The 70,777-nt window shown below is 43.5% G+C and overlaps 4 protein-coding genes and 1 long non-coding RNA gene across 10 annotated transcripts; all 5 read right to left on the bottom strand.

Moving 5' to 3' along the window:
* Positions 1-22,614: 22,614 nt before the first annotated feature.
* On the bottom strand, positions 22,615-25,506 carry LOC120651456 (protein NRT1/ PTR FAMILY 8.3-like). Its single transcript, XM_039928935.1, has 5 exons — positions 25,354-25,506; positions 25,078-25,183; positions 24,784-25,001; positions 24,163-24,689; positions 22,615-23,835 (listed from the first exon to the last, which is right to left on the bottom strand). The coding sequence occupies exons 1-5, from the start codon at positions 25,405-25,407 to the stop codon at positions 23,007-23,009; spliced, it is 1,734 nt and encodes a 577-aa protein (XP_039784869.1). The 5' UTR covers positions 25,408-25,506; the 3' UTR covers positions 22,615-23,006.
* A 2,134-nt stretch (positions 25,507-27,640) lies between these two features.
* On the bottom strand, positions 27,641-30,306 carry LOC120651455 (protein NRT1/ PTR FAMILY 8.3-like). 3 transcript variants are annotated; one of them, XM_039928933.1, is made up of 5 exons: positions 30,098-30,306; positions 29,763-29,865; positions 29,496-29,668; positions 28,872-29,356; positions 27,641-28,577 (listed from the first exon to the last, which is right to left on the bottom strand). In XM_039928933.1, the coding sequence occupies exons 1-5, from the start codon at positions 30,146-30,148 to the stop codon at positions 27,785-27,787; spliced, it is 1,605 nt and encodes a 534-aa protein (XP_039784867.1). In that variant the 5' UTR covers positions 30,149-30,306; the 3' UTR covers positions 27,641-27,784. The 3 variants fall into 3 exon arrangements, with proteins under 3 accessions (XP_039784867.1, XP_039784866.1, XP_039784868.1); XM_039928932.1 differs by having other exon boundaries at positions 29,451-29,668; positions 30,098-30,300; XM_039928934.1 differs by having other exon boundaries at positions 27,892-28,539; positions 29,451-29,668; positions 30,098-30,303.
* A 3,788-nt stretch (positions 30,307-34,094) lies between these two features.
* LOC120651454 (protein NRT1/ PTR FAMILY 8.3-like) lies at positions 34,095-36,958 on the bottom strand. 4 transcript variants are annotated; one of them, XR_005666203.1, is made up of 7 exons: positions 36,682-36,958; positions 36,489-36,591; positions 36,185-36,402; positions 35,887-36,101; positions 35,566-35,733; positions 34,455-35,344; positions 34,095-34,292 (listed from the first exon to the last, which is right to left on the bottom strand). XR_005666203.1 is itself a non-coding variant. In XM_039928931.1 (6 exons), the coding sequence occupies exons 1-6, from the start codon at positions 36,739-36,741 to the stop codon at positions 34,519-34,521; spliced, it is 1,590 nt and encodes a 529-aa protein (XP_039784865.1). In that variant the 5' UTR covers positions 36,742-36,958; the 3' UTR covers positions 34,337-34,518. The 4 variants fall into 4 exon arrangements, 2 of the variants coding, with proteins under 2 accessions (XP_039784865.1, XP_039784864.1); XR_005666202.1 differs by having other exon boundaries at positions 35,566-36,101; XM_039928931.1 differs by lacking the exon at positions 34,095-34,292 and having other exon boundaries at positions 34,337-35,344.
* A 5,445-nt stretch (positions 36,959-42,403) lies between these two features.
* On the bottom strand, positions 42,404-43,535 carry LOC120648708. The gene is made up of 4 exons (XR_005665054.1): positions 43,107-43,535; positions 42,950-43,028; positions 42,756-42,857; positions 42,404-42,670 (listed from the first exon to the last, which is right to left on the bottom strand). It is a non-coding gene; the product is annotated as an uncharacterized LOC120648708 (long non-coding RNA).
* An 8,775-nt stretch (positions 43,536-52,310) lies between these two features.
* On the bottom strand, positions 52,311-55,577 carry LOC120651453 (cell number regulator 4-like). The gene is made up of 4 exons (XM_039928929.1): positions 55,389-55,577; positions 55,151-55,222; positions 54,830-55,048; positions 52,311-52,600 (listed from the first exon to the last, which is right to left on the bottom strand). Exons 1-4 carry the CDS (start codon positions 55,459-55,461, stop codon positions 52,509-52,511), a joined length of 456 nt encoding a protein of 151 aa, XP_039784863.1. The 5' UTR covers positions 55,462-55,577; the 3' UTR covers positions 52,311-52,508.
* Between the last annotated feature and the right edge of the window lie 15,200 nt (positions 55,578-70,777).

Here is a 70,777-nt window from a genome sequence, read left to right as displayed (position 1 = left end):
ACGCACGGATCGTGGTAGCTTTTCCCTTAGAGTACTCCCCCAAGGTTTATCAATCCGTGGATCGAAAGCGAACCGACTAGAGTTTACCATCTAATCTATCGAACCTATCCTAAACATGAAGCGAAGATTGCATATAAACTGAACACTTGATAGATATGAATGAAGCATAAATATTCATCACACCCACAACCGTAGATGAGATAACACAACCAAGGAGCTAGGGCCTATCATCTCTAGGTACAGTTCTAGTCAAAAAGGTGATCAAAACATAGATTGCATCTCAACTAAAGGTACACGAAATCATCTCTCAGAAAGGTGGCTCGCAAGCGGCCTACTTTCCCAAGGTCACCGGTGCGAGGTGCGTGTCGACGCCTAAGGTTTCCCAAAGCTTTACCCTAAACGCCCACCAAGTGCTCTTACTCGAAGCTCCTCCTCTTGGTGGCCGCGCAACGACTCCCATGGTACTCGCCATCGATCCTATTCCACATCATGTCGTCGCTAGAACTTTTCCCTCCGCCATGCTGTCACCACACCGGGGTAATCAACCAAATAGCTAAAGCATGCTACCTCAACGTATCCACAAGATATAGACTAATCACCACGAATAGATCTAATCTTACTATGAATATATGGATGCATCACATATGAGAAAGAAAGCATGCATTGAAGTAGACCAAAGTCGAGACAACTAGAATAAAGAGTAGATTGATATCACCATCGTGTGTGTACATACCCCGACGAATGTTGGGGATGACTCCTGAACTCCACCATGGCACAACCTCGCAGGGAGGCCATGGCGGCTAGGGGTGGCCTAAGCCATCTCCTAGGTAGCTTCGAAGACTTGCGGCGGCCGTTGTCTCCCTCCAACTTTGGCCCTAGGTTTTCGTCGAGTTCTAGGTGGATTGATTCCGCGAGTTGAATAAGGTGCGGGCTATTTATAAGCTGAGGAAGCCACCGCTCGAAGGGGAGGCCGAACCACCTCGGAAACGGGCTAGGCCGGCCGGCCTCATGGGCCTAGGCCGACCGGCCTACCCTCTTTCAGGACCGCCTCGGTCTCCTCTTTCGCGTGTAGACTCCTCGCATCTTCTAGAGTTTATGTCCTTCACGATTGCACCCCTTTGGACGCCGTTATCTTGGAGATATCTTCGAGGAAAGGATAGGATAGGGAATCCTTCCTTAAATCTTCATTTGCTTTGCTTAATCCCAAAGTATCTTGATCTCATCTTCGTGGGCTTGGTCCTTTGGGCTCTCTTGGAGGATGGATGTGCATGAATGGGCTTCGAATCAACATGGGCTTTGGTCCTTCCTTTGGGCTTTTGCCTTCGTCTTTCTCCGTGTTAGCGCTCGATCACGGGCCTCGTCATTTCATGCTCCAAAATAGGCCAAAAACCTGCAAAAACAAAGTTCCTCCAAAATATATGTGCAAATGTGAAAATGACCAATAATTAGGCCGGGGTTAGGACGGTTAGTGATTTTGATATTAAATGCATGCCATTATCAAGGATAAACAAGGGATAAAATGGGTACTTAAGGAGCGCCAACATTCCCCCCATGCTTAAACCTTGCTCGTCCTCGAGTAAGTCCAGGAGCTTTGCTTATAAAGAAATCAGCGTTGCCCCTCAATGTCCTCTCTGCACTTAGTCATACATAACAAGACATATTGCTCTCTCAAGTATTTAGCATTTAAGTTCATGTTGTGACCGGCTACTTTTTCATTATGGAAGATAGACTAGCAATTAAAGAACAAGCCACAATAATAAATAAATGCAATGCTCTCAAACTTAAGCGAACTTTAAACCTTTACCTTGTTTCATCGTGAAGAGTTTTCAAAAGAATTCATATCAAACATAAGTGAGGTTCTCTTGCAAAAGATCATGGAAATACTCATCTCATCAAATCTCTCAAGCCTACATTAGATTGTCTTCAACCTATTCTACTCATATATAAAAGTGGAAGGATTATGTGGAGCTTGGTAGGTAAAAACAATCCTAGCAAAACATTATATCTGAAATATTGTCAAACTAAGAGAGAGATCTATTGGATTTACTGAGACTTGTCAAAAAGGCCATTGGAAAATAATGTTGGAGAGGGAGAAAGATGAAACACACACATTTAGATAGGTTGACATGTGCAAGTGGCAAATGGATGATCCCGAGACACAAATGAAGTTCTCATTATCGGATTGCACATGGTTGGAAGATTTGAGTATGGAATAGTTCTTCAAAGTAACTTGGAAAATTAATGAAGCCAAAAAGAACTAAGGAGCATTTTATTCTTCTCTGTTTTTCTTTCATTTTTCTTTTCTCCTCTTTTTTTTCCATTTTTCTATTTTTCTCTTTTTCTTTCATTTTGCTCCTTAGAACTTTTGATAACATAGAATACTTACCCAGCCATCCCCCCATGCTTGAACAAATACTCGTCCTCGAGTATGAATAGTGGTAGAACCAATTAGCTAGGGTAAGTATCTCAAATTCACCTTCTTCTTTGTAGAACCTCTTGAATCTCTGGGGAGCCTTGTCTCCCAAAACTTTTCTTTATATGGTGCCCTTGATTCTTTTGATTCTGTCGAAATAATAATCCATACTCAAATTGGGTTGTGGTCAAGGAGGTAATCACAAAAAGATTTTTTTGGTTTAGGGTGGATATCCAGCGAGGTTTGCAAAATTCCTGAAGTAGAAACTCACAATGCATGGATAAATAGGCTAGCAAAAAGAAGGTTACAAAAAAACGGAATGATCAGCTTCTTAGTCTCATACCGAAGAAATCAATCTTAATCCAACTCATCAAAATATAAGTTTGCAATCTAAAGGTTTATCATGAAAGAATATGTATGTATAGGCTTTGGTAGGTAGAACTTTGCAAGAGATTCACAAATGTAGATAGCATATGAATTAAGTTTTCAAATTAAACAACACAAGGTGTAATGTCATCGGTAGACTTAAATCAAAGAGCAACATAGAATATATGGGTCTAGAATTTAGTCATTTAACCTCCACAAATAAAAGAGCCGGTATTTTAATCATTTTAATTCCATTTAATTGAGAGCAAATGGTCAAGTCATATACAACATAGCGTAGGTAAAACAATGCAGCAACTTTCATCACTTTTCCATAAGCAAGAGCATATAAGAATATCATCGTGGTGAGCTCAAGGTGATGGTGGTTATCATTCATTGAAAACAAAAACAAATCTAAGTTGTACTCCTAGTAGCCATGTTATTATAGGGAGAGATATACAAAGGTTGCATCTATGGTTGAAGGCATATATGTACAAGCATTTAGAAAAAGAGAGAGTTGAGGAAGAATTACCGTTCTTCTCGATGCTCGTAATGAAGTGTAGCGCGGCCTCCCCCATACTTAAGAATTGTGCTAAGCATGGAAAAAATCATGAGCACCTTGTGGCAACCGTGATTATCTTACTCCATGAGATCTTTCTTCTTTGTTCGCGAAATCCTCCCCCATGCTTAGCATGATGCTAGGCGTGGAAGGAGAAGATGGACCATCTTGCAATTCTTGAAGTCCTTCCCTCATGTGTATGAATATCATCTTCAATATGTCTTCACCTTTGTTGCCTCAATTTCCTTCAACTTCTTCTTGTACCAAGTCATGGTCCCAATCATTGCTTCACATCGTCGTCGCCTCCTTCAATTCCTCGTTGTCCCATTGCTGCCTCATCTTCACAAATTTTTCTTTCAATTTCCAGAACAGAACATGTACTGAAACATTGCTCCATTGCTAAGTGCATGAATTTTCCTTTCCAACAAGTCCTTATTCGCCCAAAATTGATTCTGAACAAGAGAGTTATGTCCATTTCATCTCAGCGCTGCAATCTGTCCCAATGAATTTCAGAACGCGCAACGTCCAATGTTCTTGCCATATCTCCTTATACGGGTCTTCAAATTCATTGATCTTGGATGCGTTGGAACGGGAATTTTATGGACCTTCTGAATATCAACTTTTTCTTCCTTGTACATCTCTCTCTATGTACAAAATTTGATGAAAACAGCAGGGCTTGCTCTCGAACTTTGGATATGTTGACGAATTTGATTTCTTCTTTGATCATAAATTCATGGGAACGCTTTGTCATGCCTGCAAAACAATTCAAGTGCACAATCTACCCCCAAGGTGACAGTTGGGAGTAGAAATAATTGCCAACAAACCAAAAAACATCCCCTAAGATACTTAACTTGTGGCATAGTTAGTCTAGTGAAAATTAAACCTAATGGGTGTACGTGAATGCAAGTGGGAGGTGTGTGTATGCAAATGAGAGGAAAATGGATTGCTATCTTGGTCAAAAGAGCTTAAAGATGGAGGTCCGCAAACAAGTTTAACCACCACGTTTACACAAGATTGCAAAAGGTAAATGCTATCATGATAAGCATTACATGGATAGGAAAGCATACATCAATAAGATTGAGACCAACCTAGCAAAATGAGGGCATGAACAATGGTATGGATGCAAAGTGCACATGCAAAGTTAGCAAAAACAAGTGTTAGCAAGGATGAAAGGACCTTTCGATGTTGTTCTGCAACTAGCTTATTCAAAAACAATTGCTAAGAGTGACAATAAGCCTTCGCGACACTTCATAAGAAGTAAGGCTTTTGTCAATGAAAAGGTTATTTATCAAAAAGGACCAAGCGACCGAGCTAACAAGGTTTTAGAAGTAGGTTTATGGGTTTCCTATATTTTTGGCTTAAAACAAAAATTTTGAAGAGAGAGTGTTGGGTATAGAAATTCTATCTAAGGTGGTTTTTTAAAAAAACTAGAGAGAAACAAAAGTTAGATTTTTTTTAAAGAAAAACATAACCTATGGTTTTAGGATTGCTCTACGAGTGGTTTTCCTAAGGGTTTTAGGATCTCAAAAGTGAGGCTAGTCAATGTTTTTTTAAAAGAGTATTTTTTTTTAAATACAACATGCAATGCAATGCAAGGGTGAGACGAACAACATGATATGCAATGCAACACGGGGTGGGTGAACAAAATGATATGACATGATGAGGTGGTCTAAAACAAAACAAAAAGTTAGCCTAAGTTAACTAGCCACAAGTTTAGAATCAAAGAGCGGTGCAACACTTCATATTTCCCTCTAAAAGGACACAAAAAAAGACTCTAAACACTAATAGGCACACAAAAAGGTCTACAAGTTTCCCAAGATCAAATAACAAAGTGCTCCCTCAATAACATTTAGAATGAACAACATGAAGTTGTGGTTTTTGTTAGAGCAATGGTACAATGTTACTTGATATTCCGATTAAAGAGTGCAATGTAGACGGTCATATTAATATATATAAATAGATAAATAAAATGAACGGGTTGCCTCCCGCAAAGCGCTTCATTTAAAGTCATAGAGCTTGACTTTCTCACATACCTTCTCATTGATGTGAAGCCATGGTTCTTCGTGCGAGAATTCGAATTGTCCATGCAGCTTGTATTGATGACGTCTTTAGTAATCCATCGTGGTTCTCTCTTAACATCTTCATGCGTTGAATGTTGTCACTCGTGCCTTTCTTTCCAACGTCCTTGGGGTCCTTATTTTGTCCTGAGCTTATGAATTCGATCATGTATGATTGATGAAACCATAGCCCAAGCTCCTCTTCATTGTTGTCATCCTTATCTCCTTCACCTTGTTCTCGTCACGTTGCTCTTCGCCTCTCCTTCGTGGATTTTCCCCTGCGTCCAGAATAGAACATATACCAAAATATAGCTCTATTAAAAAGTTTATGAAATTACCTTTCCAACAAGTGGTCATTCGCTTTAAACGGAGTCCAAACGAGAGAATTATTACCGTTTTACTTTAGCGCTGCGTGCTGTCCAGAAAATTTCAGAGTGCATGACCTTCGATGTTTTGGCCATAACTTCTTGTGGGAAACTTCGATTGACTTCATTCTTGATTTGTTGGAACCGGAACTTCATGGGGGAATCGATCTGAAGATGTTGATGATCTTGATCTTGTGGTCTTCGGAGCGTCTTGTTGTGCACCCTCGGCTTCAAGGTCATCACCATTGATTCACCAGTGAGTAGCATGGCTCCAATGGTCTGTCTCCATGGTTCTTACTTTGCCTAAGGCGTCGGATCGAAGGAGGCTCTCGTGCTTTGTGTCAATGATCAGAGTAGTCTCTTTCTTTGATTGTGCTCGACTAAAAGCTTTTTGATCATCCCATGGAGAAGATGGGTGTCATCATGGTTCCTCTAATCTTGTTGCCTCCAGCATTGGTCGACTTCAAATCATCAACTTTTGTGCACAAGGTCCTCCAAATATCTTGCGACATCGTCATCACTTTCTCCATTGTTTGTTGCTGCCTCTTCTTCGTTGAATTCCTTGATCATACTGCACAAAACATGTACCAAAATTCTACTCCATAGAAAGCCTTCTGAAATTACCTTTTCAACGAGTGGTCATTGATCCCAAACAGACTCCGGATGAAGAAGTTATGGTCGTTTTACTCCGGCACTGCGCTCTGTCCCGAGACATTTCAGAACACGCAGCGTTGAAAGATTTTACCATCACTCTTCACACCGATCTCAAAAATTCATGATTCTTGATGCGTTGGAAAGAAGGCTTGATGGAGCTTTACAATATACAATTTTCTCTCATGGTACTTCTCTGATCATGGATGAAAATCTCATCACAACAGTAGCACTTTGGGGATGATGATGATCCGATTGTACGATTTTCTTTTTGGGCATACTTCATCACCTATGGCTTGGACAAAGAAATCTCCAAGAGACATTAGCCAAAATTGACACGGTGACATACCTTTTTCATCTTTACTTGTTTTGAGTGTGGGCTCGATAGTGGATGCTGGGCCACTAACAAAAGTTAGCACCTACCACTAAAGAGCGGGTCTTCACGTAGCCATCAACTTGCTTGAGTGAGATTGGACTTGTCAAAGTACGGACGTTGTGAACTTCTCAATCGCTTTGTGTCTAGGGTTTTACCTGCATTCATGGACACAAACAAGAAACACAGGATATATGCAATAATGAAATTAGGGTTAGTCCAAAAAGATAGATAGATCTCCCTAGGGTTCGAGTTACCGATCCCCGGCAACGGCGCCAGAAAAGCTTGTTGACACTCCTTAGAGCCCCAATTTATGTACCGCAAGTGCACGAATCGTGGTAGCTTTTCCCTTATAGTACTCCCCCAAGGTTTATCAATCTGTGGATCGGAAGCGAACCGACTAGAGTTTACCATCTAATCTATCGAACCTATCCTAAACATGAAGCCAAGATTGCATATAAACTAAACACTTGATAGATATGAATGAAGCATAAGTATTCATCACACCCACAACCGTAGATGAGATAACACAACCAAGGAGCTAGGGCCTATCGTCTCTAGGTACAGTTCTAGTCAAAAAGGTGATCAAAACATAGATTGCATCTCAACTAAAGGTACACGAAATCATCTCTCAGAAAGGCGGCTCGCAAGCGGCCTACTTTCCCAAGGTCACCGGTGCGAGGTGCGTGTCGACGCCTAAGGTTTCCCAAAGCTTTACACCAAATGCCCACCAAGTGCTCTTACTCGAAGCTCATCCTCTTGGTGGCCGCGCAACGACTCCCATGGTACTCGCCATCGATCCTATTCCACATCATGTCGTCGCTAGACCTTTTCCCTCCGCCTTGCTGTCACCACACCGGGTAATCAACCAACTAGCTAAAACACGCTACCTCAACGTATTCGCAAGATATAGACTAATAACCACAAATAGATCTAATCTTACTATGAACATATGGATGCATCACATATGAGAAAGAAAGCATGCATTGAAGTAGTCCAAAGTCGAGACAACTAGAATAAAGAGTAGATTGATATCACCATCGTGTGTGTACATACCCCTACAAATGTTGGGGATGACTACTGAACTCCACCATGGCACAACCTCGCAGGGAGGCCATGGTGGCTAGGGGTTGCCTAAGCCATCTCCTAGGTACCTTCGAAGACTTGCGGTGGCCGTCGTCTCCCTCTGGCGTTGGCCCTAGGTTTTCGTCGAGTTCTGGGTGGATTGATTCCACGAGTTGAATAAGGTGCGAGCTATTTATAAGCTGAGGAAGCCACCGGTCGAAGAGGAGGCCGAACTGCCTCGGAAATGGACTAGGCCGGCCGGCCTCATGGGCCTAGGCCGGCCGGCCTACCCTCTTTTGGGACCGCCTCGGTCTCCTCTTTCGCGTGTAGACCCCTCGCATCTTCTAGATTTTATGTCCTTCACGATTGCACCTCTTTGGACGTCGTTATCTTGGAGATATCTTCGAGGAAAGGATAGGATAGGGAATCCTTCCTTAAATCTTCATTTGCTTTGCTTAATCCCGAAGTATCTTGATCTCATCTTCGTGGGCTTGGTCGTTTGGGCTCTCTTGGAGGATGGATGTTCATGAATGGGCTTCGAATCAACATGGGCTTTGGTCCTTCCTTTGGGCTTTGGCCTTCGTCTTTCTCCGTGTTAGCACTCGATCACGGGCCTCATCATTTCATGCTCCAAAATAGGCCAAAAACCTGCAAAAACGAAGTTCCTCCAAAATATATGTGCAAATGTGAAAATGACCAATAATTAGGCCGGGGTTACGACGGTTAGTGATTTTGATATTAAATTCATGCCATTATCAAGGATAAACAAGGGATAAAATGGGTACTTAAGGAGCGCCAACAGAGGGGGAGGGGGTGAATAGGGTCGCTAATTCGCTTTCTAATTTATGGCTCAATCTACTTGCATAAGATAAACCTAACACGTCCTACACATGCTAGTTATGACTAAGGTTTGTCTATGCTACTCTCTACTTACCCCAAAAGACTTGCAACCAATAGCCAATCCTAATCAAACTAACTAGGAAAGTAAAGGCATGCAAGATAGAGTAAGTACGGAAACGTAATGCGGTAAGTAAAGAGGTAAGTGCAAGAGGGATGCAAACTCCCAAGTAGACATGGTCATGTAACGTGGTTCGGCTCAAACGCCTACGTCCACGGGATACCGAGGCTCTTCCGATCACCGTCTTGCACTTGGCCACCAAGGCGCAATGGCAAGCAAAGGCAAGTGCCCACAAGACACCGAGTCTCGTATACCGCCACCGTCTCTCTTGGTCACCCGGCCGAAATCCACTACGGAGCTTCTCAACCAAGGAGGGGGTCTCCTCTTCCCCCGTACAAAGTGTCGGCACCGCTCCACACAAAGTCAGAGGGTTGGTGATGGATCTTTGCTTGGGCAGCACTTTCTTCAGCTCTTAAGGCTTCCAACCATGTGTGACAACCGGCCAAGGGGGTATATATAGGCAGCACAAGCAAATATAGCCATTGGAGAAAAGCTGCCTGAAAAGTACCTAACACCGGTTAATCCGACACTCCCCCAATAGCCATCGTCGGTTCAACCGGTGAATGTAATCTGCCCGACTGAAATACTAGCCGTTACTTGTACAGGCAATTAACCGATGTAGCGTCGGTTCAACCGGTCAACGTAGTTGTCCTCTGATCAACTGAAAAACCAACTCTCTGGACAACTACACCAACGTAATTGACTGGTGCATCATCGGTTCAATCGATGTATGCATTTTCCTTGGTCTTCTTCTGCCATTGCACCGATGTATTCAATATCTTCATCGTCGGTTCATCCGGTACACTCTGCTAACTGAGTCTTCTCTGAACCCATTGCACCGGTGAGTGTAATTTGCCTCACGCCGGTTTAACCGGAGAGTGCAGATTACCTCTGTCTTGGTCCTTTCGACCTGATTTCTTTGGGGTTTTGTATCTTTTCATCCCTTGGACCTATAAGCTTGATAATGATCATCTTAACACATATATTAGTCCAAGTGTTGTGTGTGTCATCAATCGCTAAAACATTATATTGAAATATGGCATGAGAGGCCATTTTCGCTACAATCTCCCCCCTTTTTGGTGATTGATGACAACACAACCAAAGCAAGCAAGATGAATTGCAAGAATATGAAATTGATACTAATTTGAAAAGATAGAAACTACTAAGCTTACTCGGATGACATTTCAATGCTCATTTTAAAAGCTACCGGCATTTAATTAGTCCAACTTCTGGCTTGATAGCAATTGTGAAACAATGGCTTGTGGCCAATGTAAGACAATTGTGTGGTTTGAACCATATGAGCAATGAAAAAATTTTGTACCTTAGTCCATGGGATCATCAAATTGCACTTCTCCCCCATATTGACTAAGTACCTCCCCCTATCACCATGCATCCTTTTGCATTGCATTTTCCATTCCTCCCCCTTGCTAATGGCATCATTTACTCCAGACTATTTGCTTGCTTTTAGGGTACATTTCTCCCCCTTTGTCATCAAACACCTAAAAGCTTCATAACCACTAGCAACAAGGAGCATTAGTAGCAAAAGAAATTTACTAGTGATAGAGTGTTACACCAACTAGATTTGGCATATCTCCCTTTGTTTGAACAAGCTCCCCCTTTTTCAAAGCTTGTGGCACCTCCTATCTTGACACCAATTGTGATGCCAATTGTGACTTGTAGGGGTAGTGTTCAAAGGAAATTTGAACTCATGGAGATAGCTCTAGGTGACTACAACAAATAGTACTTGTAAAGCTTATTAGTCACATAAACACAAGCTATAGAGTTAGCTCCCTCTAAATGTGTGCATTAGTGTTTGAATCACTCACAAATGTATGCACTTGTATTACACATAGTAGGGATTTAACTTTATAACTTGCTAATCATGGCACCATAAGTAAGCAATTGATATCAAAAGCATTTTTACCACGAATATGAGGGATATCAAATTGCAAGATATGCTATGGAAGACATATGCCATGTGAGAGAAACAATTAAGCTTATGTAGGTTGCAACAAGATATGATAAAGCATAGACAACCTACCATATGAAATTTCTAGGAAAGCATATCAAATGAAAGATACCAATAGTAAAGATAAGATCATGCATTCCTAGAGAGGCATTGAGCTACAATGATGCATGAAGGATATCAAATGAAATTGAGATCATCTTTTTACCTTGCTCATTACCTCATATGTAGTGGAGTGAAATTTGGGTCACTAATCTTTAATCCACAACTTGGCTTTAATTCAACTTTGCATGATGCATCCCTACTCATGCATCCCAAACCTTGCCAAGCCTCCAAATTCCCCGTGATGCTTGTTTGGTGCCTAAGTTTTAGGGATCCAAACCTTTTAAGAGCCATCCATGGTATGAATAATATCCTTGGGCACCCAAATAGGCTGGTTCCATCCATATGTTCTCCACCCCATGACATGAGCTACCACCTTGCCATTCTTCTTCTTTTCAAGTATGTAGTGGTTGCTCTTTTGCTTGTTCTTGTGGGTGGGCTTGGTGTACATGTATGACGCCTTCAAGTTTGGAAATGTGTTTTTCTTGATCTCCTAGCCTTCTTGTGGCCCTTCTTGCTCTTGTTCAAGTTCTTGGGCTTGCCATTTTCTTTGCCCTTTGCTTTGCCCTCTTTCTCCTTGCATTGGTAGGACTTGTGGCCTTCTTTGTAACACTTGAAGCAAGTCACGGTTTCTCCTTTCTCAAGCTTCTTCACGCCCGCGGAGGTGTTATCTTGCGAAGGTTGGGCTTGCTCTTGAGTGTACTTTCCTTTGAACCGCCTCAAGTCCATATATAGCCTTTCTACCTCTTGTTTGAGCTCATCATTTTCCTTAGCAATGAGATCATCACATGTTTCTACAATCACATCCTCATTGCAAGGGGTTAGATCACAAGAGGTAGACACATCTACCTTGATGATAGGTGTTGTACAAAGAATATTGCAAGGAAATGATTTATCCGACGATGATTCACTTTTAGAGTCAAAGCTCTCATATTTTATTTTAAGTTCTTTATGCTCATTGTCTAACAAATTGAATTTGTTTAGCAAGTTCTCATATCCTGAGAAAAATGAAGCATGAAGTTTTTCTTTAGCCTTGAGAGCTTTGATTTCTTTATTTTGTTTAGTGAGATGTTCTTGTTGATTATGAAGAAGTGTCATCATCTCACTAATTTCATCAGTTTCAACATCGGATTCATCGTTGGAGGAGGAGTCATCACTTACATCATTATTACCTTGTACCATGAGACACATGGGAGGTGGTGATGATCTCCGAGGGCGATGGGTGGTGGAGCTCTTGGAATTTTTCTTGTGACTTGAGCTTTCACCACTTTTCTTGGGCTTATAGATGGCGGAGAGAGCTTGAGATCTTGATTTGTTCTTTTTCTTCACCATCTTCTCCATCCCCACCGCACTCCCTCTAATGAGAATTTTGTACCCAAGCTCATAGAGCTCATATACATGCTCGGCAATCTTGCGGTGATGGTATAGCACGGCCCTTGGATATTCTTCATCAATTGAACTTGATTCATCATCACTATCTTCCTCATCCGCTTCTTCTTGTTCACTTGAGCTTGATGAGTCTTGCCGCCTTGGTTGGTGCTTGCATGAGTGCTTGGCGGTGAGACTCTCGTGGCTTGAAGAAGAGGTGGATTCTTGCTCCTTCTTCTTTGTCATCCCCATACTATACTCATGGGCGATGATTTGATTGATGACTTGGTTGGGTGTAATCTTGACCAAATCTTCTTTTTGTAAGAGAGCGTTGATGATGTCATAATCGGGCTTGCGAAGGCTTCGGAGGATCTTGCGGTTAATTTCTTCATCTTTAACTTGATTGAGACCTAAGGCATTGATTTCATTGACAAGAGTATTTAATCGTGAATACATGTCTTTAGCATTTTCATTGGGAAGTTGCATAAAGCTACTTAGCTCCTCGCCGAGAACATGATATTTTTGATTGGCAACATCCTTTGTGCCCTCATGATTCTCGACAATTTGCTTCCATAGCTTATGAGCATTTTCATTAGCAAATACACAATTAAACACACTATCATATAGAGAAGATAATAGAATTGATTTTGCAATGGCATCATATTGTCTCTCGGCCTTAGTCTCATTTTTCTTCTCTAATTCAGTGACACGCCAAACATCAAGCCCACGGGCTTGGAGATGTGCTTGCATAAGCACTTTCCATCAAGGAAATCCCGTGCCATCGAAAAACAGAGATCTATCGGTACTCTTCCCTTCCCCAGACATGATACTCACTCGACGGTGAAGTCGACGGGTCTCCTACGAGCTTTCTCACAAATTTACCAATGGAATTGGCTAATCCTCGTAAGAGGTGTGAGACCAAGCTCTGATACCAATTGTAGGGATCACCGGGGTGTCCGACCCTAGAGGGGGAGGGGGTGAATAGGGTCGCTAATTCGCTTTCTAACTTAGGGCTCAATCTACTTGCATAAGATAAACTTAACATGTCCTACACATGCCAGTTATGACTAAGGTTTATCTATGCTACTCTCTACTTACCTCAAAAGACTTGCAACCTATAGCCAATCCTAATCAAACTAACTAGGAAAGTAAAGGCACGCAAGATAGAGTAAGTGTGGAAACGTAATGTGGTAAGTAAAGAGGTAAGTGCAAAAGGGATGTAAACTCCCGAGTAGACACGGTCATGTAAAGTGGTTCGGCTCAAACGCCTACGTCCACGGGACACCGAGGCTCTTCCGATCACCGTCTTGCACTAGGCCACCAAGGCGCACCGGCAAGCAAAGGCAAGTGCCCACAAGACACCGAGTCTCGTGCACCACCACCGTCTCTCTCGGTCACCCGGCCGAAATCCACTACGGAGCTTCTCCACCAAGGAGGGGGTCTCCTCTTCCCCCATACAAAGTGTCGGCACCGCTCCACACCAAGTCGGAGGGTCGTCGACGGGAATGCTTTGCTTGCCTCGGCAAGACTTCTCTTAAGCTACCTCTCTCAAGAACTAAGCCTATAGAAGTGCACAAAGCACTCTCTCGAAGCTTCTCACAAGCTAGATATGACACTAAGCACTTCTAGGATGGTTGCTAATGGATCTTTGCTTGGGCAGCACTTTCTTCAGCTCTTAAGGCTTCCAACCAAGTGTGACAACCGGCCATGGGGTATATATAGGCAGCACCAGCAAATATAGCCATTGGAAAAAAGCTGCCTGAAAAGTACTTAACACTGGTTAATCCGACGCTCCCCCAATAGCCATCGTCGGTTCAACCGATGAATGTAATCTGCCCGACTAAAATACTAGCCGTAACTTGTACGGGCAATTAACCGATGTAGCGTCGGTTCAACTGGTGAATGTAGTTGTCCTCTGATCAACTGAAAAACCAACTCTATAGACAACTACACCGACGTAATTGACCGGTGCATCATCGGTTCAACCGATGTATGCATTTTCCTTGGTCTTCTTCTGCCATTGCACCGACGTATTCAATATCTTCATCGTCGGTTCATCCGGTGCACTCTGCTAACTTAGTCTTCTCTGAGCTCATTGCACTGGTGAGTGTAATTTGGCTCATGCCGGTTTAACCGGTGAGTGCAGATTACCTCTGTCTTGGTCCTTTCGACCTGATTTCTTCGGGGTTTTGTATCTTTTCATCCATTGGACCTATAAGCCTAATAATGATCATCTTAACACATATATTAGTCCAAGTATTGTGTGTGTCATCAATCGCCAAAACATTATATTGAAATATGGCATTAGAGGTCATTTTCGCTACAATAATATTGAGGCATTTATCAAGATATGCATTTAGAGAACCATTTTAGCACTGGCATACCTTAGATACTTGCTGCACCACCAAAATAGAATCTCCAAAGGCTTCAACATGCTTCACGCCCATGGATTGCAAGAATTCCAAGCCAAATAGAAGAGCCTCATATTCAACGTGGTTATTTGTGCACTCTTCTTCCAATCGGTTTGAAAATTCAAAAACATCACCATTCGGAGAAATAAGAACAGCACCAATCCCTTGACCATCATCACAAACCGATCCATCAAAGTACAACTTCCATGGTGTGCAAGTAATATAGCCGACTTCTAGATCATGCTTGTCATTAATCCGATGCTCAACAATAAAATCCGCTACAATTTGGCCTCTAATAGATTTTAAAGGTTCACAAGCCAAATCATATTCAACCAAAGCATAAGCCCACTTGCCGATTCTACCACCCAAAATCTGTTTTTGTAACATATGTTTGATCACATCAGTTTGACATACTACTATGTGAAAGCATCTAGGCCCCTAATTCGAGTTTTGGTAATTAATGACAACGATTTGTGAATTAACAATTTCATTCGAGATAATGAACATAGGTTGATCCATAGATGAAAGGGATTTGGTTGTGAACGTGTGAAGTTTGGAGATGATATGCAAAGCTCGGGCTCAAGACAAAGGTATAAAATAGGGCTTTTGTATTTTACCGGTCACAAGGCGTTTAGTGGATGAAAAGTGACCGGATTTGTTGGATAGATAGTCGTACTATCAAGAGGGGTTGTGTACTCGTGCTTGATGGGTCTTTAGTGCCATTTTGCTCAAAATGTCTAGGTGCATGCATGAGGGCTAACGATGCTTTGACAAGATTTGAAAAAGAACAAGTTTGAGAGCTGACTGCACAAGCGCGGACAGTTCACTCCCTGGAGCGCGGACGGTCCGCACCCATACCAGAGAGCATGTTTGGCTCTGGTGGAAATTAGATGTGACTGGGGGACAGCCCGGCCCAGGTGGGCGGACGGTCCGCCGCTCTAACTCAAAATGTACCAGAGAGGCTTTTTTCTCTGGTTGGGCTTATGATATGTGCTGCGGACAGTCCACCGGTGGATTTTAAGGATGAACGGCGGACATTATTGTCTCTAGTGGATTTTAAGGATGAACGGCGGACGGTCCGCTCCTGGGGCGCGGACGGTCCGCCGGCTAGTTTCAAAGTTGTACCAGAGACAATGTTCGTCTCTGGTGGTGTGGAACACTTAACTGAAGACGGTCCGCCCCTGGGGCGTGGACGGTCCGCCAGGGCTGTAATGGCTAGTTCTGACACGCATTAAATGCACTCTGACTCACTGGCTTATAACGGCGGATGGTCTGGTTTTTCAACAGTGAACGGTCCGCGACTTCGCAGAAAAGAGTGTAACAGCTAGTTTTTGAGGGGATGTCTATATATACCCAATGCCCGGCCATTGGGTCTCTCTCTTGGCCATTTGGACTGCATACTTGACACTATAGAGCTAAGGCATCCCTCTCTCACACACACTTACTTAGACATTGCATTCTTGAGAGTGTGAGGGCTTCCTAGTACATTACGTCAAGAGTTTGAGCTTTGTGGCACTAGGGAAACTTCAAGCAAGCGTCATCGACTTGTTACTCTTGGGAGTTGCCGCTCCCTAGACGGCTTGGAGAAGAGGATTTCATGGAGCTCCTCCAAGGAGATTGTTGAGGAGCCCCGATTTTGGTTGTGAGAGGTCTTGTGCTCACCTCACCGGAGTGGTGAAGAGCAACTCTAGTGGAATCGAGGTGTGGAGCGGTTCGTTGATTCAAGCCGGCTCAAGATCAAGAGGTTCTTGATAGAGGAGCGGTTGATTCTTGGAATCCACCTCAACGTGGATTAGGGGTGACCGGCAAGTCATCGACACCACGGGATAAATTCGTGTGTCAAGCTTGGTTACCTCTCTTGCTCACTTTAATTCTTGTTTTTACTTTGAGCAATTTATTTTACTAGAGCTTGATTTGTATCTTGTCACCCTAGGTTGCAAACCCATTTAGAGATAGTAGTAGCATGACATAGGGCTTTCCTTTGTTACTAATTAAATTTCTCTAGTGTTGTTGGTTTTAGATTTTAAACCGCATATTCACCCCCCTCTAGTCGGTGTTCTTGATCCTACACTATGCAAGTACTAGATAGTAGATAATGCCTTAATTTGGTACAAGCATAATAAAGAGATAAACACAACTTCTCAATAAATGTATACCTCGTCTCTGCATCAATAAGTGTCGACTTAAATATGTAATGATATACTCCTTCCCTTTGGTTTTTTGAGTCAAAACAGCCCCAATAACCTTGTCTTCAGCAGCCACATAAAGTCTGAAAGGTACTCCTCTCCTAGGTGCTTTGAGTACGGGTGGCGAAGACAAATAAATCTTGATCTTCTCAATTGTTTCTTGCTGTTTTGCCCCTCCCAGTAAATTCGGTTTCATCTTTTAACCGAAGAATAGGAGTAAAACATTGATCTTCCCGGACAAGTTAGATATAAACATTCTCAAGAAATTTACCTTGCCCAAGAACTTCTGTAAATCCTTCTTGCATGTAGGGGCTTCAACCTTCCTCATGGCTTCAATTCTTTTAGGATCAACCTCTATTCCCTTCTCATGAACAATGAAGCCAAGAAACTTTCCAGTCGATACACCAAAAGCACATTTGAGTGGATTCATCTCCAAACCATATCGGCGCATCCTCTCAAGAGCAAGTCTCAAATCGGCTAAATGATGATCCAAACCGGCCGATTTAATGACAATATCATCAATGTACACCTCCAAGATGACACCAAGCAAATCATGGAAAATTAAATTCATAGCTCTTTGATAAGTAGCACCCGCATTTTCAAATCAAAAGTCATAACAACCCACTCAAACAAGCCGACAAATCCTGGACATCTAAAGGCCATTTTAGATATATCTTCTTCGGCCATGAATATTTGATTGTAACCGGCGTTACCATCAAGAAAACTAATGACACGATGTCCGGAAGCCTCATTGATCAACATATCGGCTATAGGCATAGGATATTCATCCTTGGGAGTAGCTTTATTAAGATCTCTAAAATCAATGCAAACTCTAATTTCCCCGAATCCTTTTTCTCAACGGGCACAATATTAGAGATCCAATCAGCATAACGACAAGACCGAATAAATCCAGCATCAAGTAATCGATTAATTTCAATTTTAATTCGGTCATAAATAATGGGATTGAAACGCCTAAACTGTTGTTTATAAGGTCTAAAACCGGCTTTAATCGGTAAACGATGCTCAACAAGATCACGACTTAAACCGGGCATTTCATGGTACTCCCAAGCAAAGCAATCAACATATTCCTTCAATAAATTAACCAAATCAGCTTTATATTCAGCCGATAAATTTTTGTTTACAAAGGTCGGCCTAGGGATAGTTCCATCACCAATGTCTACCTTTTCTAAAGGATCGGCCGATCCAAACCCTTGGCCCAGCTTGTCTAGATCATAAGAATCTTCAATGGCTCCACACATATCGTTCGTATGCGCTCGATACTGATCTAGCCTCTGCTGTAACCTCTTTGTGTTGGACCGGTCTGACCGGTCGGGGTGTCTGGTCTGACCGGTCGGCTCTGTGCACCGAACGGGACTGGACCGGTCTGACCGGTCGGCACAAGCGGTCTGACCGGTCGCTTCTGGAGGTTCTGTTTTACTCATCTGATTTACATTAAATGATTTAGCCGATTATCCATCGGCTTTAGTATAGCAGAAACAAAACCATCCTTAGTGCAACTAATCAAATCATAATCGGACAGATCCACGCCCGATAAACACTTGATGTTGTCGTGTGCACTAATAGAATCCGAATCGGCTAAAGCAACAAAAGATGAAGTGTCCCCATGGACAATCTCAACCTCATCGCCGATCCACTGAACAAGAAACTGATGCAAGGTAGAAGGAATGCACTGATTTGCATGAATCTAATCCCTCCCAAGAATCAAATTGTAGTTACCTTGCACCTCCGAGACGAAGAAAGCCGAAGCAAGCGTCTTGCTCCCAATGGTGAGCTCCATGGAAGCAACTCCCTTGGCGCTAAGGGGCTCGCTCCCTCCAACACCACTGACCATCATGTTTGTTTTGATCAAGTCCTCGTCTTGGCCACCGAGCTTCTTGTACAGCGAGTAGGGCATAAAATTTACAATGGCCCCACCATCCACTAGCATGTGAGTCACCGGCTTCCCGTTGATGTGTCCCCTCAGGTAAAGAGCCTTCAGATGGTTGTCCTTCTCGCTTGGCTTCTGGAACACAGCTTCATGGGGCCCAAACTGGAGATGAGCCAAATCCTCTTCCAGAACCACGAAGTAATCCGAAGACAAGTGCACCACATTAATCTCCAAGTTGGTACGCTCTGGAGACGCTTCATAATCCACCAATTCCTCGTCTTCTGCTATCAGAGGAACTGCTAGTGCTTCGTCTATAGAAGTAACCGAAACGGGCAGTGCCGATTCGGCTGTTGGCTCTGCAGTAGGCTCTACCGGTCTGACTGGTCGGCTGCGGCGGTCTGACCGGTCTGGCTGGCTGATCAGCTATCTTGACCTTCCAAACCTTGCTCTGAGGGAACATGGACCTATATCTGTTGAAGTCCTCATCCCTCATCTTCTCTTTCTCCTGCTTCTTCTTTTCTTTGTTGCGAAGGCACTGCAATTTCCTCTTCTGTGTATGAGTTAAACCTGAAGGGCACTACCTAGGCTGATGGTACTTGTCCGCTGCGCTTTTGCTGCTACCGGCCTCATGATCATTAGCTATGAGCGGCTTTTGTGAAGGAACATCAGCCGATTCTTCAATATCCATCGGCTTTTTGCCCGTGTCTTTTATGGGCACTTTGATTTCATCGATTTGAATAACATCGGCTTTAGACTTCTCTGGATCAACAACAGGCTTCTGCCCCTTGACGCGATACTCAAACATTGGAGCAGGAGCCTGGTCCGGCCTCTGGTGAGATCGGTTTGACCGGTCCATGGCGACCGGTCTGACCAGTGCATCCTGCAGCACTGGACCAGATTGGCGTGGCCCCAATCGGTCATGCATGGTTACTCTGGAGCTTTCTATTTGATAATGTGGAGGATAAGGCATCGGAAAGCACTACATGCATACCGCCCCATGCTCCCATGCCGGATTTGTCGCATTTGAAGCCGGAGGCACCCATGGCATGGTAGCACACATCTGGGGAGGATATAATGTGACAATATCACCCCTGCGCCTGCTGGATTCCCTCCTTGGGGACACTGGACGGTCTTGACGCGGTGGTGATCGCGGTCTCTTTTTTAGCGGCCGATCGTTTTAAACGGCCTTTGTGTACTTGTTCAACAACGGTTTGAAGGTGGGCTTCTGATTAGCAGTTCTTCCCTGCACCTTCACCTCGTTGGTCTTCCAAGTACCCACTTCCGGACGCTTCAGCTTGAAAGTCCGGGGACGGTCACCAGAGCGGTCTGACCGGCTGGAGGAACCGGTCTGACTGGTCGGACCGGTCTGACCGGTCGGAGACACCGGTCTAACCGGTCGTGCTTGATCAGCAGACCGATTTTCTGGTGGAGAGCTTCCTTGCCCCTCCGAGTCTGGGATCTCTGACTATGATCTTCAGAGTATCCTTACCATCATCAGTCTTCTCCTTGATGACTTTCCGGGCAAGGATTTTGTCACTTGTATCCATCGGTCTTGGATCACTGATGACAACTTTCTTCCCCTTAGCTCTTTCGGCTTGTTCCGGCCAAATGAGCACCTTTGGATTATTCAATTCCAGCGTATGAATAGGGAAAAGAGCTTTGTCAATTTGCATCTCAGAAAGTACCAATCGTCCTTCATTAATGGCCGATTGTACCTATCGACGGAAAACATTACAATCATTAGTAGCATGAGATGTAGAGTTATGCCACTTACAATATGCATGTCGTTTGAGCTCATCGGGAGATGGAATAGCATGTGACAATCGGATGTTACCGTTTTTAAGTAATTCATCAAAAATCCGATCACATTTAGAAACATCAAAAGTAAATTTCAGCTCCTCTTGCCGATTCTTTTGAATCGGCTTGAGAGACGGAACTGAACCGGGTTTGGCCTTTGATGGCCAAACAAATTCAGCAGCGTATACCTCCTTGCTATCATCATCCGAACTATCTGAATCATGATCAAGAATATGCGTGTTGGACCGATGAAGCTTGAAGGTATCTTTGGCGTTTTTAAGTTTAAACTCTAAACCCATGACTTTGACTTGCAAGAAATTCACGGTATGATATCCAAAGCCCTCGAGTTTCACTTTCAAGTAAGAATGTAAACCATTAAATGCCAAATCCGCCAAATCTTTTTTAGAAATCGTCAAACTAAAACACCGATTTTTAATTTCTTTAAATCTTTTGAAATAATCTGATGAAGATTCATCACGTCCTTGCTTAATCGATGTTAAGTCCAACAATTTCGCTTCGGTCTCCCCGCTAAAGAAGTGATCATGAAACTTATGCTCCAACTGAGCCCAATTGCGAATAGAATTAGGAGCAAGCGAGGAAAACCAAGAGAAAGCCATTCTAGTCAAAGATAAAGAAAATAAACGCACACGCAAAGCATCATTGAAACCGGCTTCTCCCAACTGCAAGACATATTGACTAACGTGTTCCCAAGTCATACGAGAATCATCACCATTAAATTTAGTAAACTCAGGAATACTCCAACCAGCAGGAAAAGGGGTAAAATCAAACTCAGCGGGATAAGGTTTTTGATACAAACGCGTAGTACCCATATCCACCCAAAGCTTACTTTTAATCGCATTTCCAGATCTTCTTTGAACTTAAGGAGATTGGCCTGATATTGCTGGCTGGTATAAAACTCAGAAAAATGGTGTGCATTAGAATTTCCATGCGCCATCGTCTGTGAAGAAGTCGGGATCGGTCCTTGGTTAGGTCCAGATCCTCGTGACCCTCCCGCTACAGTAGTAGTGCGAGATGGCGTATACAGTGACAACTCATTAGTTCGGCTAGGGGCATCCGAACCTGGAATTGTCTCGAGAGGCGTCGGCGATGGTAATGAGTAACCGGTCTGATTGGTCTGATAACCTGTCTGACCGGTCGTACTGGTCTGGCCGGTCGTACCGGTCTGACCGGTCTGTGGGACCGGTCCGGCAGGTGCAGTGTGCACGGTCGACAGTGGTGGGATTTGACCTGGGAACGAGTTCGGCGGCATACCATAGAATGGTTCAGGTGTGAACTCAAGGGTAGCTGAACTCGGATCTGATAAGTTAGGATCTGACATGGGTTGTTTACCATTAAGCGGGTCAACATCACTACTCAATTTAATTAAAACGTCACCCGCAACAGATTGTGCAGCAATAATCTTTTGATCCATCATGGATGACATTCTATCAAACATATCAGAGGGAGAGAAGCTTATATTGGGGATCTCCTCAATCTTATCCTTGCTAAGCTTGAGAGATGGTAGTACGAACACCTCCACCCTCTTGACGAGGCCACCACGATTCTTCTTGAAGCCCTTCAAGAATTGTGCCTTGACGTGCTCCTCCACAAGAAGGTAGGCCTTGCGCTCCTCTTCGGTGAGCTCCTCCATTGTAGCCGTGATGATGTTTTCCTTGTCGATCTCTGAAGAGCCCATCTTCTTCAAGGAGTAGATTAGATCGGTTTTAAAACCAGATTAATCTTTCCCCAGCGGAGTCGCCAAAAAGTGTGTTGACACAGAATCGCGCCAACACACTCGAATGCGCTAGAACGCGCAGGAGATCGTCAAAATGATCTGAACCAGCGATGCCCTGGCGGACCGGTCTGACCGGTTCCGCAGACCGGTCTGACCGGTGTGGAGCAGAGAACCGCAAAGACCTAGAAACGTGAGCTCGGGAGGGACCCCGTCGGAGCTTGCGCGGCTAGGGTTGCTCTGAGTTCGGCAGGCCAATCAGAATGTCTTCAAACGTCGTCGAGACGAAAGAAGAAAGCAATCTAGGGTTGGAAAAGACTAGTGTTTGAGAGATAAAAACTAATGCGATATTTTGATTGATTCGATTAGGAATACCTCAATCGGCCTTAGCCTTTATATTTATAGGCCGGGGAAGTCGTACCCCTCTCCAAGTCGGTTTATACAAGAATTTCCAAAATAAAACGAAGCCTACTCGGATTACAACTGGACAGACCGGTCTGACCGGTCGGCCTCTGAACTGCCAGAATTGGCTGTCAACAATTGTGAGAACGTTGTGTGGTTGCTACTAAGTGTAATAAGGTTGGTCTGATCCCCCCCCTCAATGAGGAGAGTGAAGCCGGATATTCTATTCCATTATCTAAAAAATGTATGGACACATGCATGACAGTTTGTCTATTCTACTATTCTTGTGGGCTTGGAGGAATTACTGCAGATGTTTTGTTGTCTTGATTCCATAGATTGACGCATGCTTGTCACAAAGCTGTGTTGTTGTTATTGCCTCTGTATCTCATGGAGCAATGCACGAAGTGCAGCAGATTCACCACGCCCAGAGCAGCCATCAACCAGAAGAAATAGTCCAGGTGCCCCTCGTTCAGGTCGTCCGGGATCCACCCGGGCTTCCCTCCACGCGCCGTGAGGGCGGCGACGGCACCGAGCACTGCCGAGTTGAGGTAGTTCCCGGCCGCGATGGTGAGCTGCGCAAGCGCAGTGCCCAGGCTCTTCATGCCGCCGGGCGACTGGTCGTAGAAGAACTCGAGGATGCCGATGGCCGTGAACACCTCCCCTGCGCCCAGCACGGCGAACGCCGGCGCCTGCCACATGATGCTCATCATCGGCGGCTGCCCGGCTGCCGCGCTACGGGCGAGCGACAGCCGCCTCGCCTCGACAAGCGCCGCGTACACCATGGCGACCACGGAGAGCGCGAGGCCGACGCCGAGCCGCTGCCGCTGTGACAGGCCCCGGTCCTTGCCCGTGGCGCGCCGGGCCAGCGGCACCAGCACGGCGTCGTAGACCGGGATGCAGACCATGACGCTGATGACGTCGAAGGTCGCCAGGGACGCCGGCGGCACCGATAACGGACCGACGCGGGTGTCCATCATCGCGCCCTGCTCGATGAACGTTGACGACATCTGCGCGGTCACCGTGAAGAACAGCACCATTGATGCCCACACGGGGAACATCCGGAGCAGCATCTTCAGCTCCTCAACCTGAGAGACGGTGCAGAGCCTCCATGGGTTCTTTGACACTTCTACGCCTTTCTCGTCGGACGATGTCGCTACGATGGCAGCCTTGTCAAACAATCTGGAGCACAGGAGACGCGTTCAAATGTGAGGTGATTTCCAATTTTTACGATGTTCAGGTGACATGTCACTCTTAATTAGCGCAGAAGATGAAGATTTTCGGAAGGAAACTCAGCCACTAATTTTGTATATCTCTGAATTCAGCCACAAAATTAGCGTATGTTTTCGCTCAAATAAAAAATTGTGTATATCTCCGAAACGATTTTACTCAGCGAGGACTCTGTTTTCTGGATTCAGTGTTCCGAGCCCTGACGGGCAGCACCAAAACTACATGAGGAACAGCCAAATTCCAACAATAATTTGATATGCTTGGATCTAGCCGAAGTACCTGAATTGAGGGGTATGCTGAATCTTGCAATTTGGTCCAGTTGGGGAAGGCACCTCATGCAGAGCAGAACAGTCTTCAGGCAACCCCAAATTGTAGTTCCTTACAGCTGCAACCATCACCTGGGTGACTCTTTTCAGAGGACTCCCTTCCAGTTTCTTGTACCTGTACACCCTCCGACCGGCGACGAAAGCGACGAGCCCAAACACCATGAGCACAGTCGGGATCAAGAACCCCACTCCCCACCCAACATTGTCCTGCACCCAGACTAGCACGGTCCCGGACAGCAGTGAACCGATGCTGATGGAGAAGTAGTACCAGTTGAAGAAGGAGGCCTTGGTGACCTTCTCCACCGGGTCGGCGTCATCAAACTGGTCGGCACCGAGGGCAGAGGTGCAGGGCTTAATGCCACCTTCGCCAAGGGCGACAAGGTAGAGCCCCAAGTACACCGTGAAATGACGAATGCCATTGTTGTGTGGTGTGTCCATAAGCAGGGGTAGTGATGCTGAGATTGTCAGTGTTAGCATACCCTGGCAGAAGAAAACCGTCCATTCAGAGTTGCAGATGGAAATGGCCACAAATTACAGATACTGTAATTGCTACACTTTGCCTATTGCAACTTACAATGGTGTAGATGGAGAGGAAGATTACTAGTGTCCAGTATTTTCCCCAGTAGGTGTCGGCCAAGAAGGCTCCGATGACTGGTGTGAAGAAGCAAGTGCCGATCCAGGTAGACACACTCTTCGCGGCATCGACATTGCTCTCGTGGAGTTCACCCGTGAGGAAGGTGACCAGGTTCTTTGCGACTCCGAAGAAGACAAAGCACTCGACGAATTCGGTGCCTAGCACATGTTCAAACCTCAGTATGGTGATATCTGTTATGCAATTGGAAGAACTTATCTGCTGAACAAAAGGTACCTAAGATCAAGAAGCACGCTCTCCAGTTCCCCGTGGTTCGCTTCAGAGCAGGCTGATTGTTAACATCAACCGTTCCATCGCTAGTATAAAGCGAACCTTCTTCATCCTGAAAGATTAATAGTATCGAAACTATATCTGATTGTCCATAGTTACTGTATGTCTTCTTGCATAGGAAAAATTGCAGGTAAACAAGAACTCCATGTCTTTCTGACCATCTAAAGTTCAACTCTGCTATGTGAACAACAATATTAACATGGTAGGGTGCTTGAAAATCACCTGTGAGGGCAGATGAGGAATCAGTGGCCTCTCCTCATCTGATGCTGCTTCCATGGCACCCTGTGAGCTCCAGCAATGCTGCAATGGTGTCGAACGGATTTGGAGATAAGCAGCCGCTTGCACTCCCACTTCTCAGAAGCACTTCCTATATGATGGTCCCTGTGTTGTCTGCAGCTGGACAGTGACATGCCAACAAATGACAAGAGCACAGCACCTTTTTGCTGCGTGCCCGACCTTGTGTTTTATCTGGTGATCGATCGATCGCGGCATCGACTCGAAGCTCAACTCTGGACCCAGAAAACTGGAAGGTAGGTAAATCAGGAGATTTTGGATTGGTTTACTACACTGGCCGATGGAACTAGTTCAGACAGTGCAAAAGGAACTCACATACTCACTTCTTGTAAATGGACTATACAATTCAGTAACAACTAACCCAGTCTTCTTTAATTCCATGTATGCTATGTGTTGACGACCAAAATTGACACTAGACAGTACCGACCGGTTTGACCGGTGCATCCTAACGGTCTGACCAGTCAGACGCTGTAGTTGATTCGGCAGCAGCCGACCGGTCTGATCGGTAGTGTCGACCGGTCTCACCGGTTTAGGAGGAGTTCGAGTGTAATTAAATTATTTCATAGGTTTTCATCTGTAAAAAAGATTTCTTGTGGGATAAGTCCACCCTACCCTATAAATATAAAGGGTCACAGCCGATTAGGGTATCCAATCGATCAAATAATATAACTTTTATCTTTTTTTTACTTTTCTCTATGCCCTAGCTTTTTCTCATCTACTATCTGTTGTTCCTCCTTCGTCTCTACGTCGATTGAGGGCGTTCTAGGTGGTCTGCCGACCCTAAAACAACCCTGCGTGCGTCTGTCTCGACGAGTCCTTCCCGGGCGACGTTCGTTGGTTTCGCCGCCGGCCTACCCGGCGACAACCGGTCTGACCGGTATACCCGACCGGTCTGACCGGTCTAAGCATTGGCGCTGCGTCGTGCCGTCGCTCGCTGCGCATTCGAGCGCTTTCGTGTGTTGGCCTTAGTTCTGCACTAACATATTTTGGCGACTCCGCTGAGGATCAGAAAGAATAAATCGGCTGTCATGGCCGGTATTTCTAAATCTAGCGAAATTGATGCTGCCAACATCCAAAGGCCGACTGTTCAATAACTTTCGGCCAAACATCAGAAGGTTCTTGTTGACATCCAAAAGAAGATAAGAGAAGAGAAGGAGATCCAGAGGCTGGAAGAGGAAGCCATGAAACAATACATCTCGCACTTCTCCATCAACCGATAAGGAAAGGTCACAACGGATGCTGCCTTCGAAGCTTCACAGTTTGAGGTAAACTTCGATGAGAACAAGCAGCATGTCCTTAATTCTGAAATAGCTAATGCTATAGATGATCTTGTTTCTTCTCATGTGAATAATAAGTTAGAATTTATTGGTCAAAATATGCATAATATGTTTGATAATCGTTTTAGCTGAATTGAGATACATCTCGGTATGAAGTCTGTCAGTAATGATGTGTCTACGTCTAATACCGATAAGACAACGGGTGGTTCGGCAATTCCAACTAATAGTGCTATTGTGACTAATTCGGCTAATCAGCGTAGCCGAATTAATTATAATGCATCACCTAATGCTAATGTGCCATATGGGGCAGCAAGTTCGTTGCGACATTCTACACCACCGAACTTTGCTCAACCTAATAATACACCGATCACAAATCGGCCTATGCCGATGATGTTGGATCAGGTAGTATTAAAGAGGAGGTGATGAAGATATTTCGGCAAACTTTTGGTATAGAACCTAAAGCCAAATGCTGAACTTATCAAAGATCATACCCTGAGAATTATATAGCCTAAAGAGGGGAGGAGGTTAATTATGCAAAGTTAAAACCTTGACCTATAATCTTCAACTAATTTTCACAAAACATAAATTATGACAAGCTATATGTAATTCTTGTAATATATCAGCAGCTCATATCTAGAAACTATACTGGTTTTCGGACACAAAAATTTCCATACGTAACTGCGTGTAGGGTATTTTGTTTAGAGGATGGAAGCTCGTGAGAAAGAGTACAGAGAAGCTGACACATGCTTATCATTTTGTCTAGGAAAATAACGTGGGAGGCAACAAAGGATATGTGGTGCTGGAAGAGCAACGTGTTCGTTCAAATTTTTTTGTTGCCATCGGACGTATGAGGCAAAGCATTACCAAAACATTAATGGCCTATTCTGGAATGCAGTTTTGAGATCCAAATCCCTACGATATATAGTGCAAACTCGAACTAAATCAAAAAAAATCCAATTCCAATCCTTCGCTTCTAAACATGATCCAAAAGATGGATATCCTCCTAGATGAAAACGGGCAAATTTCTGACTTTCTGTCAGGCGGGCAATCGGTTCGTGCCAAACAGATCCTGCAATCTTGTGTCAACAAATTGTTTTTCCTCTGTACCTAATTGAACAATACGCAAACTGAGCTAGATTCATCAAGCAAAGAGCAGCCATCATCCAGAAGTAGTCCAGGTGGCCCTGGTTCAGATTTTCCGGGATCCACCCGGGATCCCCGCGGCGCGCCGTGGTCGCCGCGACGGCGCCGAGCACGGCCGAGTTGAGGTAGCTCCCGGCCGCGATGGCCAGCTGCGCGAACGCGTTGCCGAGGCTCTTCATGCCGTCCGGCGACTCATCGTAGAAGAATTCGAGGATGCCGATGGAGGCGAACGCCTCCCCCGCGCCCAGCACGGCGAACGCCGGCGGCTGCCACATGATGTTCATCGCCGGCATGCTGCCCCGCGCGAGCGCCAGCTTCCGCGCCTCCACCAGCGCCGCGTACGCCATGCCGGCCGCGGACAGCGCGAGGCCGGCGCCGATCCGCTGCAGCTGCGACAGGCCGCGGACCTTGCCGGTGGCGCGCCGGGCCAGCGGCACCAGCACGGCGTCGTAGACGGGGATGCAGACCATGACGCTGATGACGTCGAAGGTAGCCAGGGACGCCGGAGGGACGGCGAACGGGCCGACGCGGTTGTCCATGGCCGCGCCCTGCTCGATGAGCGTCGACGACATCTGCGCGGTGGCGGCGAAGACGAGCACCATGGATGCCCAGACGGGCAGCATCTTCAGCTCCTCCACCTGGGACGCCGTGCAGAGTCTCCATGGGCTCGTCGCCGCTGCTGTACCCTTCTCCCCTGTCGAGGGCACCACAATGGCAGCCTTGTCAAAGAACCTGGACAGGAGATCTCACAAGATGTGAGTTCATTGGCAATTTTACATTGTTCAGGTGACGTGCCATTTCGCCACTATGGCTGTAGTACTTGCCGATTGCGAAAAAAAAATGCATAGAGATGCCATGTTATTTACTAATCTTTTCAAAGATATCTAAAGGAAAGTTTCACATTTGTGCAGATGATGACACCATACCGATTCAGTCAATATATAAATGTTGATCATTATTGAAATTCGCACGAACAAAGTGAAGAATTTGTTGGAGTTGAAATTTTTTAAAGATAATTAGGCATACCTGAATTGCCTGGAATGCTCAATGCCCGAAGTATCCTCAGGCAACACCACACGGTAGTTCCTCACAGCTGCAACGACCACCTGGGCCGCTCTTGTCAGAGGACTCGCTCCCAGCTTCTTATACCTATACACCTTCCTGCCGGCGACGAACACGGCGAGGCCAGACACCATGAGCACCATCGGGACCGCGAACCCGACGCCCCATCCAATGTCCTCCTGCACCCAAACGAGCACGGTCCCTGACAGAAGAGAGCCGATGTTGACGCAGAAGTAGTACCAGTTGAAGGACCCTTTGGTCGCCCGCTCCACCGGGTCGGTGCCGTCGAATTGGTCGGCACCGAGGGCGGAGCTGCAGGGCTTGACGCCACCCGTGCCAAGGGCAACCAGGTAGAGCCCCAGGTACACGGCGACACGGCGGACTCCGCTGTTGGATGGCACATCCACGATCAAGGGGACTGATGCTGAAACCGTCAGGATGAGCATTCCCTGATAGAGCAAACCATTCATTCAGATATGTTGGAGATGGAACACGGTTACATTGTCAGAAATTCAGAATGAGCATCTTCCTGTTGCAACTTACAACGGTGTAGATCAGGAGGAAGATCACTATTGTCTTGTACCTTACCCAATATGTGTCGGCCAAGAACGCCCCGATAACCGGTGTGAGGAAGCAGCTGCCGATCCAGGTGGATACATTCCTCGCAGCATCAACATTAGTCTCATGTAGCTCAGCTGTGAGGAAGGTGACCAGGTTCTTTCCGATTGCAAAGAAGGCCATGCATTCGGTGAATTCAGTACCTAGCACATTGTTTTTAAGGATCTAGAGGTTAATTCAGTAGGTTAGGAAGTAACTTCTGTTCTGCTGTGGGAAGAACTTATCTGCAGGACCCACCTAAAATCATGAAGCATGCTCTCCAATTCCCCGTGCTCTGCTTCCGAGCAGGCTGATCGTTAATATCCACAGTTCCATCGCTAGTATACTGTGAAGCTTCATCCTGAATGATTGGTAGTACACAAAGTAAGGATGGCCTTGCTAAAGTTAGCTGTAACACTAGTTACACAGAAAGGTTCGCTTAAATATCGTTGTCACTGAAAAAAGAAAAGTAGACGTCCCTTTTTCCCCCTTCATATACCGAGACTAAAGTTCATATGTGCTTTGTGGGAAAGAAACATTTTGTGTAGTCAGAAGCTAACATGGAAAGAGTTTTCAGAAAGACAAAGTATCACCTGTGGAGACAGGTGACGGATCAGTGGCCTCTCCTCATCTGTAACTTCCATGATGGCACACCGGGAGCTTCAGCTTCAGCGTTGTCCAACGTGTTGGAGTTCAAGCAGCATTGCATCCCTACTTCTCAGCAGAAGCACCTCCTATAAATAGTGCCATGATATCAAGAGGATTGCAAAACACGTTATTGCAAAATAAACTACTATGTATTCCCCTCTGAACAAAAAAAAATAAAAAGCTGTCGTCGTCATCAGTAGTACTGCATTTTTTCTGATATAAATAGTCAATGCTTTTTTGATGTAATTGGGCAATTCTTCTTTCAGAAGTCAACAATGAATAAATTCTTTATTTTCTTAGGCCAGTCTCAGTGGGAGTTTCATGGACACAGGTACCTAAACTGAGAACTAGATAACCGTGTCAGATGAGTTTCATGGTGATGAAACTCTCCTCACATCTCATGAAATTCCACCATTCTCTTTTCTTGCCATGTCAGCAAAATTGATGGTATTTTAATGTTATAAAACCCTCCATAAAACCCACTGAGACTGGCCTTTCATAGATATGAGGTAATCGCTGAATTTAATGCATGCCATACAGCAATGTTCGTTTACAAGACAAACTCCGTTTCCTTGCAAGCGATGCCAATCAATAACTTCATTATATGCTAATTTTGTGGTTTGTGTGCGTTCAGTAAGTAGTTACATGTACATTTGAACTTTATCATTTCAGCTAAAAGAAAAATTAGGCTATTATTGTTTTATTAATTTGCACAAGATGCATGATCATTCGTTTGATTTTTAGAAAGCCTTGAATAGAGAAAGGATTCAAATTCCTCCTTGAAAAGATAAATAGAAGCAGATGATTCTAATTCCACTACGGGAAAAATTGGCATGCCGGTCCAGATTTTGTTTTTTTGAAACTCGCTCTCACAAATAGTCAATAACATAACTATATATATATATATATATATAAAGAGCAGATCATTTCTACGGTACATTGATTTTTGGCCCGTCAATACTCTATGACCGGTGGGTCCTCGGCTTTCTATCTGCCCCACGTACCACGCCGTGGCCACACGCCGGTCCGATTCGAACTCTGCCGTCTTCACCGCACATTCCATAACGCCAATTCCCCTATCCAATTCACTTCAGTCCCTACAGGAGCTGCGGGGATGATAGGATAGCGTTAGCTCGATTTTTGGCGGCAAGAAATTAAAGCTTTCAAGCGGCGGAAGACTCTAGCAGCGTGATTGGTGCTCGTGCTTTGAACCTGACCGTGAGCAGATCTCGTGAGGAGGATGCTCTTCTCGATGTTCGTAATTGTTGTGTGGTTGCTTCGTGGTGCCTGGATTGTCCATGACCGCTGAGGTCATCCGGCCTTCTTCCACCAGATTCGAGCCCTCGTTGAGCTCCGCCGTGTCCTCTTCCTCATTGGCCCTTTCCCATCCGCTACGGTGCTTCCACCACCAGAACGTCACCACAGCTACCGCGCAACTGAAGTGTTTGTCGCGGGCAGGTCGTGCGCGGCCTCCTGCTACACCGCTGCGCGCCGGGCCTCTGGCCGCCTTGGCTGCAGTGCCATTGGCCCCGATGCCTGCGGCGCGGTGGTAGTGCCATTGGCCCCATTGGCTGCAGTGCCGGCGGCGCGGTGGCACGGTGCCTGCCGATGGACAGGACGGTGTCGCGACCGCCATTGCTGTAGCCTTCTCCGGGGGCCCGGTCCATGGGCGCTGTTGCCGCCGCCACCTCCCGTGGGCAGCGCGCGACTCCATGACTTTTGAATGGAGTATGCGTCTTTTATTGTTTCCACAGTTGTGTCCTACACATCGAGCCGAATAAAACTAGATCTCACTTGTATATATTTTGAAGATATTTTACACTAATCACAAATTGCTATATATTATACAGTAAATTGTCACAAAACAAAAGATTTCACAAAAAATAATTATAAATTATCAAAAAAAATTGCCACAAAAGCGTAATCTATTATAAACATAAGTTGCCACAAATACAAAATGTCATACACATAAGTAGTAAAAAAAAAAGTAAGTATCAAACTTATAAATTTATATATATAATTGTCATAAAAATAAAAGTTGTCAGTAAAAGTTGCCATAAAAATAGAATCTATTGTACACATGAGTTGCCCCACATATAAGATACAAGTTACTGCAAATAAATCAATCATACACTGATACATATGAGTTGATATAAAAACAATAGTTGTTATACACGTAAGTTGTTACTACAGTAATATGATATATACATAAGTTGCTACAGAAAGAGAAAGTCATCATATAAGTTGCTACTAATGCAAAACACTGCTATAACATATGCAAGTGGGGTCTAGTTTTGTTCATCTCGTTGCATAGAACATATTGCTGCAATCGGTTCTCGAAACAGATGTAATATGAACCAAATAGAATATTTTTAGATAGCTCAATCACAAAGTCAATTTCCTTCTTATGGGTGCCGTGCCCATGCATATGCAATACAAAACAGTAACTTGTTAGATTTTTCCTTTCGTATCCAGTTCATTACGTCAATGATTGTTTCCTGTGAGATTTAAAACGGATGACTTTTGCAATAATTGTCATTACCAACACTGTGTTCGCAGGAGATGAGAGATCTTGGGTTAGTTCCTGCATGATGCATAAGTGCATGGGGCAACTAGGCGTGTTACGGTGTTTCCAGTTGTTTTTTAATCTTCTTCCGTGGTTGAGGAGGTATTATTAATAAGGACATGACACTACTACACTGTACTTTGATATCTCCTATCCAATATGGAAATTGAAGTTATGAATTTAAATTTAATGGTCCTTTTGCGTAATAAACCCCATCCATGAAAATCAGTCCCATCCAGAGCTTCTCAAACTCTGTTTCGTCCAAGCAACGCCTTCTTGCTGACAGAGCAGTGATGCGTTGCCATCGCAGCAGCTACGCGGTGCTTCAGTTGTGGTGGATGCTACACAGGGAAGAGGATGCGCTGCGCTGAACTACACAGGTGGAAGCTGCTCCGTAAGAGAGAAGAAGAGGGACGCAGGCAGCTACAGTCAGCAACATGAGGTGTTTGTCCGCAACAAGTGATTTCGATGCGTAACAGCCTTGGATAAGTAGATTATTTCTGCTGCTATTAATTATCTATATTATTTTAGAGATCTCCAGCAGATTATTTATCTCTCATATCCTATATATTTTCTCTCTCAATTCTCAATAACTTTTTTTATATTTTTGGTAGCCAGTGATGTAACAGATTACTCAAAAATAGGATGAGAGTGGAATCTTTACATTTAAGCAAGAGATGTGTGTTTTGGCGATTACCAAAAATATTTTAGTATTTACGATGGAATTGGTAATATACTAAGCACATCCTATTATATACTTAAGGATATATTTTTAGTATTGAGAGGAGCGATAAGTAATTTGCTGAAGGTGCTTTAGCACTGACGCATCATAGTTGCAATATCACAGGCACTTGGCAGTAGGTACCGTTTGTAGAATTGCTCCCGTCCAACCGGATGAGCTAAAGAACTTTACTTTTTCTGCGATTTTTTTTATTTCATGTTCGTTGGCACTTGGCAGTAGCTATCATTTCTTTTGATACTTTATGCTACAGCGACAAAATGAAACAACTACTTAACGACGGAAAGAATTAAAGAACGAAAGCGAAGGATCCCCGTCCCAGCCGACGCAGATGCGTTGTCTTGTGCGGTGCCAGTGCCACCATTCTCGCGCCCGTTGCCCTCTCCGCTTGAAGTGTGCGCAAACTATTCGACGAATTGCTGACCCGTTGATTGGTTTTCAGATGGGCAATACCCTAGGCCAGGTTCAGGTAGCTTCTGAAATCCTCCATACTCAAAGGAAAGGAATAATGTTGCAGCTGTTCTTTTATTTGGGTTAGCGATATTATTCCGATTTCGAAGACAAGAAAAATCTCATGTTTTCCAAGGATGGATTTCATCGTAAGTCAACTTTGCATGCAAAATTTTGTAATGAAGTGTGTTGCTCAGTGGGTTCTTATTTTCAGCTTTGCCAGGAAATTTCTCTTTATGATAGAGGCGATAGTAAGAATAGAAAAAAAACTACAAGTTTGTGCCCTGCTTCAGTCACTATTGAATTTGAATCTCACAAGTGATGTGAAAACTGAATTTAAGATGTAACCAACCATGTGTCAGGATCAACTCTTGTAATCTTGGCACTGAAAATAAAAATGAAAAGATATTACTTTTCAGACAGATTCAGTGATAAATCTCTTCGTTAGTAGACACAGCAAGCAAAATTTACTATCAGGTCTGCAAATTATGTCAGGGCTATACATGATAACATTTGAACTTTATTGATGACAGGTGAGGAGATTAACCTTAGCTTGCAAAAAACAACTACTGCCTGACAGGCAGTTAGGCACTACGAAAACACCTTTCGGGTCAACAACTTGTCTTGCCTCTGTGCCTCACTGAGTAATGCACAAACAGAGCCAAATTCAGTAAGCTAAGAGCGGCCAGCATCCAAAAGAAATAGTCCAGATGACCTTCATTCAGATTGTCCGGGATCCACCCAGGTGCCCCACCATGTGTTGTGGCTACTGCGACAACACCAAGAAGGAATGTGTTGATGCAAGACCCGGATGCAAGTGCCAGCTGCCCAAGTGCTGCACACAGGCTTTTCATAGTCTCTGGGGAATGGTCATAAAAGAGCTCCGTCACGCCAATGCCGCCAAAGACCTCAGCTGCACCATGCACCAAATAAAGTGGCGCTTGCCAAAGGATGCTCATTGGCACAGGCACATTCTGATTTGTCAGGCCTTTGACTTCCGCAATCGCCAGCCTCCTCATCTCAATCAATGCCGCATACACCATTGTGAGCATGGACAATGCTTGGCCAATGGCTAGGCGCTGTGCCTGGGAGAAGCCCTTTTCCTTGCCGGTGAAACGCCTTGCAAGTGGTACCAATAAAGTTTCATAAGCTGGGACCCAGATAAAGATACTGAACACACCAATGATCGACATGGATGCGGGTGGGATGGCGAACGAGCCGACACGGTTGTCCATGAACATGCCCTGCTCAACCAAAGTTGATGCCATCTGCGCGCTGACTGAGTAAAAGATCAGGAATGATGCCCAGATGGGAGATATCCGCAGCAGCATCTTGACCTCCTCAACCTGTGTCACCGTACAGAGCTGCCATGAGCTTACTGGCACTGTGAATTCTTTGTCTGATGGGGACGATGCAATAGCAGCCTTGTCAAAGAACCTGAAGAATGTAGTTCATGACAGGTTACCTTCGTGGCAGCTTTATACTTTTCAAGTAACATGCTGTTAATAGAATTAGTTCCTACATTTTGTAATATATTATGAGTTCATTGTTCAAAACAATATTGGTTTTAGGACACCAAAATTATGTAGGCCACTGCTTGTAGGGTTTAAATGTTAGATGCTAAAACCTTACATGTACTTTACAAAATTGAATAGTACCTGAATTCATTGGTATGTTTGATTTTATGACTCTCATCAGTTGCAGAAGGCAAAGTCAGCTCATACAGAAGCGAGCTATCATCCGGCAATTTCATATGCCACTTTCTGGCAGCTGCTACAATCACTTGAAATATGCTCGTAAGGGGGCTTGCTCCCATTTTCCTAAACCTGTATATCCTCGAGCCAGATAAAAATACAAGGAAACAAATGAGCATGAGTGCTGCTGGGATCGCGAAGCTGACCGCCCACCCAACATTTTCCTGCAGCCAAACAATCACTGTGCCAGACAGCAGGGAGCTGGTGCTGATCATGAAGTAGTACCAGTTGAAGAAGGAGCCCTTCTGCACCCGCTCTACTGGGTCAGTTGTGTCAAATTGGTCAGCCCCAAAGGTTGATGTGCAGGGCTTAACACCGCCGTTCCCAATGGCAGCAAGGTAGAGTCCAAGGTAAAACACTATTCGGTGAACATTGCCACCATGGTCGGTAGACATGGCAAATATGGGGAGGGATGCAGAGGCTATTAGAACGACCATAGCCTGATAAAATGTAAGGGTATTTAGTGTTGCAGGCAATGTAACAGAAGATGCAAAGCTAATTTCTTCAACTGCTTTGAACTTACGACAAAGTAAACTGGAAGGAAAACAACGATTGTCCAATATCTCCCCCAGTAAGTGTCTGCAATGAAAGCACCAAAAAGTGGAGTGAAGAAGCAAGCTCCGACCCAGGCAGAGACATTTCCCGCTGCAGCGACTTTGCTTTCATGTAGAACAGTTGTGAGGTAGGTAACTAAATTCTTGGAGATCGCAAAGAAGGCCATGCACTCACTGAATTCGACACCTAGCTCGTGATGTTCAAGCAGTTAGCTATCTTTTACACAGAATTGCAGAGAAGAGAAGAGCAGAGCAGGAGCTGCTCTCTGTTACCTAAGATGAGGAAGCATGCTCTCCACTTCCCCGTGCCATTCTTAAGAGCAGGCTGTTTGTTGATATCAACTGATCCATCTCTTGCATATTCTGAAGCTGCATCCTGCGTCCCCGCATCAAAATATTCAGTTTGCAGTGATTATCTATTGTTGTAACTGCCTGAGGCCATCAACCATCATGGAACATGAGCTACCTGAGGAGAAGTAGGAGGTTGGACATGGAGGAGGGGCCTCTCTTCATCAGCTCTTTCCATGGCAGTCTCCAGTGGTGAGTTTGAGCACTTATTTTGTTTCACTCTGACAGTTTGAGGGAATGGAGACGCTGCAACAAAGCTTTGAGTCCACAGCAGAGTACTTTTCAGGCAGCGAGTGCCTGTTGGCTGTCCTGTCAAGAACGGAGACTGAACACTTTAAACAAAGGTATTGTTGGGTTGATGATGATAGTCAGGCTAAGGGCATGTCTCTTCGGACCTGTGTCTTTTAAACACTGACTCGTGTAATCTTACAAATAGGCAGGCTAAACCCGTTGCAAGGACGGAGGGTCGACAGTGGGTGGTGGTGATCTCGTTATCGTCAGCCTTTCGCACCTACAATGCCAGGGCCCACAGTCGGGGGATTGTGCAGAGATGCCAACATGTACAGTGGCTGCTTGCCGTTGCCGGTTGCCGGACATTGCTGTCTGCCCCATCATGTACAACTCACGGACGGACGGACTGCATCCTCCCCATGGTAATTCAGGTCAGGTCCGTTCGAAACACGGGAGATTTTTCGAGTAGCAGAAGTATTGAAATGTATTTTTTTTAAAACAGTTTGCTGGAGCGCACCGCTATATCATTTAAGATAGGAGAAGCAAGCAAAGGACCGAGTTTTTACAACGACGATATTACATAGAAAGTAGTTCTCTCAAACTCAAAAGGCAAACTTAATCATCGACTTCTGACGCTGATTTCATCGGCCTTACTTGTGTATGGTGCTCCCTGAGCGCACGGCCGCACGCGGTCGTTGGTACATGCCAACAATATAGGCAAATGCTGCGCGGGCCGGTCGATATATCTTTACGAAAACGATGTATGATTCTATTCCTCTTATATTGATGTATTATATGGGTTTCAATTAATTCCATTTCTCACACCCGCCTGCTCACATTCCAGAGTAACTGCAATTTTTGCTATGGAGTTTGACTTGAGGCATGTTTAGACGGGCTAAAGTCGAGTGTTAAACTTTAGCATCTATTAGCACTCATCATATCCCTGCTAAAGTTTGAGTTTTGGGTAAAGTTTAGCTCATCCCATTAATACTCTTGTTTTGATAATCTAGTGCTAAAATTTAGCATTTTGGATATTTGCACTTGGATTCAAACACGCGACCATGCATTTGTGATCCATGTTTCAAGTAAATGCTTCTCTTTGGACAAAAAAGAATTCCTTTAATTTTTTAAATATTAGAATATTAACACGTGTTGGAAAGGTGGCCGGTTGATGTACATTTAGCTTTCAAAAACGTGGCAGGGGGACCCCTAAAAAAGGGAATTACATAGACGTATTTCTTTTTGTGGGGGAGGTGGGGGGCGTTCTCATGAGCATGTCTGTCCCTATAGACCGGAAGCACGGCCTCTCCACGCTTTGCTCCCCTCATGGTAGGAAAGAACGCACTGCTTGGATGAAGAAGCGTATTATTCTTTGGAAAAATTGGATCTGTACCGTTAAAAGATTCAAAAGTTAGATGTATACCATTGGATGTTGATCCGATAGCACAGATTGAAATTTCCATAGTTTGCACGGAGATGTTGGTTTGTACCTAATATGTTCCCTAATTTGTTAGCATGAAGATTTATAAAATTAGTATATTTTGTCACTACAATACTTAGTGTATTTGTTATTACTTAGTATATTTCTTTTCATATGAAGATTCTTTTCTTTGTATTGTAGATTCATAAATTGGTGTGTGAATAATTTATTTCCTTTGAATGCTAACTTGTTCTAGCATGTGTATATATACTTGTAAAAATAATTGTTTGCATGTGAATTTTCATGAATTGAATATATATATATATATATATATATATATATATATATTGATTGTAATGTAGACCTATTTATCTTAACGTAAAATTATATGTTTGCTTGTAACTAATTTGTTTGCAATGTCAGATTGTTTCATGACTTTGATCTATTTGTTCGCGATATTCATTTTTCATTAGTTATCATGTACAATCAAATGTTTGTGATGTTTAATATTTTTGTTCATTGTACATTATTATTTGTTCGTGTTGTTAAATTATTTGTTCCGAAGATCCAAAATTGATTATTTAATACTAAATAAAATATTTAAAAAAATATTATCCAAACATAGGCAAGTGTGGTCTTGTTTTGAAGATCTTGTCATATAAAACTAATGGTGTAATCAAAATTTAATTTGGGTGCTCGGTTTAGTAGTTATAAATTTTTTTAATTTTGAATTTCCGATGTATGTGAGTGACGTCATGTCATTGTTATCTTCTGTATGCATGTGGACCTCTCTCTCCTCTAACAACGCACACATGACATATTAGTGGGCTAACAGCCCACATGAAACCACATGTTGAGGTGATGGCCTCAAGCGATGAATAATCGCACCCGGGGGAGGGGGGGGTGTTTCTCATGAGCTTCTCTGTCCCTATAGACTGGAAGCGTGCCGTCTCCACGCTTTGCTCCCCTCATGGTAGGAAATAATCCCCTCATTGGTAGGAAATAACGCCCTGCTTGGATGAAGAAGCGTAATATTCTTTGGAAAATTTGGATTTGTATTGTTAAAAGATTCAAAAGTTAGATACTATATACCATCGTAACCCACCGAGCAAAACATCGAATAGATCTACACACACCAGAATCGTTGAACCCTTGAGAAAGAAGCCATCGGCCGTAGTTCTGCCACGAGGAAAGAGTTGGCAATATTGGTTGCCGGACACCGTTGAAAGATGGTTTTTTGCCACGGTACACTAAAAAGATTGTCTTTACTGGTCAAAAGTCAACCGTATTTCTTTTTTCTTTCTAAAAGTGAACCGGTCATAGTAAGTTTTTCTAGATGGTTATGTGATCATTTAACAAGAGGTCTTGGGGGACTTCTATTTTTCTTTTATTTTTATACTGGTTCATTCATTTTGTGAATGCTGTAGTTGTCGGTGTTTTTTACCACCTGCTAGTGATTCTTATGCTTTACCCGTTTGGCCCGGACGGTGTACAAAGAAGACACAAGAATTTATACTGGTTCGAGCAGAATGTCCCTACGTCCAGTTTGTCGTTGCTTGTGTATCTTGCACTACTTTGCAGTATGGGGTAACAAATGGTCAAGAGAGGACGGGGTTCCAAGTCTCTAGTATTATGTGTGTGAGTGTTCTTGCTCCCAAGCCTCAGGTCTCGTTCCTGGGGTCCGAGGGCTCTGAGTGAGTGTTATTACATAACCAAAAGTCTTAAACTTAAACAAATAAATAAACATCTCAGAGTAACAGTGGAACTTCATCTTCACAGGAAGATGACTGGAAGACATACGCCTAGAACTCCTCAAAATCTTCAGGGAACTCCAGACAATTATCTTGGTCTGAGCAGCTTCTGTTTTAATAAAGAAAGTATGAGTACAATTATGGTTGGTACTCAACAAGTGGGAGGAAATTATATGACCTGCAAGGCCAAAACAAGGAATAGCTGATATGGTTCGACTGCATTAAGCACTTTTAGTTGTTCAAGTTTTATTAGCAAGCATTAACCAAGTATAAGCTTATACCATTAACCCACAAACAAGTAACTGAAACAAATAACAATAACCATAAATAAATAACACCAATTTAGATCATCTTCAAGTTCAATTATCATGTGAGGGTTCAAGCCGCCCCTTGACCGTGAGCTCGACTGATATATCAATTTTACACTCTGCAGAGGTCGTACACTTTACCCACAATTCATGTTCTCCTGTATCGCCCCGGTTTGCAAGGCCCTTAAATACTTCCTTTGGTGAGTGACATGAGGTTCACTACGAGGTCTTTATAAAAATTTCCTAACTTATGACAATATACTAAGGTTTCAAGCCAAAGTGGTCATAACACTTCCTAATGAGGATGACGCCTTAACCAGGAACATATCAACGCCTGAATAGGACCAAGCTATACCCCAACGATGCATCGCCTCTTGACCTTTCGGTAAGACGGTCACAAACTAGAGTTAATTCTAATTAATTAGCCAAGACCAGATCCATATAGTATTGTGGTTGCACTATTGATCTTGTTTCATAATATAATATTAAACCATTGAGAACATGAAGTAAAATAGATATAGTATTTGTCTCATCATTAACCAACCATAGCCCAAAAGTAATGGCAACTAGCATTTCTACCCATCTTAAATTAAAACCCATGATTTGATGAAAGAAGGATAAACAAATAGGCATATCTTTAATTGGGATTCCATCATATTATAGACTCATGCACATATATAAAATAAAGTGTATTTATTGACTTTTCGGGGACAACAAGTATGATAAAGGACCACTTGCCTTCCTCAAACTGCTGTTGTTGCCCAGGTCCTAAGAAAGCTTGCTCCTGCTGATCCTCATAAGGCACACTATCTAACGCATCACATAAGTACATACAAACAAGCAAGTACAATAAATAAGAAACAGTGCACCAAACAATGTAAACAGTACAAAACGAGGTTATAAAGCTTCTGGAGACGTTGCAAGGATCGTGTGAGAGCAAGAATCATTAAAACAGTTAAAATGATCAAGTTACGGCTAAAACAAGGTTCCCGGGGACTTATTTGTGAAAGATTTGAAAGAAAAAGGGTTCTGACTAAAGAAATTGATGGCTAAAACAAAATTAAACCCTAAACTCAAGGGCTAGAAGGAAAAACTAGGGCTCCTGGGCGTCGGGTTAGATTTTGTAAAAGATTAGGGGCTTAAACAGAAAATAAAGGACTATTTTGCAATTACTTTTGAGCTAGATTGGACCGCTGGTTGATTTTAGAAAAATAGATGGGCTTTTTTGCAAAACGTGATAGGGTTGACCGGTACTTTGGGTATTTACCTGGGATTGGATCTAATCAGGATCGTTGGATCCAGATCCGACCTATAACAAATCGAATTAAATTTATTTGGGTTCCTAAACTGAAAATTAGAGTGTCACATGGAGGACACATCTCCTTTTCTTTGATTGCCCTTGCCTTGGCTTATTGGCAAAAGTTGGGATTCATCTGGGACAACACTGATGACATTGACATTTGACTTGAGCATGGCCGTCTTAACATGACTATGTCCTACTTGATTGAAATATTCATCATTGCAGCTTGGGAAATCTGGAATCTCTAGAATGGAAGAATCTTTGAGGGCCATCCAATGAACTTTCAGCTTTGGACCGTGATGTTGAAAGAGCAAATCCTCCTCCAGTTGCATAAGGATAGAAAGGATCTTAGACCAATAGTTTTGCAATGGCTTAGATCAATCTTGTAACTCAGCCTCTCTCTCTCTCTCTTCCTGTAAGTATTTCCACTACTGGAAAACGGGCCTTCAGCACCGGTTGAAGAAGCCCTTAGGTACCGGTTTTCCAACCGGCACCCACAAACCGAGACCATTGGCTCAGGTCTAGGATACCGGGTAAACAAGCCGGTGTCTTTGGCACACAAATGTACCGGTTGGAAAAACCAACCGGTGCCTTTGAGGCTGCCATGCTGACGCAAGCGTGCAGCCTCTTTGGTACCGGTTGGTACGGTTAGTATTTCCAACCGGTACCAAAGAGTTTTCCCCGTTTATCTCAAATTTCTTTTTTATTTGTTTTGTTTATTCTTTGAGAATTACTATGCGTACCCGATCGAGCTATACAGTACTATACGTATATGTCCATCGGTCGTGTTAGAGTTCAAAGAAATTAACTAAAACTCAAAGTCAAGCATTTAGTTAAGTTAGCTAGCAATTACAATATATGTACAAATATACAAACTACACGACATCACGTTTAAAAATATTTACAAATATACAAGTCATGTTTATACTGCAGTTACTAATCCCTCAAGAGTTTGAAGAGGACACGCTATTGATGTGTCCGTCATGGTAGAACTCGCCTCTAGGATCCAGGATCTCCTTCACAATGAATCCTGTGAGCTGCTCGCACATGGCGTTAATCCGATCAACATCGAAAGAAGCCATGTAGATTTGCGACATCTATCATTTTTGAAAATATGGATATATATTAATTCACCATGTTAGTATAATTAATTGAACATAGTTGAGAATGGTATGGACATACTCTGGCTTCCTCCGAAGTTTCTTTCCCGCATTCTACAAGACCATGTATGTAGTCGCATACATAGTACCCACACCAATCAGTTCCTTGTTGTTATCTCGCACACTGTAAAAGAAATAAATCAGTTATTCTATATTTTTGTACGCCTATGCGAAACAATTGATATTACTTAGAGAATTGGGCGCGACCCAACATACCGGAAAATCTATTCTAACATCCAATTACGACTTCCCTCCACTGACTCCTTTGTTCTTCTTTACAAATTATTTCCACACCCTGTGCAGGAAATTTACTTGAATGTTGAATAATTGATGTAAAATTGAAAAGGATTCGATATGTGCACATTGTACTTACCTGTTCAATGGGTCTATGAAGTGTTGGATTGCAGACTATGGGCACCTCATGGAGTCGAACACTGTAAGATTGCCGCTCTCCATGCAAATTATGAGCAAAACCCAATGATAAATGCAGATATATACACAACCATATTAGACTTAGCATTTATTTAGGAATATAAAAGAGGTTTTACTCGACCAAGACTTACCCATAGTTGTAGGGTATCATTATATAAGATTTGTAATGTTGGCGCATCAGGGCATGGTACATGTTTTGACACGTCTCCTTGTAGTTCTCGTTAAGAGTTTTCTTGTTGATTATCAACGGCATCATGAAGCCCACCTGATGATGCCATCCTTCTTTCCGGCATCTTTGAAGCTCCATACTGAATGATAAAATACAAATTATGAAGTGCACATAGTTATTTACGTTGATGACAATCTAAATTTTTTTTATACTTATAGAACCCAAAATGGTGATGATAGAGACGTCTAGGGCTTGTCAATGATATATGTCATGTAGAAGTTCGAAGTAGACCCAGAAGTCATCCTCCCCACGATAGAAATCATGGTTGCGATACTTAACTCCAAACATATCCATTTCTTCGTTGGACATGCACATGTACCATCTGTGTAAATTGAACATCTGTGTGCCTAGTTTGATCTCGTCCTCCTTAGTGACAAGAGGTTTCCCAAGCTTGAATGGATGAGCAACAACTTCAGCAATTGGGATATCTGCCGTCTCTGCTGCCTGATCAAGCGTGAATCCTGTTTCGTGAAGAAATTCCACCTCTACTTCATTTGGTTGCCTCCCCACCACGAGGGGCTCGAGTTGCTTCTGTACTGAGCCAAGCTGAGGAACAGTCTTTCCACATTTCTTATTTTTTCTCTGCTGTTGTGCCTTTATTAGCGTGCGATCAAAGTCCGAGGGTAGTTGTTTATGTCCTGGTGAGTTGTTCAAGCATGAGTAGACCTTGACTGCTATTTCTCGATCTACCAGTACCCTCTTCTCTGTGACTTTAGATTTGAAATGTTATTTCACCTCGGGATCCACTTCCTCGTCAAGTTCCTCTTGGGTTAGCTCATAAGCTAATTTCTTCTTAGGGCCTATCTTTTTTTCGACCCTTTTCCGCTTCTTGTTTGTGGGTCCAGGCAGTGGGAGGGATGCTGTCTTTTTCTTTCCTTTTCCTTCCGATGCCGGAGGAGTTGGAGTACTACTAGGCCTCTGCTCAGGTGGAGACGGTGCTGAGGGAGTTGGATCGCGATCAACATTACCATAGTTGAGCAGAGATGGTGCTGAGGGAGGCGGATCCATGGGAGCCTTGTTGTTCACAGTCAGTTTGATGTCGGCCTTGCACCATAGAACAATCCCATGTAGTACGTCTCCCAACGTTTTCTCTCCATCATCTCCAACAAAATCGAGCTCGAGATTCTCATTAATATGGGTCGGTTCAACTATCTGCTCGACTGTGACGGAGGCGTAGCCAGAGGGTATCGGCATTCCATGAATTGTACTAGCAGAATTCATGGGTAGGGCAGACCCGTGTGCTACATGAACAAATATATTATTTACTCGCACATAGAGCTCGCATGTTGTTGGAATGGTGATATCATCGATTGGGTACCTCTGCTGCTCTGGTGCTAGTGCCTCAATCTAGAGTTGCTCAGCTTGTACATCGGACGCTGCCGTGGATGCACAACTGCTGTGTTGCTGATCGGCCGGGCTTATCACAACATCCGGTGTCTGCGGGGCACCGATGGTCCTTTGGCTCAGAGCCTGCTGCACTGCCATATTGACCCTTGCATCCATCTGAGATTCTAGTGACACAACTTTTTTATTCATCTCTTCTTGTATAACACAGATTTTCTCGTCCTGTTCAGCCTTGCTCCTTCGAAGAGTCTTATATGAGCTATCTCCGGCCCAAGCAACTTTCCATGGGACCACGCCGATGCCACGGGCTCGTCCAGGGTGTTCAGGATTCTTCAACGCCCTGGTCAGCTCATTGTTCTCCCTTTGAGGCTGGAATGTTCCTTGTTTTGCCTCATCTATTGCTGTGACCAGATCGCGGGCCACTTCTTCCATATTCCCAGGCACGACCAAAGTTCCATCCATTGGGTTGAGTGTCACGCCGTTAGCAAATAACCACCACTTCGATCTATCTAGCCATTCCCAAGTCGCCGGCTGGATGCCTCTATCCATAAGGTCTTGCTCCGTCTTCTGCCATTTCTTTACTGCCTTCTTGTACCCACTTGCCCCAAGGTGGTGGCTGTACTTTTTGTTTCCCGCATTTCTTTTGGCCTGTTCAGATTTTTTTTTGTGCTTCCTCAGATAGCTTGTATTGTTTGAAGTCCTCCTAGTAAGGTTTAACTTGAGGAAGATTGTTCCAGTCCGGTTCCTTATCCTTCTTGATGTAATTGGAGAACAACTTTTTCTTGAATGTTGCAAATGCAAGGGCAATCTTCTTCAAGGCACACTGCTTCAAAAGTTCTTCATTGACTCCTTCCGAAAATGTGAACATATCCTTCAGTTCAGTCCACAACATTTCCTTCTGGTGTGGAGGCACATTGTGTTGTTATTCTTCTAGATTGCTCGATTTCCAGAGTCTTGTGGTGATCAGAATTCTCGCCGAACAACAACCCCACATTGTGCGACAAACTTGGTGCTAGTAGCCTCTGGAGCACATGGACAGCCCTCTGCGTCCACTTCTGTGACGACCCGTCTTCCCTCAAGTTTTTTGGTGGGACAACGTCTCCCTTTCGACTTCGTTGCAGAGCACGACTAAATGTAACAAAAGATATATTAATCACAAATCTAATATAGTTAAGTCACCTTGCATAATTAAGATACATACTGGAACAGGCTGCTGAGCGGGCATCGGGGTAAAGTCACCATCCCCGTCACTGCCATCTCCGGACATATTCAGGAACGAATCGGATGTGTTGGCCTCTTCGGCACCAAATTGTTCAGTGATGTTGACATTTGTATCTTCGTTTATAGCATCCATCATGTACCTTGCGGCAGCCTCCTCATCATAGGAATCCATTCTTAACTGAAACTAACCCTAAGCGTGTGTTAGAGACAGAGAGAGTGTGTTAGTGTGTGTGTCTTAGAGAGAGTGTGTCTGTGTGTGTTAGTGTGTGTTAGAGAGAGAGTGTGTGTGTTAGTGTGTGTGTGTGTTAGAGAGAGAGAGCGAGAGTTAGTGTGTGTTAGTGTGTGTGTTAATGTGTTAGAGAGAAAGGGTGTGTGCACTACATAAAGGAAAACTAAATAAATACTAAAAATGTACTAATTAATACCATCCAAATAATTCACTAACATTTGTAAACTAAATTTGCAAACTAATATATACGAGAAAAGTAAAAAAATGAATTAAGAAATACAAAATAACATGACAAATAATATATATGAGAAAAAATCTAAATCACTATCTAATTCACAAGTACCAAAAAAATTACTGGGCAATTACCTAAAAAAATCTAAATTTGTAACCTAAATTTCTAAACTAAATGCCAAATTTCCTAAAAATATAATTCACATGCGAAAAAATCTAAAATTTTAAACTAAATGCTAAATTACCTACAAATCTAATTCACATGAGGAAAAACTAGATTTCAAAACTAAATGATAAATTATCTAAAAAATTAAAGAAAAAAATGCCATCGGGCGGGGGCCGGCCGGTGGGCGGCGTAGGCTGGCCGCCAGGCAGAGCAGGGGCGCAGGCCGGCGGCCGGATGGGGACGTACTGCGCACAGGGAAGCTGCACGTGGATGTCGAGGTGGTGGGCCGGGGCGGCGGCGTGCAGGAGGTGATCACAGCGGCGGCGGTGGCATGGACGTCGAGGATGGCAGGTAGGTCGGGGCAAAGAGTCCTCGCGGCGGCGACCGGGGGCGGTGGCGTCGGCGTGGGACGATGGCGTGGCGCAGCGACGGAGGCCGGAGTCGAGGACGACAACGGAGGCGCCGGCGTGGGCTCGGAGGATGGCGCGGGCCAGGCCAAACGGAGGCGGCGGCGCGCAGAGAGGCTTGCCGGGGCGGCGGCATGCAGGGAGGCGGGGCGGCGGCGGCATGGACCTAATAAATCATTTAATTGCCTAATAAATCTGATAAATGCCTAGTAAATCATTTAATTGCCCAATAATTATATTAATTGTCTAATTAATCATTTAATCATCTAATAAATCATTTAATTGCCTAATAAATCTGATATATGCCTAGTAAATCATTTAGTTGCCCAATAATTATATTAATTGTCTAATTAATCATTTAATCATCTAATAAATCATTTAATTGCCTAATAAATCTGATAAATGCCTAGTAAATCATTTATTTGGTCAAAAATTATATTAATTGTCAAATTAATCATTTAATCGTCTAATAAATTAGTTAATTGAATAATAAATCTAAATGGCTAGTAAATCATTTAATTGTCAATAAATCTGATAATGTTTATGGAAAATATTACAAGAGATAATCATTCAACTAATGGAATATTATCGATGGTTTGCTTTACAATCGTCCCTTCATTGTGATCATGACGTGCGTAGGGAGCCTCCTCTTTGGGCTAAAAGAATACTTGTGTCAACCTCCACTGCGAACGGAGTGATGTCTTCGACCTTGTTGTATTTTTCTTCATCTGTGACATCGTCGACTCCCATAATTTTTCTTTTGCCTGCCAGAACTATGTGGCGCTTTGGCTCATCTCCCGCACCTACAAAACTTGATTTATTTCTAGACTTGTCCTTTTTTGGTTTGCTAGACATGTCCTGTACTTAGAAAACTTGGGTGACATCCTTAGCTAGGACGAATGGTTCGTCTCGATAGCCAAGCGCTTTGAGGTCTACTGTTGTCATTCCGTACTCGTCGATATCAACACATTTTCCTATCAGCTTAACCCATTGGCATCGAAATAAAGGGATCTTCAGCGGCCCATAGTCGAGTTCCCATATCTCCTCAATGTAACCAAAATATGAGTTTGTTTGGCCACTAGAGTCTGTGGCATCTATACGGACACCACTATTTTGATTGCTGCTCTTGTTATTTTGGGCTCTTGTGTAAAATGTGTATCCATTAATTTCATATCCTTGGTACATCAAGATTGAATTTGCTGGACAACTGGCCAGCCAAGCTAGCTGCTCATGAATTTCATCGTTGGCCATGACTTCCTTCTGCAACTAGGTGGTGAACGTATCATTATGATAGTTTGTAATCCATGTCTCAGACTTTGAAGGGTACATGCTTCGGACCATTTGCATTTGCTCCTCCATATACGGAGCCACCAAGGCTGATTGTTGCAGAACTGTGAGATGTGCTTTGCTCAACGTGGCATGATTGGTGGCATTTACTGATTTTCTTTCAACTGTGCCCTTTCCAATCAGTCGACCCTCATGCCGTGATACTGGAACCCCAATTGGGCAGAGTTCATGCACATAGTCAACACAAAACTCAATGACCTCCTCTATGACATAACCCTTCACAATGCTTCTTTCGGGACGAGCCCGATTACGAATGTATTTCTTTAGGACTGCAAAATATCTTTCAAAAGAGAAGATATTATGAAGGAAAACAGGACCGAGAATACCAGATGAATTAAAAGATGTGTCATAATATTGAAGAATGATGGAGGAAATATCATCTCAAGACTAACTAAACTTTGGACAACATCCACTTGTAGCCTGATTAGACTCGATGGATCTATTGCCTTCTGAGAAATTACGTTGAGAAATGCACAAAGCTTTATGATTGTTGCTCGAATATTAGCTGGTAGAATACCTCTTAGTGCAACTGGAATTAATTGTGTCATCAACATGTGACAGTCATGGGACTTTACGTGTGCGAATTTCTTCTCTTTCAGGTTTAGTAGCCACTTTATGTTTGAAGAGTAGCCTGATGGAACCTTGATACTGTTCAAACAATCGAACATACTTTGCTTCTCTTCCTTGCTAAGAGTGTAGCACACATGACCTAGGTAATGACGTCCTTTATCCCTTTTTTCTAGATGTAGGGTGGCCCGTTGTTTCAATCGTTGAAGATCTTGCCGCGCTTCGAGTGTATCCTTAGGCTTACCGTAGACACCAAGGAAGCCTAAAAGGTTTACACAAAGATTTTTTGTTAGGTGCATCACATCAATTGCGTGGCGGACCTCTCAGACTTCCCAATAAAGTAAATCCCAAAAAAATACTCTTCTTTTTCCACATAGGTGCGCGTCCGTCATCACTCTGCACTGATCTACTGCCAAGTCCTTTTCCGAATACTACTTTTACATTTTTGACCATTTCAAGCACCATTTTCCCACAGCGGTGCCTAGATTTCGTACGATGATCTGCCTTTCCACCGTAGTGATCATGCCTCCTCCTTAATGGGTGCTTGATCGTAAGAAATCGACGATGACCCATATACACTATCTTCCTACAGTGCTTCAGATACATGCTGACGGTTTCTTCTAAACAATGGGTGCATGCCCTATAACCCTTATTAGACTATCCGGACAGGTTGCTTAGTGCGGGCCAATCGTTGGTTGTTACAAAAAGCAATGCACGTAGGTTAAAATGTTCCTCTGCGTGCGCATCTCACATGGCAACACCCTCCTCTTTCCACAAAAATAGAAGATCGTCAACCAGTGGTTTCAGATACACATCAATATCATTACCAGGTAGCTTGGGACCGGGAATAAGCACCGGCATCATAATGAACTTCCGCTTCATACACAACCAAGAAGGAAGGTTGTATATACAGAGTGTCACAGGCCAGGTACTATGGCCACTGCTATGCTCACCGAAAGGATTCATGCCATCCGTACTTAAGCCAAATCTTATATTCCTCGCATTATTTGCAAATGTTGGGAATGTTCTGTCCACCTTTCTCCACTGCGACCCATCAGCGGGGTGTCTCAACATATTGTCTTGCTTACATTCTTCTTTGTGCCATCGCATCAATTTTGCATTTGTTTTGTTCATGAACAAATGTTTCAGACATGGTATTAGAGGAAAATACAACGTCACCTTTGCAGGCACCCTCTTCTTGATATGTATCCCATCAACGTCGTCTGGATCATCTCGAGAGATCTTATACCGACATGCGTTGCATACAGGGCACGAATCCAAATTTTCATATTCACCACGATATAAGATGCAGTCATTAGGACAAGCACGTATCTTCTGTGCTTCTAATCCTAAAGGACAAACAACATTTTTGCCTCGTATGTTGTTTCGGGCAAGGTGTTACCCTTAGGAAGTAAGTTTTTTATAAGTTTTACCAACTCCTCGAATCCCTTATCAAACAAACCATTTGATGCCTTCTATTGCAACAATTCCAGTGTGGTACCCAACTTTTTGTGGCCTTGTTTGCAATCTGGGTACAATAATGTTATGTAGTCCTCCAACATACGCTTCAAATCTCTCATTTCCTTTTCTGCTTTCGCAAACTTCCTCAGCTTCACGCAGCATCTGACCCAGATCATCTTCTACAACGTGTCCTTCAGTATCTTCTTCAGGCTCATCCATTGCAGTGTCATCAAAAAAGGCACTGTAATTGGCTGCAAAGTCAGGAATCCTGTCCTCTTCTTCTTCATTATTATCCAGCATAATTCCTCTTTCTCATGCTTAGTCCAAACATAATAGTTCGGTATGAAACCACTATTGAACAAGTGACTGTGGATGGTTCTTGATGATGAGTAATCCCTTTCATTCTTACAGAATTTGTATGGGCAACGAATGAAACCGCCATACTCGTGTTTCTCGGCCGCTTCTATGAATTCATGCACGTCATCCATGAACTCCTTTGAACGGCAGTCGGCCATGTACATCCATTGTCGACTCATCTAGGTTCACAATTCATTTATATACATCATAGGTTGTCATAATAATTCATTCATAATACACAATTTAACCTAAAATCAAAACGAGGAAACATCATATTTATCCCTTTAATAAATCACTAACTTACTTCTTCGTTCCAAATTATAAGTCATTCCAAGAATCTTGGAGAGTCAAAGTTTTTCAAATTTGACCAAATTTATATGACAAGATAATAACTTTTATGATACCAATTATAAGTTTGACCAAATTTTCATAGTGCATCTATTTGATGTCATAAATCTTTATATTTTTCTCTATAATTTTGGTCAAACTTTGAGATTGTTTGACTCTCCAAGAATCTTGGAATGACTTATAATTTGGAATGGATACATTTTATTATAGTAATATAATTAATTAAATCTCTTGCTAACTACATATAAAAAATAACACATCTATAAAATAATACCAAACTAACCAAATTGCTAAATACATCTAAATAAATATTATTATCACTTCTATATCAATTAATATAACAATAATTATATACTAAATGAAAGAATAATTAATACAACAACTATAAAATGAATAACTACATCTAAATATAACAATAAACTAATTGAAAGGGTAATTAATATAACAACTATAAACTAAATAACTACATCTAACAATTAATTTCTAAATCATGGAGAAAAAAAATACTAACCTTTCAAAAAAAATTGCAAAAATTCCCCTCCCCCCTCACTTGGCTGCCATGAATAGTGAGTTCACAACAGCTTGGAAGGGGGAGGGGGGGGCTATTTATAGGCACGGGCCAAAGGGACCAGTTGGTGCTAATGACCCGGTGACAAATCTAGCGCATCGGCACCGGGTCATATTACCAACCGGTGCCTAATGATAGAGCAACGGCCGGCACCGGGTCGTGGCATCACCCAGTGCCTTTACCTGTAAAATAGGCACCGGGTGATGGTTGGTGCTAATGACTCGGTGCCAAATCTAGCGCATCGGCACTAGGTCATATTACCAACCGGTGCCTAATGATAGAGCAACGGCCGGCACCGGATCGTGGCATCACCCGGTGCCTTTACCTGCACAATAGGCACCGAGTGATACCACGAACCGGTGCCTTTGACGCCGTGGTCATTTGGTACCGGTTGGAGGCACCACCCAGTGCTTGTGCTCTCGTATTGGCACCGAGTCGTGCCATGACCCGGTACCAAATTCCCTCCCTTGCGCCCAGTTCAGGACAAAGGTACCATCTGCTGTTGCAGCCGGTACTAATGCCGCATCAATACCGGCTGCAACAGTAGCTGGTACCTTTGGCCTGGACCTTTGGCCCGTTTTCCAGTAGTGTTCTAAACCTTTGTAAATATCCATTTTTCTTTTTTAATGCAATTGCTGTGGGGATCTCCCGCACAATTTCGAGCCAAAAAAAAACTTTAAAACTACTTGATTATTTTGTATTTCTCTCACGTTAATTTACAATTATATTAAATAGCAATAATATCACACATGATCCACACATGGACCCCTATTTATTTACTCCAGCTATGCATGCAAACACCTCGCTCACAAATATAATGCGAGCCACAACAGTACTGCGTGCTGATCAAGAGCGCTTTCTTGCTTTATTACACACTCGTCAACGCGTCATCTCTTGCACTGGTACGGGCAGGCCTGGGTACGGGAGCCGTGGCCATCTTCTGTGAATTCACTTCCCATCCTTAGCAGATGAGTATTAAAGGGAAAATGATTAGCACACTTTATTATACATTAGTTCAACTCGTACTGAACTAAAAATATGGCATTTCAGAACTTAAGTAATTTAGATTCCTTGACAATTCGACAATAATAAGTATGAAAATCATCTAGAGTGCTGCTATGACAATATTGCCACTAGGTTGTAAATGTGTTGAACATTTTGTACCAAGACAGTTTACATGGAGTTTGTTGTGTATTACCACTAGCAAGTAATTAAGGTAGAGCATGGTGTTGGCTCATGTAACACGGCCTTTATATGAATAGATGTAGCGAATATGGCATTAGTCTTGGTATATCAAGATTTTTATGCTTGAATACTCCATTTGTAAACAGATAACAATAGAACCAGAGAGGCATTGCTACGGTTTGCTGTTGGGGTCCGCCGACCCCGACGAAATCCTGATAATCCTATGTGAAGTTACTGTTCATTACTAGTTTTAGTTTTGATGGCCTGTTCTAAAAAGATGATGACCCCAGTGGCCGTAATTTCTAGCTTCGCGCCCCCCTAGACCCAGCTAATTAGTTTAATTTAAAATATTTTTTTCGCAAAAAAAAGTTTAATTTAAAATGTTCATATATTATATGGCTTTTAGGCAAAGGTAATTATTTCATTTTAAAACGAATTAGTTTGTCCTAGACATCATAAATTAAAGAATGGAAAGAGTAACTAACTATGTTGATATATGAGGTTGTTAACAGCTGTAGACATTGTTTTATTAAATGGCCATAAACGTAAACGTAAAAGCTGCTACGTTTGGAATCTCGATACCATCTGTGATAGCGAAAACATTGAACCTATCTACATAGGACTATCTATTAGGCGTTGACAAGTTTTGGCGAGAGAATATATATGTATCTCAGTGGAGGTCGCTGCGCGTGATGGAACATAAAGCAAGCAGGACGAGCGTAGTATGCGGGCAGCCGTTGCGCTATCCGTGTCCCCGTTTCTTTCCTGTCGCCACCATTTCCTGCCTGCTAGTGCTTGTCGTCTCGTCTGGAGTGACGGCAGGCTAGCTACTTTATTGCATTGCTCATACATCGTACATGTAAAGCACATGTGATGTGTAAGTGGTCACTCTGGAATCGTATTATTACAATTGAACATATATAGTTTTAGTCCTTATATAAAGGTCGTCGACTTTTATTTTATACCTAATAATTCATGAATCTACTACTATCTCCGTGCTCAAATATATGCCGTCTAGGACAAACTATATATATCTGGATCATTTTTTAAGTGGGTTGGTTGTCCTATATATGTCACGTATGTATGAACATATGGCGGTATATACTTACGATATATATAAATAAATATAAAAAATTAGAGGGGTTTTTTTATCTGTAACTTTACTAAAACTATATTATTGCACCTATGAGTTGCGTACATTGTGGTGTGTCCCTGCCTGAGGCCGACCAGTCTGCTTCCAGTGAGGACTCATAGTCCCTCTACAACCAGGTTCTTGTTTCAATTTCTACTATGGAAACGCACTTTGCAATAATATCACTTTTTTTTTCTTCTAGTGAAACCAACTTTGGCAATCATGGATCATGGGTGTTATAAGTGGAATAAGGGATGGCAACGGGTCGGGTACCCGCCCACGATAATACCCGAAAGTTGAAGTTTTACTCATACCCACGAAGACTATCAGGTAAGATTTCATACCTGAGCCCATACCCGACGGGTACCTGTCGGATCTATTCATAAGAGCACAAATAGCACGTATATCCTTCTAATGATTTAAATAAATTTAGATCAAATATACCACCCATACAAGTCAATGCAATCTTATATATTATAGTATAAAGATGTAAACGCTCCGCCCTACACGATTTATATTTAACTTTATAGGGTCTACTATTGAATATAATCTCGCTGTTGATCTAATGAGTGTCAGCTAACATTCTACTTTGGATAATGTTACATCATGTCTGAATTAAAAGCATGACTGAACACAGCATGTACTCCTACAAGCATGAACAACAAGATTCTCAGTTTTCACCACAGATTTTTCAGTGGTCTAAAGCATGTATATGCTCTTTTTACTATTAGTAATTTTATTGAGTTACGCATGTATGTATGAGGTGGATGATCAAATACCTTACTGGGCTGAGAGCATATGAGGTGGATGTTTCTTCAAAAAAAAAAGGCATATGACGTGGACGATGAATGTATACAATCCCATACGCTTACCATCTGCCGGGTCGGCGCATCGGTTCTTGAGCTCCCGGTACATCTGGGAGAGCGCACATGGCTCGCAGAAGCAGTGGACGCAGCCGTCGGCGCATGGCTCCGCCGGCAGGCCGTACGCCGCCCGGAGCTTGCCGCGGTAGGAGCAGGAGTAGAGGCAGTGGAGCAGGCACAACCCCGCGTGCTGCAGCGCGCAGTAGATCGCACCAGCCATACCACAGGCTGCATATATACAACAGGTGTCTGAGCAGAGACGATACTCGATGGGCACACAAGACTTCCATCATCGATCTACACCAGCTTTATTTAGCAAAACAGACTTACATGTGGATCCCTTGTCCAAGGTCTCTGCCACCTGGCCGAATGCGACACACGGGCAGAAGAACGCCAGGCAGCCTGTATGAACGGTGGCTACCTAGGTGAGTGTACAAAAGCCATGTTTGGATTGTAGGAATTTAAATTCCACGAGAAATCGTTGCATGGTTGAGAGGACTGAAAAATCAAGTTGTTTCGGAGGAGGATTTGTTTCCGGAATGATCAGGGCGTGCGTGGCGTGACTCACAGCTCTTGCAGTCGCTGCAGCAGCCACAGAGGCCGGTGGTCCAGGCCCCCGGCGGCGGTGGATAGCCGCTCATCTTCTACCGGATCCGAGGTTGGCGAGCTTCCTGAAGTGTGAGAAGGTGGTTGAGATTGGCAACTAAGGCAGATTTATAGAAGCCGTAGGAGGCCAAGGGTCTATTCTGGCAATTAAATCAAAGAGATAATTTCAATTCTTATCGGAAAAGGAAAAGGAGATGTTATTATGTGATATATGGAGATACTTAAGTTTCTTCTAGGCCTGTATCTTTTCATATTAAAAGGTATCTTATGCTGCACCTGTTGTTTGTGTGCCACACATTTTTACAGTAACAAATTATTTATATATAAGAAACTATTTTTCCTGTACAGTGCTATCACTAAATTCTAAATGTCATCTTAAGATGTGAATATATCAGGTGCAAACCAATCTCTTCGTGCAAATTGTATAAACTTTAATCTGGGCCACCAGATCAATATCCAAAGGACATGGGGGGATTGGATAATTTTACAATTAACCGTCAGCCTCTAATCACACTTTCACAAATCCCCCCTCCCACTCTCCCTGCGCACCTCTTGGTTGTTGATCCGGTGGTCCAGATTGAAGTTTGCACGGTTTGTATGAAGGGATTGATTTGCACATGATATGTTTCCTTTCAAAATATTCCAGAATAACTTGTAAAATAATGCTTTTGTACATGACTTTATACTGGCCGGCCCTAATTTTGACCTCCAGCACTGGCCGGCCGTAATTTTGACCTCCAGCACGGCCTCCACCTTTCGTCTGACACTCAGACCTGCAGACCCCCACGTGTCGGGTCCTATTAGACATTTTCACTCCTGATAGAAACACCCCTTCATATTTCTCCATTTTCTTTCCTTCATCCAATCCCCATCTTGCTCGCGTCGCGTGTGCTAGGGTTTCCTGGGGGCCGCGAATGTTGCTCACCGCGGAGCAGGCAGCTCGCCCCCTGGTGGTGCAATTGCGGCGGCGGCGTCGGGGGCCGTGAGCGGTGGTTGGAGCATGGCGGCGCTACGAGGGCCGACCTGCTGCTGGAGCAGGTGATGCGTGGGCGGGGCCGACCTTCGGTGACCTACGGCCGGAGCAAGGTGACGTGAGGCACGGCGGCAAGCGCACAGCTCGAAGCAGCCGGATCCGAGCGATCGGCGTCTGATCCGCCCGACGGTGGTTGCATCCTTTTATTCCCCTCATTTTCCTCTTCCCATTTGTTGTCTCGGGGAATTTTGATTCAAATCTCAATTTGCGATGTTTGATTGTGATTTGGGATGGCAGTTGACGAAGCCTTCCATTCCTGTACGTCCATATATGTGCTATGTCAGGTTGGGTTAGTTCACCACATTAGCTGAATCAGGACAACGAGAAGATCATCAGGGGACGTGTACGTTGTTTATGAGTAGACATGCTAAGCGAAAATTGTTGCTACGTTCTTAGCTCATCCTCCCGCTCATGCGTATGACACAAACAAAAGTTACATTGTGATATTTCCTTGTTTTAGTTGCAAGTGGCTCACGTATGAATAAATTGGCATATTAATAGGAGAATAGGATACCATGTTGAAATTGGAATTGGCATGCACTTTTTCACAAAAATGCAAGCATTTTAGCAACATCCACAAAGCATTTAAATATGGTACTAAGCATTTGAGAGAGTATATTTAGTTAAAACACAGAGAAATGCTACATATAAAATCCTTTAATTCAACTTTATTATGCAGAGATTGTTCATCAATTAGCCCATACTTATATGCATAGCAGTACTCATATGCATGTCAGTAGGCATATCTTTAGCCCTGATTAACTCACCTGGTTTAGCCAATGTGTCTCCATAATCTCTTTTTCACCTAGTTTAGGAACCACATTCTTGAAGTGACATAGGTTCAGAGATTTCCTACAATATAACCCTAGAACTAAAATGCCACGCGTAAGTCTTGTAACCCAGGTACCATACCTCAATTTTTATCTGGCTAGTTATTTTCACTTAAATTTTTCAGAGATTTGATACACTGCATAGAGGACAGAAGTGGCAACATGGATAGCCTCCATCATCCAATGCGGTATGTGCTCCAAACAATGATTTTCAGTTTTTATCGTCAAAACAATATATTTACTTTTTTCACTAGCAATTATACTTATTCCTTATAGCATTTTTATAGCTTCGGATAAGCAATTTACATTTCCTAATTGTGCTTTGTGCTATCACAAAATTGGATATAATAAAGTGTGATCTGCATCATTATTTGATTCTTATCTACAAGCACATGTATTTAACCAGAATGATGCATTGTGTCTTCACCCTCAATTGTAGGCTTTCTTTCCTCCTGTCGTGGCAGTATGGTGCTAGATCCTACATTTTTTATGATATAAGCATCACTAGTTCTTTAGTTAGGCAATAATATTGGTAGAAATTAGGCAATGATATTGTTCTTGATAGGCAATAATATGGGTTAGAATAGTTATTTTTTCTGCTGAAGATTAGATGCGGCTTCTGCCTGTTGCAGCTACAGAAGCTGATGAATCATCATGTGGCAACTGCTATAGCCTAAAGTATTGCAGTATAGATAGTTGATTCACATGTAGGAGCAGCTGCATCAGCAGAAATTGTTGTGTTTGCGACAGCTGCAAAAACATCATTAGATGCTAAATCAACTAGTAAATTATTCATTTTAGTGTTATGTCTATCAATGTCTAAAATTTGATGTGCACCATTCCCGTTTTATGATTGTACATATTCATTTTAGCATTTTTCTAGCATTTTTTCTGACAACTTGAATTTGAAACTGAGTAGTTTATTTGTTATTCCTGACAACTTTGTAGAGATGGAGTTTTTAGGAATGCTATCATCCATTTTCTTTGTGTCATGTGTTTAGATGGTTATTGCTTGTATGTATCCTTCATTCTTTTCTTTTCCAGATCATTGGCTGGACCAAGACTAATAGACTTGAACTACTTCCGATGCATGACTCAGAATTAGACCATTTGGTGCCCACTTTGTCTTATGTTCATTTGGTCCCATTAAATTTGGAGTGTATCCATAAAGCATTGAAATGAGATGTATGTTATATTGATATGCATATTCTGAATTAGGCAAAAATGTGGTTCCCAAATAGGTGAAATAGTATATAGGCAATAATAATATCATTTTGATTAGGAATTATAGCCTTGTGCACAAATGCTCCAGTTATGGTTAAGCCACTCGCAAGGATCACCATGGACAACAGCTATGACATGTGAAGGCAAGCATTGCAACTCTGAGTTCTCCCTGTGTGTTCCTGTCTGCTGTGAGCTCCTACAATGGATTTGTGCAATTACTTAATTCAATGTGTCTAGGTGGACATCATGAGCAAGTAGGGCGGATCCTTTTTTGCTAGAGGCAATTCAGGTTATGGCTATTTTGGCTGACCATCATGAACGGTGAGTGTTTGTTTTTCACGTTTTTGCAGCTCATCTCCCTGGTATCTTGGAGTTCTTTGTTGACAGAGGTGGGGGATTTCTTTTGCTTCTTTCTTTTTGTTAATCTGTTTCCTAATTGTACCATTGCATACGTACTAAACAGTTCACGTTTTGAAATATATGCAGTATATCTAAGCCTCTAATTATTCTTTTCTGATTTAGGTATTTTATCTTTTATGTTAGGCAAAAATGCTATTTAAGTTAGGCAAAAATACTATTACAAGCAAATATATTAAGCAAATTACTTCTTTCTCTAGTTTTGAATTAGGCTCACAGCAGCACGAAAAGCGCACGAAAAGTTTTTGTTACTTCTTTCTTTTAAGTTAGTTTTCCCCCCAAACACAGGACACACACACACACAATTTTTTGGTTATTTTTCCACATGCAGACACTATTGTGGGTTCCACGTGTCGATGCATTCTCAACTTTGGGGACGAGCGTCCAGTGTGTAACATCCAAGAAAAGGACATTTTCAACATTCGGAAGATCCTGATGCACATGTGGCTTAATTTTGAAGAAAATGACACAGTGGGAATGCATCCTGAATTCGGCATAGGTATGATTCTTTCATAGCACGCCCATCTCTTGCAAATCAATACTGTGCTTTAGGCATCTCAAGTATATTGAAGAAGCATTTTTCTATTTTTCAAGAAGCATTTTTCAATGAGCAGAATAGTATATTGTACTAAAACCAAAATTCAAAAAGCACTTCTTTTTTGTGAAGCATACAAATAAACATAGTGCATTAAGCATCTCAACTCAATTTATGAAGCATTTTTTTCCATGAGTGGACTTACATTTTCTATATTTTCCATCCTCAGCGACAGTACTTTTTTTGTGAACTTTACTGTCACAACACAGAATATGCATACTGTCACATGAATAAACTAAGATAGTATAGCTCTCCCTCACACCTTCTCACATCCTTGACTCTGAAACTCTCTCCCCCTGTCAGGCCCGGGACAACAGGACTGCTGTAACATCCCGGATTTTTCCGGAATGTTATAAAGTCGAAAAATGCGAATTTCAAATTTTTTCGTGGCAATGCTGTAAATATCAACTTAAGTAGAATTTTTGCCTTCTCAAAAATCCTAGTAATTAAAAATTTCTAATATAATTAAGGATAATGTATTGCTAGTGTGAGAATATTTGGAGTTATTGGATTTTATTTGGCTCTACCATGTTTAATTCGAATTCGATTTGGATTTGTTTTATTGTGTGAAGTTGTGTGGAAATTAAATTGAGGTGTGCCCCTCAATTTAATTTCAAGAGCTAACATCTGTGTGGGATTTAATTTGAATTAAGTCATTCAAATTAAATCCAAACTCTAACCCTAACCCGCTAACCTACCCCTGCCCTAACCCGGACCGAAGCCCGCAACCCTAACCTGGCCCTAACCCGTGACCCGTACTGCAATCCAAACCCAGTTAGTCCAAGCCCAGCTGCAAAACAAAAACCAAAGGCCAAATATGGCCTGCACACAACCCGAACCGGCTGGCCTTTCGGCCTGCAACCCCGCACCCCGGCCGGCCCCTTTCCTTTCGACCTGCTCCGAACGAGCCATCGGCCCAGCACCACTCCACCCCCCACCTTTCCTTTGTGCCACCGACGAGTGGTGCCGCCCTGTCAGGCGCCCCTATTCACTTTTCCCCAACCTCCCGAAGCCGCCTCTGCTTTCGCCGCCCGCGCCTCGCCTCCCGCCTCCACGCAGCGACAGAACGCGGGCAACGGCCGCGCCTGCAGCCGCCCTACGTCACCCACGAGCCCGTGCTCCCTTTTTCGCCGCGCCCTTGACAACTTGCCGCCCGCGCCAAGCCAGTGCCGCGCGGTTGGATGGCCGCCGCATGTCCCGGCCCGGACGCCGAGATTTGCCGGCCGTCCGTGCTTCCGTGAGCCCCGCGAAACCCTAGCACCCCCTCTAAAGCCCCGGGCCGCCAGCCAAACCCTAGCCTCGAGTCCTTTTCCTTGTGCGCCGCCACCAGAGAACAGAGGAGAGGGAGGGAAGGCAAGGAGCAGAGAAGAGAAGGAGGTTAGCCGCCCATGGAGCGCCACCGCCGTGGGAACCTGATGCCGCCAGCAGGAAGGAAGGGGAGCGCCGCCAGCACCCCGGCTTCGCGCCAGCGCCCTGGACCAGAGGTGCCGCCGCCGTACCTCGACATCGCGCCGGCGCCTAGTACGACGACAACGACGTTCGTGCGCTGCCTGCACGGCACCAGCTCGCCGCGGCCACGACCCATCCTCGCGACGCCTTCTCCCTCGTCACGCCCGAACGGTGAGCGCCATGGCCACCTCCCGTTCACCCTCTTCCTTGCAGTGAGCTATGCGCCACTGATGGACCCTCCTGTAGCTGTCCCTAGGACCTTCCTTCCCTTGCTTGTTTGCAGGAGACCGACGAGCGCCGACGCCTGGGCCATGCCCGGCGCTCGCACACACACACACGGGCACCCATCCGCACACGCCCACGCACCCCACCGGCCGAAAGGCTGAGCCCTTGGGCCACACAACGCTCTGAATGCCCGCACAGCCTCGCCGTCGTGCCACATTCTGGCCGAGCCGAGTCCGTGTACACGCGCACCCGTTGACCACGCCGTGCGCCCACCTGACCCGCATGCGCATGAACGCGCACGAACCCGCCAGCCTAGCCTTGGTCCTTGACGCCCCGCCGCCGTTCACCCTCACCGCGGTCCTGGCTCGCCCAGACCCCACGCATGGGGAGGCCCTTGCTCTCCTTGTCACTGCCCTGAACCCGCGGCCACACCTTGCCCCCGCCGCGGTGCTCTACTGCCTCGCCATCTCTGCCCGTGCTCGACTGGGGGCCAAGGAAGGAGGAGGTGATGATGCCCGATGTGGCAGAACCGCCTAAATTATCCCGGCTCAAGTGCGTAAACCATCACCCTAAAGGCAACATTAGCTTAAACGCACTTCAAACGGAACAATTTTTTGGTCTATCGGGTAACGTCCCGATACAACCACCGATTCTCGGATCGAACAAGCATACCCCGCACGAAGGCGAGTCCAGAGATATTACAACCAAAATTTTTACAACACAGGCATAGTAATGATTACAAACCAGTTGAAAAGATTATTACAAAACCAACTTAAGTAAAACGGTTATACAAAACATAAGTGTAGAATCAGAGTTTAAAACAGCGGAAGATAAAACACGACGGCTACAACACGTCGCAAAAAGGATACCAGGCTAGCCCAGGCATGGTATCACTCGTCATAGTCATTGCCGGCCGAAGACGTATCCCACTCTACGGACCAGCCAGGAGGCAACGAGCAAGGATAGGTTAAGCTAGCGATCTGATCCTCAAAACTCATACCTGAAAAAGGGTTTCAACAGCAAGGCTGAGTATTCTAATACTCAGCAAGACTTAACCGACAACGGGTATAAGTAGCCCACCTTAGCTAGACTATGCAAGGCTTTGTAAGGCTCTGGTTTTTCCTTTGCTGAAAAGCAATAAAGAGTAGGTCCTTACTTTCAAGTTTTAGCTTCAAGATTCTAGTTGATTAACCATTCTATGTATGCATCTACTAACCAAACATGGTGGAACTTCTAAGCAAACATCAAGATTAATAAGAATATTGTTGCTCTTATTACTCTGTGTGGCAAAGAGATCAAGCAGTCTCATTTCATCATGAGAGGCGGACGATTCTGAATCGAAATTCAACCTTGCAAGGGTAACCTAGCACACACGTCTGGAATACCGTCGGGTCATTCCCAAACAACCGTTAACCTTTCTTTCCGGCTTGTGGATAGTGCCACTCTCCCCGACTACAGGGCTCCAAGGCCGAACCTTGTCCCTAGAAGTCGTAGTGTTGTGCAACATATAATAAAACCTATCCCTACTGAGAGAGTGGGAGGTATATCCACTCCCCGGTCCAATCGGCTACTAGGCTTGCCGCGTACCATATTTACGGCATGTGACTAGTACTTTCAAAAACTTAACCAGCACTACCACACACCGCGACCTTAGCAAGTTCATCAACACAGACGGGGTCTCACATAGGACAGGATATCGAACATAACCCCGTCCGTCGTCCTTATATTGATAACAGAAAGTAAACAAGCAATTCCTATGAAGCTCGCGAGTGACAGGCAATCACTCGACTTTTACCGTTCCTATAAGCTTAGCAATTGCTCGAACTCAAGTCTAGTGTTCAGTACATAGGTTCCTAGGATCATGCATCTAGGGTTTCAATCCAAATCCTAAGAACTGTAAATGCACAAGTACGTAATACAGTAAATGATATTAATTTGAAGTATAGGTTATGTCCGGGGCTTGCCTTCTCGGTAGTTGCTAACTATTTCAGCGCTAGGCTCTTCCGAACTTTGGTTCGGGGCTTCAGTTAGTTCCGCAGTGTTCACTTGAGCTTCGAGATCACCTCCGTCAGACTCCGGAATCAACTCGTACGTCCCGTCTGACAAAGTAGTCGTATCTATATGTAATGCAAGAACAACATTATAAATAAACATGGGCAATCGTTTATAGAGTAGTTAAATAACAAATTTAACTACACAAGGCATCATGATCAACAGCACAAATGAAGTTGACTAACTTCATAAACAAGTGGGGGTGATTTCCTATACAATTAAGTCATGGTTTGTAAATAAATCAACAAATCAGAGTACAAATAGTAATAAGATCTACCAAAATTACACTAAACAGAACGTGAACAAAGTAATCTACCCTGTAAAAATCATGCCAAGACATTTAACCATTTAAACACAATAAATCATTTACTCAGATAACATCTAGAACAAGCAAGAATTACACAGGTCAAACTAAAGAAGATCAGAATCTCAAAATTTAACATGAGATCTACACAGGGATGATCTAGCTACTGTGAATTTTTCATGATTTTATATACACGGAATTAATTCAGATAAATTAAACAAAATAGACACCAGTTTATAAAGATTCAATTTTAACTCCTGTTCTAGCCATGAACTAAGGCTCAAACTTCCTGGACAAGCTAACATACTCCAGAAGAACACTCAGGAATATTTTCATGATTTATCAAGAACAGAAACTATTTACCATGAATAAAGTCTATTAAACAAATATTAAATCAAATAAAAAGCTACAACAAAGAACTGATCATGAAATTTTTATAGTAAAGCTAGTGTAACAAGAGTAAACTACCACCAAAATTTCAGAGCAATAAAATCTTTCAAGCATCAGATAAGAAAAAGATTAAAGAACAAGTATTTATACACCTAGTAACACAAAACAACATCTACAGCAAAAACTTGCAACTAAAGCCTAACATATTCTGGTTCTACTGCATAGAGCTCTTCAAGAGGATTCCAAAACATCCAGATTTGCTATTTTACAAATTTTCTACGAATTTATACTGAATTTCAAAGTTTACAGCAAAACCTAGCAAACAAGTCCCTGAAGGCACTATTCATATGTGTCTTGGGTTTGCAGACAGCCCCCTGGGCTTTTCCAAATTCAAACACGCGGTCCTTGGGTCGGGTCAGAGAGGGGAGGCGAGGTTTGACCGGCGGTTTCCCGGCGAGGGGCTCACCGGCGGCGAGGGTGGAGGGGTGCGTGAGCCTCACGGGTTCAAGGCGCACCTCTGGGTGCTTGGAATCGAGGCTAGGGCGGTCGGAGAGGGGGTGTCGACGGCGAGCGGCGGCTTGCGGGCTCAGAGCACGGCGGCGGGGTGGCTCCGGTGGTGTTCGGGTGAGGGAAAATGGCCTGGGAGCTGCGCGAGGTCGAGGCGGTGCTAATGGTGGGGGATGTAGGGGTGGAGCGGGTCTGGGTTGGCGGCTCCGCGGTGGGGTGGAGCTCGCCGGGGTTCAAGCGGGGCGGCGATGGTGTTCTGCAGCGTGGGAGCGAGGAGAGAGCAAAGGAGCGAGTGAAATCGAATCCTGGGGTTCTTGTAGTGCTCAGGCGCGCGAAAGATCGAGAGCTGGGCCTCTGGTTTGGGCTCTCCACGGCGGCGTCGCGGTGGCGGCCGCCGGGGAGGTTCTGGGCGCGGCGGGGGTGCGTGGCGAGGGGTGGGGGCTCCAGCGCGAGGCAACAGGAGGGGGAGGAGCTCGCCGGCGACGCGTGGGAGCCAGCGCACGGCGAAGTAATGGCCGGGAAAGCCGGGAAGGCGTCGGCGGGCGGCGCTGTCGGTGGCCGGCGGCGAGAGGCAGAGCAGGGGGTTGAGGTGGAAGAAAAGGTTCGTTTTGCAATTACCAAAAGTTCCAGGGACCCCACTGTAAAACAGCGATAACTTTTAAACCAATGCTCAAATGAAAAAGTTCCCAACATGAAAGTTGTTCAATTTTTCAAGAGCTACAACTTTGATGTTGTGCAAAAATTTATTTGACCAAAGGATAGAGAGCTAAATTTGAAAACACAAGAGGGATTTTAAACTCTAGGAATTTTGTCTTTTTCAATGCAAAATCACTTCAAATGTAGACTTACAAGCAAAATGACTACCATGCATTAAATGCACTGAAATTTTGCACAAACACCCTCCACTAAAACTATAATTACACAAATAACTTTATAAAGGACCTCGCATAAAATCATAATTACACATATAACCTTTCATAATTACAAAAAGATCCTTTTTACGCATTTCAAGCACAAGATGCATAGCAACAAACACAATTACTGTGCAGACACCTATTTAATTACTGTGTAAACACCCGGGGTGTTACAGCCTTCCCCCCTAAAAGGAATCTCGTCCCGAGATTACAGTAAGAAAAGGGTGCAACGACTTGGTACCTGGGCTGGTTCTAAGAAAGTCGGGAAAGTTTCTTTGGAGAAAATTTTCAGTTTCCCAAGTAGCTTCTTCTACAGTATGCTGATTCCACTGAATTTTGTACATTTTAACTTTCTCCCTTCTAGTACTTCTTTCTTTTGTGTCAAGAATCTTGATTGGATACTCCGTATAAGATAGATCGGATTCAATCTTGATATCCTGTGGTTCAAGGATTTCAGTAGGTACCCTGGTGCACTTCCGAAGTTGTGATACATGGAAGACATCATGAACGGCGGCCAACTGAGATGAAAGACGAAGTCGGTAGGCAACGGGTCCACAAGTTTCGATAATTTCAAATGGTCCGATATATCGGGGTGCTAATTTCCCTTTTAAGCCAAAGCGTTGAACACCTTTAGTAGGAGATACTCACAAATATACAAAGTCTCCTACCTCGAATTGCAAAGGATCTCTTCTTTTGTCTACATAACTTTTCTGTCTTGATTGAGCTGCTTTAAGATTAACCTGAATAATTCTGACTTGCTCCTCTGCCTCAGACACTAAATCTGGCCCAAAAATTTTGCGTTCTCCAGCTTGGGACCAATTCAAAGGAGTTCGACACCTTCGACCATATAATGCTTCAAATGGTGCCATTTGCAAGCTGGATTGATAACTGTTATTGTAAGAAAACTCTGCCAGTGCTAGGCACTTAACCCAATTCTTGCCATATTGAATAACACATGCCCTCAACATGTCTTCAAGGATTTGATTGATTCGTTCAGTTTGCCCATCTGTTTGTGGATGATAAGCTGAACTACGAATCAATTTTGTTCCAAGGGATTCCTGCATTTGCTCCCAGAAACGTGCTATAAACTGAGGCCCACGATCAGAAATAATCGTCTTTGGAATGCCATGTAAACGAACAATCTGATCGAGATAAATCTCTGCGTACTTCTTGGCAGAATAAGTGGTGTGTACAGGAATAAAATGAGCGGTCTTGGTGAGTCTATCAACGATTACCCAAACAGAATCATGCTTATGAGGAGTAGTGGGTAAACCAATGATAAAATCCATACTGATGTCCTCCCATTTCCAGGATGGAATAGATAAAGGTTGGAGAGTACCAGCTACTTTCAAATGACTAGCTTTAACTCTTTGACAGACATCACACTCAGAAACATATCTGGCGATCTCTCTTTTCATTCGAGTCCACCAGAAATTTTGTTTGAGATCATGGTACATCTTGGTACCACCGGGATGAATCGAAAATTTCGAAAGATGTGCTTCATCAAGGATTTGCTTTCTAAGCTCATGATTCTTGGGTACAACTAGTCGAGATTCAAACCATAAAACTCCTCTATGATCCACTCTGAAACATTTATACTTTGCTTCACCTTGTGATAACTTTTCCTTGATGACCTTGATACCCTCATCATGTAATTGCCCCATGATGATGCTATCATGAAGTGTAGGCTCAAGGGATATATGGTTCAAACTTTCTTGAGGTACCATTTCTAGGTTTAACTTCATCATTTCCTGGCATAGAGTTTCATTGAATGGTTCTACAGATAGACAATGGCATTGTGACTTGCGGCTGAGTGCATCCGCAACCACATTAGCCTTTCCTGGATGATAGTGCACTTCTAGATCATAATCCTTTATTAACTCTAGCCAGCGTCTCTGCCTCATGTTGAGATCAGCTTGAGTAAAGATATATTTGAGGCTCTTATGGTCAGTGTAAATATTACAGTGAGTTCCCATAAGATGATGTCTCCACATCTTAAGAGCGTGAATGACAGCTGCTAATTCTAGATCATGGGTTGGATAATTCTTCTCATGATCCCGGAGAGCTCTTGATGCATAAGAGATAACCCGGTTGTCCTGCATAAGCACACAACCAAGTCCCGTACCCGACGCATCACAATAGACATCAAAAGGTTTAGTACTGTCCGGTGTAGACAATACTGGAGCGGTAGTTAATCTTGCTTTGAGAGTTTGGAAAGCTTCTTCACACTTATCATTCCAAACAAACTTCACTCCCTTCTTCAATAACTCCGTCATAGGCTTGGCTATTCTGGAGAAATCAGTAATGAATCGATGATAATATCCAGCTAAACCAAGAAAACTGCGAATTTGATGAACAGAAATAGGAGATTCCCAATCCATCACTTCTTGTACTTTAGTTGGATCAACAGATATACCATCACTGGAGATAGTGTGACCTAAGAATTTCACACTGTCCAACCAAAATTCACACTTGGAGAATTTGGCATAAAGATGATGATCTCGTAATCGTTGGAGAACGATACGCAAATGTTCAGCATGATCTTCTTCATTCTTGGAGTAGATCAAGATATCGTCAATGAAAACGACGACGAATTTATCCAGCTCCGGCATGAAGACTGAATTCATCAAGTACATAAAATATGCTGGGGCGTTGGTAAGACCAAAAGACATAACCAAATATTCATATAGTCCATATCTGGTAGAGAAAGCAGTCTTTGGAATATCACAAGGCTTGATCTTTATTTGATGGTAGCTAGAACGAAGATCAATCTTAGAGAAAACCTTAGCTCCAGCTAACTGATCAAACAGAATATCAATGCGGGGAAGAGGATACTTGTTTTTAATAGTGACCGCATTGAGTGGTCGATAATCAACACATAGCCTCAAACTATTGTCTTTCTTCTTCACAAACAGGGCTGGACATCCCCAGGGTGAAGAACTTGGACGTATAAAACCTTTGTCAAGAAGGTCTTGGAGTTGGACTTTCAATTCTGCTAATTCATTTGGAGGCATTCGGTACGACCTCTTAGAAATAGGGGCGGTACCGGGTTGAAGTTCAATAACAAACTCGATGTCTCTATCAGGAGGCATTCCAGGTAAATCATCTGGAAATACATCCGCATACTCCCACACAATAGGGATATCTTCAAGTTTAATTTCTTTTGCGGCATAAGCACAAGAGTTAATGTACTCTCGTTGTGGTAGATAAAGTATGGTGGCTCCTTGATGTGGTGAATCTATCTCGATAGCTCGGGAAGAGATATCTAATAGTACTTTATGTGTAGTCATCCAATTCACGCCTAGAATAACATCCATGCCTTCTAAATTCAGCAAGATCAAGTCTGTCTTTATCAATTTGCTACCCAGCTTAATTGGCACACATCTAGTGATTTGATTGGAAGCTATCTTCCCACCAGGGGTTGTTATCATAAAAGATCCCTTAGTATGACAAAAATCCAATCCTAATCTTGCTCCAAATTTGGCACTTATAAAACTATGCGTTGCACCAGAATCAAATAATATGACTGCGGGTTTATTGTGGATAGAGAAAGTACCCGTCATAACTGGTGCTCCTGCTGGAAGGTCTGCAAGAGTAGTGAAATTAACTCGCCCTTGCCGGACTTGCACCATTTGCCTCTTGCCCTTGCCCTTGTTGTTGTTGTTGTTATTGTTGTTCTGATTAGAGTTTTGCCCTGGATTATTCCTTCTGGGTTGTGGACAATTCTTGGCAAAATGAGAAGCACTGCCGCAGTTGAAACATCGATTATTACTATTCCCACTATTGAACTGTGGGGCATTCGGCCTTGGGCTAAACTGCTGCTGTTGCTGTTGTTGAGGCACTGGAGGTCTGAATCCTCCTTGTTGCTGAGGCGGCTTAAAGACAAACCTACCCACTGGGGCATTTCTTTGTGGAGGCCTAGGTGGAGTATTTTGCACCAGGCGATACCTCGGTGGCTGGGCACTCGAGGGTCCCGTTGGTGCCTTCCGCTTTTTCTCAGCACGATGTGCAGCAATACAATCTTCCTGTGTAATGGCCATATTAACCAGCTCATTATAGGTATTGGGCTGAATCAGGTTTAAACGTTCTTTGAGCTTAGTATTGAGGCCACGACAAAAACGATCACGTTTCTTGGCATCAGTATCAGCATGATGGCCCGCATATTGGCACAGATGATTGAAGGTCTGTGCATATTGAAGAACAGTGCGGGTTCCCTGATCTAGAGCCAAGAATTCATTCAACTTTCTTTCAATTAGTCCTTCCGGAATATGATATGATCTGAATGCAGTTCTGAATTCCTCCCAAGATATGATATGTTCAGCAGGCTGCATTTCACAATAATTATCCCACCATATACGTGCAGGACCGCGAAGCTGTTGGGCGGCAAAGGGGGCCTTGTTCGCATCAATACATGGTACTGCTAACAAAGCAAACTTGGAATTGATTGTACGAAGCCAAGCATCGGCATCCAATGGGTCATCAGCTTTGCTGGAAAGTGGAGGTTGGGTACCAAAGAATTCCTGGTAACCCGCTGGTTGTGCCTCCCTTCCTCCATACTGTTGGCGTGGCTGATTTTGTTGCCCTTGGACTAGCTGGCGAAGCAGCTCGGTTTGCATGGCCATTAACTCGGCCAGATTCGACGGGGGTGGCGGTGGTTGCTGAGGTCCACTGCCATTTTCACAACCGAAGCCATCAGGAGTTCCGCGTGTATGACCAACCATCTGTAATCATGGAAGACATCCATTAGATACATATTTCTCGCTTCCAAAATCAATGGTACGTATAATGATCATACATTTGGATAAAACAAAATCAGCAAAAAATGTAACTAGATGCAGTGTAGCACAATGTGCACAACACATAAATGTGCAACCCACAAAAATTCAAAACTGGTCAGCGGCTAGATAGCTTCATGCTTCATCGTATAGAGACTCAATGCTGAGAGCAAAGAGTAAAGAAAATAATCTATCAATTCGCTCTTCAACGCTATGTACTATGTTGCTAAACAACAGAGATCATAGAAGGGGTTGGACTAAAATTTAGTCTCACATATTCAACATGCTAACATTTGATGAGCACATATGCCACAAAAATTTGCAACCTCTTGTATTCATCAAACGGCATGAAGATGCACAAATAAAGAGATTTGCTAAGTAGAAAGATTATGATTTCCAAACTGGTAGTCGCTACTTATATTACATCCAAAGCAGCCTTGTTCTTACAACCTAACATCGCTTAACCTTACCACATATAATACAGCAAGTGGTACTCCTCCCTAAGGCTATTTTACAATAACATCTTCCCTATATACATATGATACAATAAGAGAACACAACTATCTAGGACAAGTCTAAGACGCCTAGAAGTCGTCGAGGTTGCCCACAGAAGAGGCACTGCCGGAAGAAGAGTCG

This window comes from Panicum virgatum, chromosome 9K (genome assembly GCF_016808335.1).
Source record: "Panicum virgatum strain AP13 chromosome 9K, P.virgatum_v5, whole genome shotgun sequence".
NCBI classification, from domain to species: Eukaryota; Viridiplantae; Streptophyta; class Magnoliopsida; order Poales; family Poaceae; genus Panicum; species Panicum virgatum.
The sequence above is the reverse complement of the archived record's forward strand: the minus strand, read 5'-3'. Positions and strand labels throughout refer to the sequence as shown.

What these genes read in the sequence shown, in the direction of transcription:
- LOC120651456 (XM_039928935.1), bottom strand. Translation starts at nt 25,407, where the DNA reads ATGGAAGCAGCATCAGATGAGGAGAGGCCACTGATTCCTCATCTGCCC. An exon ending in TCCTCTCCATCTACACCATT is followed by an intron (nt 24,690 to 24,783) that starts GTAAGTTGCAAT and finishes TTCTTCTGCCAG; the next exon opens with GGTATGCTAACACTGACAAT. An exon ending in CAGCATACCCCTCAATTCAG is followed by an intron (nt 23,836 to 24,162) that starts GTACTTCGGCTA and finishes CCTGTGCTCCAG; the next exon opens with ATTGTTTGACAAGGCTGCCA.
- LOC120651455 (XM_039928932.1), bottom strand. Translation starts at nt 30,148, where the DNA reads ATGGAAGTTACAGATGAGGAGAGGCCACTGATCCGTCACCTGTCTCCA. An exon ending in TCCGTCACCTGTCTCCACAG is followed by an intron (nt 29,866 to 30,097) that starts GTGATACTTTGT and finishes CCAATCATTCAG; the next exon opens with GATGAAGCTTCACAGTATAC. An exon ending in AGCATGCTTCATGATTTTAG is followed by an intron (nt 29,669 to 29,762) that starts GTGGGTCCTGCA and finishes ACAATGTGCTAG; the next exon opens with GTACTGAATTCACCGAATGC.
- LOC120651454 (XM_039928930.1), bottom strand. Translation starts at nt 36,741, where the DNA reads ATGGAAAGAGCTGATGAAGAGAGGCCCCTCCTCCATGTCCAACCTCCT. An exon ending in AACCTCCTACTTCTCCTCAG is followed by an intron (nt 36,592 to 36,681) that starts GTAGCTCATGTT and finishes GCGGGGACGCAG; the next exon opens with GATGCAGCTTCAGAATATGC. An exon ending in AAACATACCAATGAATTCAG is followed by an intron (nt 35,345 to 35,565) that starts GTACTATTCAAT and finishes TACATTCTTCAG; the next exon opens with GTTCTTTGACAAGGCTGCTA.
- LOC120651453 (XM_039928929.1), bottom strand. Translation starts at nt 55,461, where the DNA reads ATGAGCGGCTATCCACCGCCGCCGGGGGCCTGGACCACCGGCCTCTGT. An exon ending in CTGCAGCGACTGCAAGAGCT is followed by an intron (nt 55,223 to 55,388) that starts GTGAGTCACGCC and finishes CCGTTCATACAG; the next exon opens with GCTGCCTGGCGTTCTTCTGC. An exon ending in CTTGGACAAGGGATCCACAT is followed by an intron (nt 55,049 to 55,150) that starts GTAAGTCTGTTT and finishes GTATATATGCAG; the next exon opens with CCTGTGGTATGGCTGGTGCG.